The sequence below is a fragment of the Onthophagus taurus genome, chromosome 7 (genome assembly GCF_036711975.1).
Source record: "Onthophagus taurus isolate NC chromosome 7, IU_Otau_3.0, whole genome shotgun sequence".
NCBI lineage: Eukaryota > Metazoa > Arthropoda > Insecta > Coleoptera > Scarabaeidae > Onthophagus > Onthophagus taurus.
The window spans coordinates 26,341,165-26,413,253 of NC_091972.1; the positions used below are offsets into that span (position 1 = coordinate 26,341,165).

At 38.1% G+C, this 72,089-nt stretch overlaps 6 protein-coding genes across 6 annotated transcripts; 3 read left to right on the forward strand and 3 right to left on the reverse strand.

Moving 5' to 3' along the window:
- Positions 1-10,874: 10,874 nt before the first annotated feature.
- LOC139430562 (uncharacterized) lies at positions 10,875-15,398 on the forward strand. The gene is made up of 2 exons (XM_071197714.1): positions 10,875-12,075; positions 12,140-15,398. Exons 1-2 carry the CDS (start codon positions 11,520-11,522, stop codon positions 15,310-15,312), a joined length of 3,729 nt encoding a protein of 1,242 aa, XP_071053815.1. The 5' UTR covers positions 10,875-11,519; the 3' UTR covers positions 15,313-15,398.
- A 3,415-nt stretch (positions 15,399-18,813) lies between these two features.
- On the reverse strand, positions 18,814-20,416 carry LOC139430563 (uncharacterized). Its single transcript, XM_071197715.1, has 3 exons — positions 20,291-20,416; positions 19,156-20,231; positions 18,814-19,101 (listed from the first exon to the last, which is right to left on the reverse strand). The coding sequence occupies exon 2, from the start codon at positions 20,229-20,231 to the stop codon at positions 19,254-19,256; it is 978 nt and encodes a 325-aa protein (XP_071053816.1). The 5' UTR covers positions 20,291-20,416; the 3' UTR covers positions 18,814-19,101; positions 19,156-19,253.
- A 5,890-nt stretch (positions 20,417-26,306) lies between these two features.
- LOC139430582 (uncharacterized) lies at positions 26,307-27,462 on the reverse strand. Its single transcript, XM_071197751.1, has 2 exons — positions 27,358-27,462; positions 26,307-27,292 (listed from the first exon to the last, which is right to left on the reverse strand). Coding segments are annotated over exons 1-2 (900 nt in total). The 5' UTR covers positions 27,359-27,462; the 3' UTR covers positions 26,307-26,393.
- Positions 27,463-28,242: 780 nt separating this feature from the next.
- Positions 28,243-30,720, reverse strand: LOC139430450 (uncharacterized). The gene has a single exon (XM_071197493.1). The coding sequence runs from the start codon at positions 30,718-30,720 to the stop codon at positions 28,243-28,245; it is 2,478 nt and encodes an 825-aa protein (XP_071053594.1).
- Positions 30,721-32,098: 1,378 nt separating this feature from the next.
- On the forward strand, positions 32,099-33,478 carry LOC139430451 (uncharacterized). Its single transcript, XM_071197494.1, has one exon. The coding sequence runs from the start codon at positions 32,099-32,101 to the stop codon at positions 33,476-33,478; it is 1,380 nt and encodes a 459-aa protein (XP_071053595.1).
- A 675-nt stretch (positions 33,479-34,153) lies between these two features.
- LOC139430452 (uncharacterized) lies at positions 34,154-38,800 on the forward strand. Its single transcript, XM_071197495.1, has 3 exons — positions 34,154-35,122; positions 35,198-35,427; positions 36,148-38,800. Exons 1-3 carry the CDS (start codon positions 34,154-34,156, stop codon positions 38,798-38,800), a joined length of 3,852 nt encoding a protein of 1,283 aa, XP_071053596.1.
- The last annotated feature ends 33,289 nt before the right edge of the window (positions 38,801-72,089 follow it).

Sequence of the window (72,089 nt, forward strand, 5' to 3'; positions counted from 1 at the left end):
TCTCCAACATGCTCCAAGATGTCATTTGGCGCCTGAATATCACATATATGGTCAACAGAATTACCGGAACAAAAAGTGATAGAAAGTTCAAACATGGCTCAGAACGGCGTATAACGTCATAATATCACGTTTTGGGCGTATTTTGTTTTTTATCTCCAACATGCTCCAATATGTCATTTGGCGCCTGAATATCACATATATGGTCAATAGAATTACCGGAACCAAAAGTGATAGAAGGTTCAAACATTGCTCAGAATGGCGTATAAAGTCATAATATCACGTTTAGGGCGCATTTTGTTTTTTATCTCCAACATGCTCCAAGATGTCATTTGGCGCCTGAATATCACATATATGGTCAACAGAATTACCGGAACCAAAAGTGATAGAAAGTTCAAACATGGCTCAGAACGGCGTATAACGTCATAATATCACGTTTTGGGCCCATTTTGTTTTTTATCTCCAACATGCTCCAAGATGTCATTTGGCGCCTGAATATCACATATATGGTCAACAGAATTACCGGAACCAAAAGTGATAGAAAGTTCAAACATGGCTCAGAACGGCGTATAACGTCATAATATCACGTTTTGGGCACATTTTGTTTTTTATCTCCAACATGCTCCAATATATCATATAGCGCCTGAATATCACATATATGGTCAACAGAATCATCGGAACCAAAAGTGATAGAAAGTTCAAACATGTCTCAGAACGGCGTATAAGGTCATAATATCACGTTTTGGGCACATTTTGTTTTTTATCTCCAACATGTTCCAATACGACATTAGGCCCCTGAATATCACAAATATGGTCAACAGAATTATCGGAAGCAAAAGTGATAGAAAGTTCAAACATGTCTCAGAACGGCGTATAACGTCATAATATCACGTTTTGGGCACATTTTGTTTTTTATCTCCAACATGCTCCAAGATGTCATTTGGCGCCTGAATATCACATATATGGTCAACAGAATTACCGGAACCAAAAGTGATAGAAAGTTCAAACATGGCTCAGAACGGCGTATAACGTCATAATATCACGTTTTGGGCACATTTTGTTTTTTATCTCCAACATGCTCCAATACGACATTAGGCCCCTCAATATCACAAATATGGTCAACAGAATTATCGGAACCAAATGTGATAGAAAGTTCAAACATGTCTCAGAACGGCGTATAACGTCATAATATCACGTTTTGGGCACATTTTGTTTTTTATCTCCAACATGCTCCAAGATGTCATTTGGCGCCTGAATATCACATATATGGTCAATAGAATTACCGGAACCAAAAGTGATAGAAGGTTCAAACATTGCTCAGAATGGCGTATAAAGTCATAATATCACGTTTAGGGCGCATTTTGTTTTTTATCTCCAACATGCTCCAAGATGTCATTTGGCGCCTGAATATCACATATATGGTCAACAGAATTACCGGAACCAAAAGTGATAGAAAGTTCAAACATGGCTCAGAACGGCGTATAACGTCATAATATCACGTTTTGGGCCCATTTTGTTTTTTATCTCCAACATGCTCCAAGATGTCATTTGGCGCCTGAATATCACATATATGGTCAACAGAATTACCGGAACCAAAAGTGATAGAAAGTTCAAACATGGCTCAGAACGGCGTATAACGTCATAATATCACGTTTTGGGCACATTTTGTTTTTTATCTCCAACATGCTCCAATATATCATATAGCGCCTGAATATCACATATATGGTCAACAGAATCATCGGAACCAAAAGTGATAGAAAGTTCAAACATGTCTCAGAACGGCGTATAAGGTCATAATATCACGTTTTGGGCACATTTTGTTTTTTATCTCCAACATGTTCCAATACGACATTAGGCCCCTGAATATCACAAATATGGTCAACAGAATTATCGGAAGCAAAAGTGATAGAAAGTTCAAACATGTCTCAGAACGGCGTATAACGTCATAATATCACGTTTTGGGCACATTTTGTTTTTTATCTCCAACATGCTCCAAGATGTCATTTGGCGCCTGAATATCACATATATGGTCAACAGAATTACCGGAACCAAAAGTGATAGAAAGTTCAAACATGGCTCAGAACGGCGTATAACGTCATAATATCACGTTTTGGGCACATTTTGTTTTTTATCTCCAACATGCTCCAATACGACATTAGGCCCCTCAATATCACAAATATGGTCAACAGAATTATCGGAACCAAATGTGATAGAAAGTTCAAACATGTCTCAGAACGGCGTATAACGTCATAATATCACGTTTTGGGCACATTTTGTTTTTTATCTCCAACATGCTCCAAGATGTCATTTGGCGCCTGAATATCACATATATGGTCAACAGAATTACCGGAACCAAAAGTGATAGAAAGTTCAAACATGGCTCAGAACGGCGTATAACGTCATAATATCACGTTTTGGGCACATTTTGTTTTTTACCTCCAACATGCTCCAATACGATATTTGGCCCCTGAATATTACAAATATGGTCAACAGAATTATCGGAACCAAAAGTGATAGAAAGTTCAAACATGGCTCAGAACGGCGTATAACGTCATATCACATTATGGGCACATTTTGTTTTTTATCTCCAAAATGCTCCAAGATGTCATTTGGCGCCTGAATATCACATATATGGTCAACAGAATTACCGGAACCAAAAGTGATAGAAAGTTCAAACATGGCTCAGAACGGCGTATAACGTCATAATATCACGTTTTGGGCACATTTTGTTTTTTATCTCCAACATGCTCCAATACGATATTTGGCCCCTGAATATCACAAATATGGTCAACAGAATTATCGGAACCAAAAGTGATAGAAAGTTCAAACATGGCTCAGAACGGCGTATAACGTCATAATATCACGTTTTGGGCACATTTTGTTTTTTATCTCCAACATGCTCCAATACGACATTTGGCCCCTGAATATCACAAATATGGTCAACAGAATTATCGGAACCAAAAGTGATAGAAAGTTCAAACATGGCTCAGAACGGCGTATAACGTCATAATATCACGTTTTGGGCGCATTTTGTTTTTTATCTCTAACATGCTCCAATATGTCATTTGGCGCCTGAATATCACATATATGATCAACAGAATTACCGGAACCAAAAGTGATAGAAAGTTCAAACATGGCTCAGAACGGCGTATAACGTCATAATATCACGTTTTGGGCACATTTTGTTTTTTATCTCCAACATGCTCCAATACGACATTAGGCCCCTGAATATCACAAATATGGTCAACAGAATTACCGGAACCAAAAGTGATAGAAAGTTCAAACATGGCTCAGAACGACGTATAACGTCATAATATCACGTTTTGGGCACATTTTGTTTTTTATCTCCAACATTCTCCAAGATGTCATTTGGCGCCTGAATATCACATATATGGTCAACAGAATTACCGGAACCAAAAGTGATAGAAAGTTCAAACATGGCTCAGAACGGCGTATAACGTCATAATATCACGTTTTGGGCACATTTTGTTTTTTACCTCCAACATGCTCCAATACGATATTTGGCCCCTGAATATTACAAATATGGTCAACAGAATTATCGGAACCAAAAGTGATAGAAAGTTCAAACATGGCTCAGAACGGCGTATAACGTCATATCACATTATGGGCACATTTTGTTTTTTATCTCCAACATGCTCCAAGATGTCATTTGGCGCCTGAATATCACATATATGGTCAACAGAATTACCGGAACCAAAAGTGATAGAAAGTTCAAACATGGCTCAGAACGGCGTATAACGTCATAATATCACGTTTTGGGCACATTTTGTTTTTTATCTCCAACATGCTCCAATACGATATTTGGCCCCTGAATATCACAAATATGGTCAACAGAATTATCGGAACCAAAAGTGATAGAAAGTTCAAACATGGCTCAGAACGGCGTATAACGTCATAATATCACGTTTTGGGCACATTTTGTTTTTTATCTCCAACATGCTCCAATACGACATTTGGCCCCTGAATATCACAAATATGGTCAACAGAATTATCGGAACCAAAAGTGATAGAAAGTTCAAACATGGCTCAGAACGGCGTATAACGTCATAATATCACGTTTTGGGCGCATTTTGTTTTTTATCTCCAACATGCTCCAATATGTCATTTGGCGCCTGAATATCACATATATGATCAACAGAATTACCGGAACCAAAAGTGATAGAAAGTTCAAACATGGCTCAGAACGGCGTATAACGTCATAATATCACGTTTTGGGCACATTTTGTTTTTTATCTCCAACATGCTCCAATACGACATTAGGCCCCTGAATATCACAAATATGGTCAACAGAATTACCGGAACCAAAAGTGATAGAAAGTTCAAACATGGCTCAGAACGACGTATAACGTCATAATATCACGTTTTGGGCGCATTTTGTTTTTTATCTCCAACATGCTCCAAGATGTCATTTGGCGCCTGAATATCACATATATGGTCAACAGAATTACCGGAACCAAAAGTGATAGAAAGTTCAAACATGGCTCAGAACGGCGTATAACGTCATAATATCACGTTTTGGGCACATTTTGTTTTTTATCTCCAACATGCTCCAATACGATATTTAGCCCCTGAATATCACAAATATGGTCAACAGAATTATCGGAACCAAAAGTGATAGAAAGTTCAAACATGGCTCAGAACGGCGTATAACGTCATAATATAACGTTTTGGGCACATTTTGTTTTTTATCTCCAACATGCTCCAAGATGACATTTGGCCCCTGAATATCACATATATGGTCAACAGAATCATCGGAACCAAAAGTGATAGAAAGTTCAAACATGGCTCAGAACGGCGTATAACGTCATAATATCACGTTTTGGGCGCATTTTGTTTTTTATCTCCAACATGCTCCAACATGCTCCAACATGTCATTTGGCGCCTGAATATCACATATATGGTCAACAGAATTACCGGAAACAAAAGTGATAGAAAGTTCAAACATGGCTCAGAACGGCGTATAACGTCATAACATCACGTTTTGGGCACATTTTGGGAAAAATTGAAGAATAGACATGTCGCTTAAAAATCGATGATTTTTTTTTACCGACGTAAAAATGCCTAAAAAACACGTTAAAAATAAAAAGAAAGTGCGGAAAAGTGAAGAACTTACCGAAAAATGAGTTTGAAATTTCGATGTGACGTCACAATTTGTGACGTCACGAACCATGCTTACGACGTATTTTTCACAACACAATGGTTAAAATTGGGCCGATAAATAATTTGTTCCATATCCACGTGCACAACACGAATAATGTAAGTAAAAATAAATCATTTTCTCAAATTTAATGAAAGAATTAACAACTTTTTTGTCTTATAACGCATATTTTCGGGTGAAACATCTTTGGTTCTCGACGCATAACAACTAAAACGTGCTAAAACGTGTTTATTAACCATCTGCCTGCTCGTGTGTTTACCCTGCCCCTACTCCGAACCCGACCCGACATTTCGGGATTTCGCAGTTGTTTAAATGTTAATTAACCTAACTCAAAATCAAATTTCTACACAAAATTCGGAAATAAATCAGTAATTTAGGTAGATCCGAATGTAACGCTTTTTTTTTCAACAAGACCATACCAATATTTGACCCACACCCTTCTCCATATCTAATCCGACATTTGGGAAATTCTCACTAATTTAAACGTAAATTAATCTAATTCAAAATCTAATTTCTACACAAAATTCGGAAATAAATCAGTAATTTAGGTAGATCCGAATGTAACGCTTTTTTTTCAACAAGACCATACCAATATTTGACCCACACCCTTCTCCATACCTAATCCTCACGAGCAGGTATATCACTCGAATATACTATAATACTAACAAGTTGTTAATTCTATCATTAAATTTGAGAAAATGATTTATTTTTACTTACATTATTCGTGTTGTGCACGTGGATATGGAACAAATTATTTATCGGACCAATTTTAACCATTGTGTTGTGAAAAATACGTCGTGAGGAAGGTTCGTGACGTCACAAAACGTGACGTCACATCGAAATTTCAAACTTATTTTTCGGTAGGTTTTTCACTTTTCCGCACTTTTTTTTTATTTTTAACGGCTTATTTGAGCGATTTCGCACCGGTAAAAAAAAAATTGGCGATTTTTAAGCGACATGTCTATTCTTCAATTATACCACATTTTGTTTTTTATCTCCAACATGCTCCAATACGATATTTGGCCCCTGAATATCACAAATATGGTCAACAGAATTATCGGAACCAAAAGTGATAGAAAGTTCAAACATGGCTCAGAACGGCGTATAACGTCATAATATCACGTTTTGGGCACATTTTGTTTTTTATCTCCAACATGCTCCAATATGTCATATGGCGCCTGAATATCACATATATGGTCAACAGAATCATCGGAACCAAAAGTGATAGAAAGTTCAAACATGGCTCAGAACGGCGTATAACGTCATAATATCACGTTTTGGGCACATTTTGTTTTTTATCTCCAACATGCTCCAATACGATATTTGGCCCCTGAATATCACAAATATGGTCAACAGAATTATCGGAACCAAAAGTGATAGAAAGTTCAAACATGGCTCAGAACGGCGTATAACGTCGTAATATCACTTTTTGGGCACATATTGTTTTTATCTCCAACATGCTCCAATACGATATTTGGCCCCTGAATATCACAAATATGGTCAACAGAATTATCGGAACCAAAAGTGATAGAAAGTTCAAACATGGCTCAGAACGGCGTATAACGTCATAATATCACGTTTTGGGCCCATTTTGTTTTTTATCTCGAACATGCTCCAAAATGACATTTGGCGCCTGAATATCACATATATGGTCAACAGAATTACCGGAACCAAAAGTGATAGAAAGTTCAAACATGGTGCGACGACCTATCCTGGTTCGGTCCTAGGAAAAGGTTATGTGTTCGGGATGTTAACGGTCTCGGGCGCCACCTTATGTTTAGAGAGTTAAGGAACTCTTTCGCCTCCAGGTAACTTTTGGGGGTTACAGTCGGAGATCCAGGGATTCGGTATGGGAAAGAAGAAAACAAGAAAAATTCGGAAAACAAATAACTATCAACTTTATTAAAAATAAACAAATAGGAGGGCAGTTTATTGCTTTGTGACCAAGGTCGGAGAATGGGAACGGTGGGAATAAATTGACAAGACTTTGACTTTATAATAATTGAATTTAAATTAAACAAATAAAAAATGAGGCGGAGGTATGGGATACACCTGGAAACCTTCCTAAGGTGCAAAGGAACGGAATACTCGAAGAACCTTCCAAGAATATTAAGGTTGGGACAAAATGTACAACAATCAATGAAAATTAACAGCAAAATAAAATCAAAGTCTATCAAAATAAATTGGACTTACGGTAAACTGAAATACGGATATTTCGGAAATTAACTATTGACGAAGACTGTTGTAGTACTTGTTGAAGACGGTCGTAGTACCGATGAAGAACTGTTGTAGATCTGATGAAGAACTGTTTTAAGTCAGAATTTTGGCCGGCTATTTATACCATTTTGGGGCGGAAACTGGATTTTTCCGCGTGGGGGATCGTATCAGTACAAGTTATCAACGACTAATTTACAATGCGCGGCGCTAATTAACAAAAATAGCAAAATTCTGACGGCGCTATCGGATGCGGGACATAAAATTACATAATTACAGTTTTTGAACGGGTAAAATCGGTTAAAGAACGGCGGAGTAATTAACAATTAATCAACAATAATTAACGGAAAAATTATAACACAAACCAAAAGATACCCTTACTTATACAGAAAATCACAAAAATATTTTTAACAAAATCGGCCACTGTTTACGGCACTTATATTCACAGATGTTTTCCCGACCACGTGTTTCACGTCAACACCAATTAATCGGTATTAATTTACGCGCACCTTAACACAAAACAATTCCAGCAGTTGGGTGATGTTCGGGGCAATCCTACATGGACAATATTTTCAACGGATGACCATCAGGAATGGAGTAATTTAATTAATTATGATGCGGGATGATTTTCGGTGAATTATTGTATTAATAATAAGCGGATCATCTTTAGAATCGTTCAACGGTTATTTCATGATATTTGTAAATGTTTGAAATCGGTTTGGTCGGTCTACGATTTCTAATTCCGCATCATAAAAAATAGTCGCTATACGGTAGCTCGACGGTAGCTCGCTGGCTGCTGAAACTTTCTCGGGACGGTCGGCTGGACTGATAGAAACATGTGGCTTGTCGTATCTTGTTTGGAAATTTGTTAGTTTCGGCATTATTTAATTATTTGATAATAATTTTTCGGAAAGCACATGTTTTCGTGATTCAGCAATTTTATTAATCACTTTCATTTATTGATGATTCGGTCAGGGAACGTTGTTGGAATTTAAGATAACGGTTTCGAAATGGAAAACGGAGAAAATCAAAGTCTAATTAAGAAAATTATCAAAATTAATAAAATGTGAATTGGGTTGCATAAACGGGCGGTGATAAGGAGATAAGATATCTTTTTCGGAATTTCTATAAATCGGGTGGAAACTGTAACGTATCGAGGTAGTGTGGGAAGTATACTCGGATATATTTAATTTTCGGTAATTTTTCGGAATATTCGGTTTTTGAAAAATAAAAATAATGTAACTTCGTTACAATGGCTCAGAACGGCGTATAACGTCATAATATCACGTTTTGGGCACATTTTGTTTTTTATCTCCAACATGCTCCAATACGATATTTGGCCCCTGAATATCACAAATATGGTCAACAGAATTATCGGAACCAAAAGTGATAGAAAGTTCAAACATGGCTCAGAACGGCGTATAACGTCATAATATCACGTTTTGGGCACATTTTGTTTTTTATCTCCAACATTGATTATTTATTTTTATCTGGTGGGCGCTGGTTATCAACAAAATCTTGGTTTTACGCTTCCACAAACTTTATTATTAATTACACTTAAACTATACATATAAATTGCGATTAGTTGTATAGGGAGCCTTGCTCCGCGTGTATTGAAGGGGTACTGTTTCGGTGGGTGTTAAATCGAAGACTGAATAACTGATACGAGTTGAGCTCGCAGGCTCCTTCTTTATTTTAGGTCATAACTAAAAACCCTTACCTAAACACCGAAATATACACCCCAACGCATTCCCACACTTCACTCAACCCAATAAATAATGCGATAAAAAACCCTAATCTTGCGACTCGAGACACTTCAAATCTAGACTAAACAAATGAGGCGATACAAATAAATCTAATATGAACGAACTAATATAATATAAATCTATCAAATCTAATATAAATTAACCAATATAATATAAAATCTAACAAACATGCTCCAAGATGACATTTGGCCCCTGAATATCACATATATGGTCAACAGAATTACCGGAACCAAAAGTGATAGATAGTTCAAACATGGCTCAGAACGGCGTATAACGTCATAATATCACGTTTTGGGCACATTTTGTTTTTTATCTCCAACATTGATTATTTATTTTTATCTGGTGGGCGCTGGTTAACAACAAAATCTTGGTTTTACGTTTCCATTAACTTTATTATTAATTTCACTTAAACTATACATATAAATTGCGATTAATTATATAGGGAGCCTTGCTCCGCGTGTATTGAAGGGGTACTGTTTCGGTGGGTGTTAAATCGAAGACTGAATAACTGATACGAGTTGAGCTCGCAGGCTCCTTCTTTATTCTAGGTCATAACTAAAACCCTTACCCTTACCCCAACGCATTCCCACACTTCACTCAACCCAATAAATAATGCGATAAAAAACCCTAATCTTGCGACTCGAGACACTTCAAATCTAGACTAAACAAATGAGACGATACAAATAAATCTAATATGAACGAACTAATATAATATAAATCTATCAAATCTAATATAAATTAACCAATATAATATAAAATCTAACATGCTCCGCGCCTTGAAAGAACTACCTTTCAACAAATAATAACACAAATTCACAATAAGGACTCAACATCAAAATGTATGAAAAAAAAAAAAAATGGAAAAATTAAATTTACACGACTGATCGTGAGTGATTAATCGCGCACACACAATTCACGCAATCACAAGCAATCACATTAATGAAACACAAGACTGCTATCCCATTGGTAGTGGACACAGTCTGACCGTGGCCCTTTTGACGCTTCCATTTTGTGTGCATAGCGTGGCCACTCGTGCGACTCCATCCTTACCGCAGTGCAATTCTATAATTCGGCCAGTAAGCCACTTTAAGACAGGCAAATTATCTTCCTTTATTAACGCCAATTGGCCCACCTTTAGGTTAGCGTCACCCGTTGACCACTTGTGGCGACTCTGCAGCTCAGACAAATATTCTTTGGACCACCTGGTCCATAAATGTTGTTGAATCTGCTGTACACGTTGGAATTGGGATAAGCGGTTTTCACTGATGTGACTCAAGCTCGGATCTGGTGGCGACGTAAGTTTTCTACCAATTAGAAAATGTGCCGGGGTTGATAGAGTCGTATGGTTGGGATCGGTGGATAATGGGGTTAATAGCCGGGAATTAAGGATGGCCTCAATTTGAACAAGTAATGTATACAAATTTTCGTACGTAAACGAGGCATTGCCGGTAACCTGACGTAAATGAAATTTTACTGACTTAACATCGCCTTCCCATAATCCATCAAAGTGTGGCGAGTTAAGGGGAATAAACGACCAACTAATAGAAGCGTTTTCAAGAACTGACTTAAGTAGTATAGATTCGCCGATTCAAGAACCTCCTCCTCGAACCTGCGTTCTAGGAGGAGGTTCTTGAATCGGCAAATTTTTTGGGGGTCAGCGGAGGTTCGATGAGGAGAGGAGGTTCTTGAATCGGCGATTCTTTTGAGGGTCGGAGGAGATTCGATGAAGAGAGGAGGAGGTCAATTAACTTGAGAAGGTCATGTTATTTTGACGAAATTATTAAAAATTTATCTTTATTAAAAATTTATCTTTATTAAAAATGTATCTTTATTTAGGTTATGTTATTAAAAATTTATCTTTATATGTAACCTGTTTACCTAGATGAAAACAATTACTATGTTTATCCTTCGACGCTTCTCAATGAACTGGTAATGTTTTCGATATATCTCTTAACTTATTGTACACAAAGGTATACGGTTTTGGGACATGTAGGTATACAAATAAGTGAGTCATGATCTACCTGCGGGATATTTTTTAAAATTTATTGTGTAAAGGTATACGGAGCTTTAAAATATGCGAGGAGGTTCTTGAATCGGCAAATTTTTTGGGGGGATACGTTCGAGGAGGAGGTCAATTAACTTAATACTAGTAAGTGAGTCATGATCTACCTGCGAGATATTTTTTTAATTTATTATGCAGAGGTATACGGAGTTATAAATATACATGTATACAAACGCACTCGATGCATCCTCCTCCTCCCCAATAAGTTTCAGGAGCGGTGAGGGTTTATAAACGCCTGCGAAATGTGGTATTGACGTAGTTCTTTCATAACAAGTAGAAGTGTACAACATTAAATTGTAAAATGGTCGTGTGTGAGGATTGTGGAAAAAGTTTTACTCGAGTTGACAATTTAAAAAGACATCAACGATTATCTTGTATTGGCAAGAGAATCAAGCTTGACGCACCGCAAATTCCAAAAGCAGTAAAATGTGAGGCTTGCGATGATTATGTAAATAGACAATGTTACTCTGCACATTTACGAAGCAACGCACACAAGCGTAACGCTTTTGTTATAATCGATGACGGAGTGGAGAGAATAGCTGGAGCATTCGGTGACAAAATTGTCAGTTATCGAATAAGTGAAGAAGGTTTTTTTGTGGATTTGGATGAATTTTCTCATAGAATTCGAGAAAAAATACTAAATCTAATACAAAGCGCAATCGATATTCACCGAAATGTAAAATTAAATATGGAATGTTTTGGTTTGTATTTTTTACAATCAAAGGAAGACTGTGAAATAAAATCATTCAATACGAAAAATAAGGTAGTATCATTAGCGTCGGATCTGTATAAAATATATAAGGAATTTATTGATGAAATTTCATCAAAAATGTCAGAATTCCAGGAACGAGATTCAGGTAAGCGTAATGTGACATAATATACCTATATATTATAAAATAAATGTTTCAATATTTTATTTAGGATGGACTTTAATGCAAATTCTCTATATGGAGTTAAATTTAAACAAATATAATCCTATCAGAGCATCTAATTACATCGATCTACCATCACAAATAAAAGCAAAGCGTGCTGTGATAAATATACAAAACGCGGATGATGCATGTTTTGCATGGGCTGTAACATCCGCACTACATGAACCGAACGGTTTACCACAGAGGACATCTTCGTATCCGAATTACCTAGACTGCGGCTTAGACTATTCAAATATTGTTTTTCCAGTTAAATTACGAGATATACCTGTATTTGAAAAGCAGAACAAACTATCTATTAATGTATATGGAATAAATGAGTATTTTAAAGACGGTGTTATGAATTATGACATAATTACAATGTATATATGTCGACAAAAAGAAGAAAGACATATAAATTTATTATTGGTTACAAATGATTCCGGGAATAGTCACTATTGTTGGATAAAAAATCTGTCTCGATTACTATCATCGCAAGCATCGCAGAATGGTCATGAAAAGTATATTTGCGACGGATGCTTGGTATTCTTTACGTCAGAAAATAAACTTATCCGTCATCAAAGTGACGATTGCAGCAAGGTAAGGGCAATTTTACCAACAACAAATTTGAAAATAAATAAATATGGAAATGAAGAAAAGGAAAATATACTACAGTTCGAAAATTTTGAACGACAATTAAAAATACCGTTCGTGGTGTATGCAGATTTTGAAGCATTACAGAAACCGATCGCCGATGCGGAAGCAACAGAACTTAACGATGATAATTCATACTCCGTCAAATGTTTCAAACACGAACCTTATGCATTTGCATATTATATAAAATGTTCATATGACGAATCATTGTCGAAGTTTGAAATATATCGCGGATGTAATGCTGCTCAAATTTTCATGAGCAAGTTGGAACATGACGTTCTGAATATATACAAAAATTATTTAAGCCAACCAAAAGAAATGCTCCCATTACCACCTATTGATAGATTAATACATGAGATGCAGGATATCTGTCACATTTGTTCGCACAAAATAAAAGAAGGTAATAAAGTGTGCGATCATGATCACCTAACTGGGTTGTATAGAGGACCCGCACATGCTGTATGTAACATCAATTATCAATTACCAAAGTTCATACCGATATTCTTTCACAATCTTTCGAACTACGATTGTCATATGTTTGTGAAAGATATGGCATTAAAAGAGGAAGACGTGGACGTTATAGCACAGAATAAAGAAAAGTATATATCATTTTCGAAAAAAATTATCGTAGGAGAAAACATTGACAGCAAGGGAAAGCTAAGGCGGGTTCATATGAAATTGAGATTTGTGGATTCATTTAGGTTTATGGCTTTATCGCTAGAGAAGTTGGGTTCATTTTTGGAAGACAACCAATGCGTTCAAATCAGAAAATATTTTAGGAACGAAGAACAGTTTCGACTTATACGTCAGAAAGGAGTTTTTCCGTATTCCTTTGTGGATTCATTCGAAAAGCTGAATCTTACCGCTCTGCCAGATCGAAGTAGTTTTTACAATACTTTATGCGACGATAGTATAACCGAAGAAAATTATTGTCGTGCACAAACGGTGTGGAACTTATTTAACTGTCGCACTTTAGGCGAATATAGCGACATTTATTTAACGTCTGACGTTTTACTTTTGGCGGACGTATTTGAGAATTTCCGAACCATCTCGATGAAGTATTACTCTTTAGATCCATGTCATTACTTCACAGCGCCGGGCTTCGGTTGGGATGCATTATTACGAATGACAGGGGTAAAATTAGAATTATTAACGGACATAGACATGTTACACTTCTTTAAAAATGGTATTCGCGGTGGATTAAGTATGTGCACTAAACGCAGTGCGAAGGCTAACAATAAATTAATGATGGAATTTGATGAAACCAAAGACCCATCTTATATTTTGTATCTCGACGCTACGAATTTGTATGGACACGCAATGAGACGAAAATTACCGACGGGGGGATTTCGATGGCTATCAGATGAAGAGATTCAAAAGTTAGATATTTACAATACGGAAGACGATTCCGAAAAGGGTTACGTGTTCGAGGTAGATTTAGAGTATCCGGAAGCAATACATGATGAACACAACGATTTGCCATTTTGTCCAGAACGGATTGTACCCCCAGGTTCAAAAAATGCAAAGTTAATAGCAAATTTGGAAAATAAAACAAAATACATCATTCATTACGTGAATCTAAAGCAGTGTATCAAGTTCGGATTGAAACTAACGAAGATTTACAGAGTATTAGAATTTAAACAATCCAACTGGATGCGGAGCTACATCGATTTCAATTCCGATAAACGTGCGAAAGCTAAGAATGAATTTGAAAAAAATCATTACAAAGCAATGAATAACATCGTATACGGTAAGACAATGGAAAATGTGGAAAAGCGAGTGGATATAAGACTAGTTACCCACTGGGAATGTCGTCATAAGAAACCGGGCGTGGAAGCCCTAATAGCTAAACCAAATTTTAAATCTTCGAAAATATTTTGCGATAATTTGATAGCCGTTCAATTGAACGTCGCGGAAGTTCGTTATTGCAAACCGCTGTATGTGGGTTTCAGTATATTAGAGCTTTCGAAAACCGTAATGTACAGCTTCTTCTATGATTACTTAAAAGTTAAATATGGAAATAACATAACACTTTTATACACCGATACTGATTCCCTAATCCTAGAAATTACTACTCCCAATGTATATGAGGATATAAAAGAAAATATTGAATTTTTTGACACGTCCAATTATCCGTTAGAGAATATACACAATATACCTCGCGGTCGATCTGTGTTGGGAAGAATGAAAGATGAATATCCAAACAGGTGCATAACGTCATTTGTTGGAACAGGAGCTAAGGCGTACTGCATCACCTTGTTGAATGATAATGTAAAGAAGGCTAAAGGAGTAAAGAAATATGTTATAGATAAACATTTAAGCGTGACCGATTATAAACGTGTGGTTGAATGTGGCGGATCGGTTCATAAAAAAATGTACATTTTTAAGTCAGAATTTCATACTATGTATACCGAATTAAAGAATAAAATTGCTCTTTCATCGTGCGATGATAAACGATACATATTACCGAACGGATGTAATACTTTGGCGTGGGGTCATTGGTTGATAAAAAGATTGAATGCGAATAAATGAATTTAATTTAAAAAAAATTGTAAAGAATAATAATAATAATGTATTTGTAATGTTCGATTGTTAATAAAGTCTTGTAAACTTTTAAATAGGTCTTTATACGTTTTAAAGAACGTTAGTTTTTGAGATCCAAGAATTATGAGACGGACCTAATCCTAACCATTTCACAAACACTTGATTTCCTTTTCGCCGTAGCACTTTTTCCACCAAGTAGACGTCAGGATATTTAACTTTTTGTAATTCCTCTCGATAAAAACCACCCATAATTTTTTCATTGGATGCATCTTTGAGCAGATATGTTGTTGGGAAAGTATTACGAACAGAATGTATTGTAAACACTTCGTTAGACCAATTGGGAGTATAGTTTTTGGTGAAGGCGTGTCGATGCTTGCTCACTCTGACGTGATCACCGACATTAAATTTTTTGGTATAAGGATCGACAATTTTTATGTAATTATATACAGTTTTTAACAGTGTCGATGCGTTTCTGTTATTTACCTCGCTAGGTTTCATTCCTATCGTCCTGTGAACTTGGTTGTTATAATCCAGAATTAATTTGGGAAGCAATTCCAACCAACGATAGTTACCTTGCATACTAAATTCTTTCCACATTTTTTCTTTTATTGTTCTATTAAACCGTTCAACAATAGAACTCTTTAAATTGGAAAATGAACTGTAGTGATTGATGTGATATCGTGACATGAGCTTTTTAAAATCCTCATTGTAAAATTCTTTTCCGTTATCCGTTTGCAGATTCTTCGGTATGTTTTTCCGCTTTTCCGATAGAATTGTTTCCATAGCTCGCGTAACTTCTTTGCCAGTTTTGTTTTTTAGTGGTACAGCCCATCCATACTTTGAGAAAGCATTAATAACTGTTAGAATATATTTAAAATTACCATTTGCTTTTGAATAAGGTATCATCTCCACTAAATCAGCTTGAAATAAGTCCGTTAAACCTTTTATAATAACACGTCTGCGTTTATACTTTTTCCTCGCGGACGCGTGCAACTCGTTTACGACGGACCTTTTAATATCGCTCATTTTCTGGATATTTCAATGAGCAGTTCTACCATAAATGGTTTCTTGAGTAAAGTGGTCTTCGTTGTGGGTTTGCAAACTATTTTATCTCCAAAGAAGAGAACATTTAACTTTTTATTTGGATCGAAGATACTCCCGTTAATAATCATTTCAACGTCTCCTTCAAATCGGTATTTCACTATTTCACCAATATATAAAAAGTTTATATATTTACTTACGTAACCTAAATTTTGAATAATGTAATAATTATCCGTTGTATCCGTAGTTCCATCTCCGCTAAACGTAAGTATAGTTGGTTGTTTGAAATATCGTTGTAAGTTTTCACGTTTATTAAAATGAGCAGCAATGTTGTGTCCGTGTACGTGTTTACCAAACTTATCGATCGTCATACTAGACGAATGTTTTCCGAACTTGCTTAAACTCATCTGCTCTAGTTCACAAACGTCGGTGTTTTAAAACAAAAAATGTGAGAGTCGTATATTTATGATAATATTTTAACGTATAATCTCGGCCTCTGTTAGCTCCGATATTATTGATGATATTTCATTGACATGTGCAGAATGACCTGCAGTTTGCGAGGCCATCAACAAACGCAGTCTGTCGACAAGTTCGTTGGGATCGTCCCAATACTCGTATTCGATAAGAGCCCCAGGAACGACTTGTTTTTGTAATGCACCACCGACTTTTTTCTTCGGATTCGGCCAGTATTTAGCCCAATGCACCTTGGGTTTGTTACCTTCAACGATAGGCTTGATAATATTCTGAAATTTCCCACTGTCGTCCTCAGTAGTCATACCTGCCTCTGGAATGTAATTAATGTACGGAGCATTTGAACGTAGTAAGATATCTTTGTAGTTGCGCATGTCCTGAATTGTAAATTTGCCCGGTTCGTTTTTAAATAGTAAATCATATAAACCAACGGTTCCCGTATATTTGAAGTTTCCAACGTGAATATCCTGATCCTCAAAGTGAACAGGACTGACTCCAATGTAGAAACCTTCGGGAGTTTCGCGAACACCGTATAAACGATCATAATCATCTTTTAAATCAGTTGTTAAACCAACAATATACGTTCTGGGCAAAGGATGAAACTGACTCAAAGCGGCTTGTACCTCTGGAGACTCCAATCTTTCTTCTATTTCATCTTTAAGTCGTTCTATTCGATTATGTGCGTCCGAAATAAGAGCTCCGGTATCCTCGCTAGAATCGAGGAGTTCTTCTTCTTCGCCCGGCGGAACTTCATATACTTCTTCTTCTGCATGAGCTAATGGACCAAGAGGAGAAGACGTGGGAGAAGATACCAACCTTTTTTCAGGAGTCGATGTAGCAAATTTTCGTCGTTGTTCTTTTAATGGAACTTTCGGTTTTCGAATAAAATATTCGGTCTCGGTTTTAGCTGGTACGTCAGAAATATCCGGCGAGTAGCGTTGTATCTTAGATATCAATTTTTCTTCTTTTGGAGATAAACTTCGTTTTGGAATGGATAGTAAAGGCGCAGTGTCAAGTTTTGCGACAATATCCTGTAAGGGCCTTGCGATGGGTGCATATGCGGTTTCCGACCGAATCCTTGACTCCTCTAAGTCTTCTTTTAAAGAACGAATTTTGTCTCTCACGACTTCTCGTGCCGCGATAAGTTCTGCAGCTATCGTCTTGTTCATTGTATGATGTATGTGAAGTTACTACGAACTGTACAGCTGAAGTCGTTAGTTTTAAACTTCAATGAATTTATCAAAACCCTTACGGTAACGTCCCTTAGATACACTACAATCTAAATCAATAACTAGGATGCCGTGTCTATTCTCCCAACAAGCATCGCTAATTTCCTTTAGCCGATGAAACTCCATATCGCTCATTATGTGATCTTCAAATACGTGTTTTAAATTTGTTAAGTCTTGTTTAAATAACACCAAAAAGTTACAATTATCGCGAACTAATTGTTTTGGAATTGCACTATAACTTTGACAAATTAGAAAACAATCAATGTTTTTATGTCGACCATACGAAAAAAATTCCTTAATGACATTTTGACCTGTACAGGAAACATCGTCAAATACGACTACCGAATATTCTTTCGCATCTTCCGGTCGAATGAACTCGTCTATATTAGAAAATTCATAGTAACCGCAATCTTTTATAGGTTCAATTAAACGTCTTAAAAAATCGTACTTATTTTGGTATAACGAATTAGAGCATAAGTACAAGTTTAGGAAGCGCAACCCATTACGTGCAACTAAAAGCGATAACATAGCATTTGTTTTTCCGACACCTGAGGGTCCTACAATTAAACCTCGCTTACATTTTCCACCAAATAAATTGCTGTGTCTTGTAAAGTGTTCTTCGACCGAACCATTACTAAAATTTACTATAGGCAGTGTTAGAAGTTGCGGTAAACATTTTAATTTCTCGTCGATCATGATTCTCGTACTAAATGAATTGGATAAGACTGAATGAAAATATAGCAAAAGAAACTATATATACATATATTTAAGAAGAAGAATAATAATAATAATAATAAGTATAATACCTTAACCATTTAACCTAACATAACCTAACCTAACCTAACCTAAGGAAGAGGAGGAAAAATGGTTACCACTCCTCCTCCTCTTCCTGCTCATCCCGCACTTCATACGGGGGCGGAGGCGCTGCAGGTGTCGGTGTCGGAGGTTCTATCCCAGTCGAACAATGGTGTATGTGCATGTTTTGAACATGCACCTGCCCTCTCACCACTGCCGACTCTGAGACAATACTGTTTACCTAAGAAGATTATGAAATTAAAAACGTGCAAAAAAGATTATAGATATAGCCTACCAGCTGAAACAGGGTATCTACTTTGACCTCCAAAGACGCAACTCTTCGCTCCAACGTGACCACCCTCCCGAAGTTGTTGCTACCGGACATCTTTTTAGCTAGGAAGGGAAGTTATTAGTATGTAAAGAAGACAAAATGAATTCTGCTTTTTTCATTTCAACGGTTAATGTTGCAACGGTGATGTCGAGTGAAGTTGTTAAAGAGTGGTTAGAACTCGACGCCAGCCCTTCCCTAAACTGTGCAAGTTCTCTCAAAGAGGTCTGCAATTGAAGTACCTTTGCATGAAGGTCTTTATAAAAATTTTGATACAAAATATTAATTTCGGTCAAAATCTCCTCTTTGGTTGTTTCTACTGCTGCACACATTGCATTTGAAAAAAGGCTGGCAGGTACATCGGAAATGACTGAAGTAGCGGGAATTGTGTCCACCCTTAAGATTTGTACTTTCGGGCTTAATGAGGGAACTTCTATGGTAGGAATGTTTATGTTAGTAGGGGGAGTGGGAATCGACGAAGCTTTAGAAGAAGAAGCCTTAGAAACAAAAGCTGCATTAATAGCTTTAAGGTATGTCCGGTTTTCGGTGCAGTGTTGGGATACCGCCATTAAAGAAAGAGAGTCGTTGGACTCATCGCCGCTAGCCATTTCCGAGTGTGTCACTTCAACCTTTGACAGAGTCGCAGGTTCAACTGACACACGCTTGTGTTTGGTACTTCGCGAACGAGCACGGGTCTCCCGTCGAAGCTCTCTATACTTATCTGGCGGTAACCACACACCTGCACCCTTCTTCCGGTGTTCACGGTTCCCCGACTTTCGACGAAGTGAAAGTGAAAGGTGTTTCACATTCTTATCGTCGACTTTCGAGGAACCTGCGATGTTTGGAAGCGCCGTAGTTTGCTGCACATTAGATTCAACGTTTGGATCCATCGGCTGCTCATTAGGCTGCACGTTTGGATCCAGAGCCTTCTCAACAGTCGACATGTTCAACAGGTTTATGTCAAAACTGTTTAACAGAAAGGATTCCTGGCTGGCGAAACCCGGAGCAGTTAAATCAATTTGACTAAAACCGTCTTGAGACATCTTGATAAGAAAAGAAAATTAATTAATTTTATTTTAATAAAAAAAACATGTATACTTACATCGCTTGATGAAAAATACAGTTGCACGTTAAAATCTAACTGCAGAGGGTGCTTGTCAACAAAGTGCTGAATGATAGGATATGAATGATAAAACGTTCGAAAAAATAAAGTTATGCTTACCAATAAAAGTTAACTTGAAAAAATAGAAGGAGCTATAGGAATGAAAAACACAAGATTAAAAACAATATATGTCAAGAAAGGAGACTATACTTACCAGAAAAAAGTTGCTGAAATTGCGATGTTAAAAACTGATCGGTCTAATCGAACTGATCAGCAGTAAGCTCCTGTAGGAATTGGGAAAAAAAATATCAATTTAACATAACAAACAAATAAACAAGTTGTACTCACAAAAACAAAGTAGAACGAGCTGTCATGATGAAATAAAGCAAGAATATATTATATAAACATGAAAGTAGAAAAGGTTACTTACCAAATAAAACACAGCAAAAAAAGAGAAAGCTGAATGAGCAAGGATGTCTAGGAGTGGAAAAAACAATTTTAAATATTATATAAACATGCAAAACAAATATAGTTTTACTCACCAAAAAAGAGAAAGTTGTAGAAAGAGCTGTAGTGATGGAGAGAAAATGAACGTTATATAAACATGATAATAAAGAAGGTTGTACTTACCAAAAAACTGAAGAACACAAACACTTAAGTGACTTTCAAAGGCTGGGAGGTGCCTTCTTATACTAGAGCAATGAAGGGGGGCGTGGGGTGGGGCGTGACAAGGGGGAGGAGTGGGGAATGGGCGGAGTTAGAGTGGGGGTACTTTTTTTCTGGCTCTACTTTCCTGGCAACCGGGGGGGGGGGGGAATTTTAGATTTCCCCCACTCCCATCCCCACTCTTCCATCTCCACTTTGGGAGGAGCCTGAGGAGGAGCATGGGAGGAGCATAGGAGGAGCTTCAATAAACAATCCTTTTCCCTTTTTCTTTTCTTTTTTTTTTTTTTTCCTTCCTTTTTTCTTCCTTTTTTTCCCCTTTCTTTCTTCCTTTTTTTCTTCCAATTTAATACTTTTTCAATGTACAACCCAAGTCATACCAACCCAACCCAATGTATACATACCATGTATTCATTTAGATTAACTATTTTTTCTTTTAAATTAAAACAACTTTTTACACTTTTTACAATCTTTTATTATTATTAATTTACAATCTATAACTGACAATGTTTATATACTAAACCATACATAAAGAACAATCCTTTCTTGCCGATGGTGGACCATCAATATGCGTTTCCCAATGAGGCAAATTATAATGTTCAAAACAGGGCAGCTTGCTTTGTAATCGCTCATCGTTTCTATACTTCAACGGTAATTTAAACCAAACCGCCGCCAAATCTAATGGCTTTACTTTATTGATATAATAATCGATTGGTAAATAACATAATTCGTAGTTTTTAATATTCGCAAAAGATAAATCAGATTCGTATCTTTCCATAATATCCCACACTTTATTAATTATAAAAGTTGAAAGTCCCAATCTGGTAACTAACCGCCAAAGACGTTCCATCTTGAACTGCTCTACCGCTACTACCCGTCTGCCTTTCTCAATTCGTTTACATATAGTTATAGATGTCTGAATACGTATGAAAATAAATAAAAAACATTCGATAAGGAGCACATACTTGGTCTCTTTTTATGATAGGGACACATCGGCGCACCAACCTCCAATTTGCATTCATTTTCCGGCAATTCTTTTACCGGTATTGTTAAAATTCTTCTTAAAAATGTAGCTTTCTCACGTCCTTTTACGTACGCTACTTTTGTCGAACGACACAAATAATAAACGATCTCATCGAAACGAGACGCAGGAACAAACCCGTCGTTCCAATCAATACAATGATGATGACTCATTAACCAATTCGCCGTATTGCGAAATTTGGTAGATAGTGAAGAAAAGCTTCGACTAGGTTGAAACACGTAATGACTTATACAATGATTACTGTCGTAAGAAGCCAGTTCCTTTGGGATAAATTCTTCATCGTTTATCGTGAAACCTTGAATGTCCAAAATAATAAAATCCCTTTGAAAAATCATAATATCCATAATATACCACTATATGCAAACGTTTCCTTCGATGTTTAGAGATACACTAAATGACGTTGCTTCAACAGTACCACTATATTAATTGCTTAACCATTTTCGTAAGAGGCGAATACACAAATGCTCTGTCATGCAGAATTAATGCGTAAGCTGTCGTACCTTCCGGAATTGGATTTTTCGTTGAATACTCGATTTTTATTTCTACTCCGCTTTTATGTATTGCTTCCTGTTGATACGTGCAATCGATTCCAATTAACGGCGCGTAAGTTTTAAATTCTTCCGGTGAAAACAAAGGTTCGCTTTCTTGATAGTAGTATGCTTGCTGAAATCTTGAATACATATCATACAAAATCGCATAGTGATTGTTATCAAAATCCACATTCAAATTATCGTACGGAAAACGTTCTCCATTCAAGAAAACGGTTACGTTCGTTAAGTTTATATTATCAAATAATGCCATGTTTCCTTTAAATATACCCTTTCGATTTGTTTGAAATCCGATGATTATAAATCTAGGCGTTTCCAATTGTGGAGCAGTTTTGACGGCCCAAGATTGCTTCGTAGTTTGAGGTAATTGAGGGTACTCGTGTATTTCCCACGATCGAAAAGGAACGTGAATGTCTACGTTTCTTTCTGATAGTTTTGTTAATGCCAACTGTTCGCGTAATCCCACCGCCACGTGAGGAACTCTCCATATAATTTTATTAATGATCAATTTCAATTTTTCGTCGTTCGGAGCGGCTGCTGGTTGAAAGATGACGTCCGTATCATCGTGTCCGCGAATTAGCACAAGTTCCTGTCGAACGTTCATCATGATCTTTCTGAAATCTTCTGCGAATCCTAGCAACGTTTTTAGCGGAACGCTAAGACCGAAATTTCCATTTTTATCTAAAGCCTTTGAAACACCCGCTATATCATCTTTCCAAGGTTTTATGTGCCAACCGGCGTTCTCTAATTTCACCACCTCGTTCTGCGTAGATGAGAAATAACCCTTCATGCATGAGCTTATACCGACGTTCCGCACACCATCAACATGTACTCCGTTAATAAGATATCGAATATCGCTAAACATAAATGCAACGGGATTGTTAACCAATTGCCCCGTTGCGCTGGCATCTTTTGTTATACTTCCGTCCGCGGCTAACTTACGAACGCTCCCCTCGACGTATAGATAACTCTCGCTCGGTAAAGTATAATTATCTATTTCCGGAATTGAAATTCTAATTTCGTCATTGTTATCGAACGTGGTCGATCCAAACGGTTGATGCGAATGGAATTCATAACTTACGATAGAGTGATCTGTTTTTATCTTATCCGTTACTTTTAAAATGTCCATTACTTTAACACTTCGTATCCTAACTGAACTAAATACCTTCGATTGACTGGTGATAATCGATGAATGGATCGTCTTCTACTGCCGCTACGTTGACTGATGACGCGCGCTTTATAGTTTTCTCCATTAAACAATTTTCTCGCTCTGTCTCTTCTTGACCACCGCATTCTTTTGTTTTGATATAACACTGTCATAACGTTAGTCAAATTTAAATAATTCAATTTATCGATCTCAGGTGAACTCTCACTGTTATTTCTTCTTCTCTGAAGTCTACCAAGTTTCCGTCCTGATCAAGTATACGTACTGTTAAGCTACTAATCACGTTCGTTAAAACCGGTAAATAAATAGGTAGTTGTGGTGATTCGATTATTTTAAAACCTGCCGGAACGTTTGGGAAAAAATGATATAAAACGTGCACGGGAACTCCGTTATTATACGATCCCGTCACTAAATTACAATAAATTTGTAAGGCGTTCGTTTTATTTATGTTTACTACGAAATCGGATTCCACTTCCGTATCTCTAGGTAATATTTGAGGCTTGAAGCCAAGTAACGGCCCTATAGAATTATCGCATGCAAAATTAATTCGACGGGTACTTTTTATTAAAGAATGTTGTGTGTTATTATTCCCCTTAATCCTTATTACGACACTTTTAGCGTGTCTTTTGTCTAGCTGTTCATTCACGAACTCGGTAATATCATCAATATCGTACGTTCCAACAGGTACTATTATATTGTTTTTAAAATGTCCTGTCTTATCTTCGTATTGGATTACGTTGTTGTTTTTATTAACGTTTGCTAAACTATTAAACGTTTCGAAATTCAAAAGAGCCAACTCGTAACTACCAAATTCGTTCAAATAGATCGGAGGATTAAAATTACAAGTCAATTCAGATGACTTTCCAGTCAACGTAAATGTATATGTCGTGTGTATTGCTTCTTTCTCCATTACTTCTGAACGTCTAAACGTCTCTAGACTCTAATAGGTTCTTTTATTACTTAGAAACTTCAGACACAACTGTCCGCAATTTTGATCTATTTCTCTTTGATATCGACAGTAATTATACTTTACTTGACCACCCCTACCGTCTGACAGCAAATATTGTTCAATTTCTAATGGCGGTCTTAAATCACCGTAACTGTCGAAATAGTATATGTCCTTGTCGTCTTTCTTATAGGCGACCCAATGAGTCCCTCGTCCTTTCAAGTTATCCAAGTTAACAATACCTCTTTCCTTCTTTTTAATCTTACTCGGGAGATTGTCTCTCATAAATATACCCCGAAAATGTGGAATTTTTAGTACTTTCGCAAACTTTTCCAACTCGACGTTAGTTAACGCACGACGAGGTATTCGAACTAGTTTTTTGAACTAGTGGTTATACCGCAACCTTTCTTATAGGGCTTATTGAAGTAACCTGTGCCGCCAACATTATTCCCCTTTCCTTCAATAAACAAACCGCAACCTTTCTTATATGGTTTTATATAAAATCCGCTACCTACGGCCTTTGCTTCCATAGCCTTGTTATGTCTTCGTTCTTCATCTAATTGCTCTCTAGCTGTTTTCGCGTTGTTTATAGTTCTTGCAATAGCGGCAGCACCACCGCCGATACTACCTAGGGCACCTAAAGCTGCGAACAGGGGAATTAAAGGTAAAAATCCTCCCGTTTACGGAATTCGAATAACTCGACCTCTAGGTTCGGAAATTCTTTTTCTTATCTTTTTCAAAGCTCCGTACGCCGCTTTAACGTTTGTCAACAAATTCTTAGCACCTGATCTCGATATTGCGTTGCGAGCGAATCGAAGTGCATCTACAAAAGATATAGCTCCACCACGCTTTACACGCGTTCGGACTTTTTTTAAAGGTCGTCGACCCGTACGATTTCTTTTTCTACCTACGCCCATACCGACCGCTACTTTTGCTTTCATTAAGGCGGCAACTGCGGACGATGCCACTTTTTCTCCAAGAGTAGACTCTTTATTTCGTATTCGTTCTTTCGCTGCTTTATATAATGCTCTGTCTGCGTCGTGTCTAAATTTTAAATTTGAACTGACCGTATATGCTATATCGTGTTTCTTACACGCTTCGTCTAATGGATTCACGCCTCGATCTCCTCTCGATAATCTCTTTTCCAACTTGGTACCCGGTCCACAAAAATTATATCCTGGCAAATGAAGTTCTATCGGAAGTTTATCTATCAACTTGTTAAAAAATCCTCGACCAATTCGTTTGCCTGTCAAACGATAACTGTTACGATTAGGTTCTAACAAATTCATTTTATAATTTCACTCCTTCTTCCTTTTCTTCACAGTTAAAAACTAGAAATGAAGTTCTGCTGTTGTGCTTTAAGCTTTTATTCCTTTTAAATATTTTACAAAAACAGTTTTGCTCTTAATTTATACTTAAATCTATTAATATTATTATTATTCAGCTACACTTAAATCTACTAATATCCTAAAAATTAATTGTTACTCAGTTAAAAACAGTTCGATTACTCTACAATGCTAAAACGTTCTTGATATATATTTAATCTATAATCTACATCTAAATATTTTTCTAATAACTTATTTACGTTTCTTATCCTAGTCTTAAATCTAATTCCGTCCAACATCTTTTCTTCCCAGTCACTTATCCTTGATTGTCTGTAAGCAAACGTCCAAGTGTGCATTCGGTACACTCTATTTTTCGATTCGCAAAACGTCACTTTTTTTTCCATTTTATTCACTTCACATCTTCATTAATGCGTGCAAATCTAAATCCAGTAATACCTTATCCATACCGTATACGAGCAGTTCTTTAGTTACGCACAAATGTTCACTTGGTGCACCGTTTGAAGCAACCAATATATTCGATTTTATATCACCTTGCATTGTTGATACCACATCGATCACGCTATCGTAATAATTTTTATATTCCATACACTTTAATACTTCTACCCTACTCGAAACTAAATCGCTAAGTTTCCACAATTCGTGTAACGAGTCGTAAGCCAGGTAAAATATTTCTGACCCCCTTTCCATTTTCAACACTTTTCGTACATTTTCTATCCATTGGCTGCTGCAGGTCACGCCGCTTACAACGAAATGTGGTGGTGCCGATAAATCACCAACAAAACTATTCATAATCAATTGTCTGCTATTAATCACATTTTTCCATTCGTCTTCGGTAAAAGTTATGCATTGTCCTTTTCCCATTAATCTTATAACCGGATCAAAATGTAGATTGGCAGACATGCCAACCGATATCCATTTCGTTCGACTTTTATTTAAATAATATGTACTCTCGGAGAATAATGGCGCTTGATTACCTTTTTGGAGATTATTTTTCACTGCCTCATTTAATACTACGTTACTTGTGAAAGGTAACTTTCCACAATTTTCTACATAATGTTGTTGATTGCTAGGAAATACGTACTCCGCTAAGTCGGAAGCCAACAAATTAATTCCATCGAATACCACATCCTTTTTTCTTTGATTATCACTTCCTACCGACACATTTGTTGCAGTTGTCTCATTACAATTACCCTCCATTTTGATGTTTCGGGCAGGTTTTTTATTTTCACCCTTTTCAAATGAATTTACAGCAGCTCTCTTAGTTGGACATTTGGGGTTCGGTCTGGTTGCCACTAAACATCAATATTATTGTTTACATTAGTACATTATCTACTTGTATTACATTTGAATTACTTACTCGTTACGTTAAAAATCCTCTGTACTAAATGCACCAAAAATCTACACGATATTTTTAATATGTACTAAATACACAAAAACCTTACTCTGAAGCACAACACTCTGCGGTACAACTTCGACCAACGTTTGTATTTATAGCAATACATAAGGTTGCTGGTGGGGGGAGTAATATTTCACATCATTACCGAATATATCTATTATACATGTTCTAACACGTCATTATATCGTGAGACGTCAGACAAAACGCATGACAAATTTATTAAGAAGCTCTTAAAAAATATCTCGCAGGTGGATCATGACTCATCTACTAACAAGTTAGTTGACCTCCTCCTCAAACCTGTCCTCCCAAAAAATTTGCCGATTCAAGAACCTCCTCGCATATTCTTAAATACCCGTACACCTTTACATAATAAAATAAAAAATATCTCGCAGGTAAGTTATGACTCACTTATTTGTATACCTACATATCTCAAAACCGTATACCTTTGTGTATAATAATAAATTAAGAGATATATCGAAAACATTAACAGTTCATTGAGAAGCGTCGAAGGATAAACATAGTAATTGTTTTCATCTAGGTAAACAGGTTACATATAAAGATAAATTTTTAATAACATAACCTAAATAAAGATACATTTTTAATAAAGATAAATTTTTAATAAAGATAAATTTTTAATAATTTCGTCAAAATAACATGACCTTCTCAAGTTAATTGACCTCCTCCTCTCTTCATCGAATCTCCTCCGACCCTCAAAAGAATCGCCGATTCAAGAACCTCCTCTCCTCATCGAACCTCCGCTGACCCCCAAAAAATTTGCCGATTCAAGAACCTCCTCCTAGAACGCAGGTTCGAGGAGGAGGTTCTTGAATCGGCGAATCTATACTACTACTGACTTAGCTTCTGTAATTCGCGATTGCCACCCACGAACTTAGTTCCGTTATCGGAGAACATTCGATTCGGTTTCCCGCGCCTAGCTGAAAACCGCCGAAGAGCAGCAATAAAACACTCTTTACTAACCTCGGTTGGATTGATTAAACAGGCACGGTACATTTTTTGTATATCCGCGGTAGCTACGTGCGCGTATTTCCTAAACCGTTTCAAGGCACTGAACAAGTCAGGCTGTAATATAGGTCCCACTATCTGACAATTATTAAGCGAATATCCCATCGACGTGGGACATGATGCATCGAAAACGACCCTTATGATGGCACTATTTTCATTTAACACCCCGTGTGATATGTAATAACCCTCGCGTGTATCAACAATCTTTCTTAATTGACCCAACTCCAAATACTCTCGCATAAATGTATGATATTGCTCACCGAATTCACGATTTCGTTTGCATTTCCGCTCGATACCCATCAAACTATTTTCCGCGGTTTTATGCGATTCGCCCAACCAATCTAAACCTTTCTTTAGCGGTGTCGAAACAATGAATCGTCCGTCTTCTGCACGTTTAGTGGTTTTATAAAAATGATTTTCGCAAAATGTTTCATTTTTCGATGAGTGAACTAACCCTTCAAACTCCTCGACTTCCCGAAACCGCGCCAACTGCTTATTTATTACGGAATTGTCATCCTTATAAATTAAATTGCACCGCACCGAATGTGCCGCGCTCGCTTGTATCGGCCCCGAAACGATCCACCCCAAACGGGTGTTTTGCATGATAGGCCCTTTTGCAAGTTTGATTTGCCCAACGCATAACAAATTCCAAAAATAATCAGCCCCGACCAGCATATCTATCTTATCGGGTTTATTGAACAATGGATCCGCCAAGCGAATGTGTGTAGGTATTTTTAAAGTGTTTGCGTTTATTTTAAAATTGGGTAAATCATTCGCGATTGTTGTTATAACCAAACAATTAACCTTAAGTGAAAAATCCGTGCAGTGTGAATGTATTCGCAATGAACAAGAACTCGTTATTGTTGACTGTGTTTGATTTATTGTTGCTACATTAACGTTTGTTGCTGTTCTAGACAATCTTAACCGCTTGCAAGCTTCTACCGAAAGAAAACTATTTTGACTGCCCGGATCCAAGAGTGCGCGTAATGAATGTTTTTTGTTATGTCTGTCGAATGCGTGAACAGTTACGGTGGAGAGTAAGATGTTTGAATGATTTGCATGCTGTGCGAAATTTAGACTGTGTGCTTGGGTGGATGTCGTTGGTTGTGGTGGTGAATCTGAGCGATCGTGCGTCAAATGAAGTAAGGTATGATGACGAGAATTACACCGTTTACAAGAGCTCGAACGGCATTGTTTAACAAAATGTCCCGACCGAAGACAATTCATACACACCTTTAATTGTTTGACCCGGTCTATACGGCCCTGAACCGTAAGTTTAGTGAAATTTGAACATTCCTGTATGTAATGTTCCCCATTGCAGTTTACACAACGCTTAACACCCGAATTAGCAACCAAAAACGTTTTTGATTTCGGTTTTGATTTATCGATTATCCGCTTACCCGAACCGTTTTCCAAAGTTTCCAATAAATCAGCGCGTTCTTTCAAAAACCCTAACAAATTTTCTAAATTCGCTTTCTTTAAACCGGACTTTTTCCTTTCCCACTCCCGATTGGAATCAGCGTCCAATTTCGACACGGCTAAATAAATAAGTAGCGTGTCCCAATTATCCGTAGGTTCATTTAATGCAGCTAACGCGCGCAGATGTTTACGAAAGTCGTCAATAAAACTTCGAATCGGCTGTGGATTATCACCCGAAACCCCTTCAATTTCGAACAATGCCTTAACGTGATTATGAATTAATATCCGCGGGTTATCATAACGCTCGCGAATCAACCCCCAAGCGACTTCATAGTTAGAATTTGTCAATTCTAAGCTTTCGATAAACTGACGAGCATTACCGGTCAGTGCCGACAGTAAGTAATGAAATTTTTGAATGTCGTTGATCATTGGGTTGTTATGAATTAATGATTCGAAAATGTCTCTAAACCCTAGCCATGCGTCGTAACCACCGTCAAACTTTGGTAAATCTATAACCGGTAGCTTTACATGTTGATCCGGGGAAGGTCCTACAATGAACGACGCATCGGCGCATATATTTCTATTTGTCAAAATTCGCTTAGCTTTAGCCGTATTTGCGTAAAAACTCTCCTCGAATGTCTCCCTCTCCGCGTTTTGTGACTCGCCATCAACGCTTAACAAATCTATTTCACCCTGAATTTCCTCGAACTCATCGATAAGATTAATTGCCCGATTGTATCTTTGTTCTAACTCTAACGAAAGTTCCTGATTAATACCGCTTTCTCTGATACTTGATTCAAATTTTATTACAAATTTCGCAAAATTCGTTAGTTTGCCCTTGACAATACCTCGTTTTTTAGTTAAATTTTCTGACTGACTCATGATCGCGATTGACAAGTTTCAGATTGAGAACGATAAAGGAGAAAGCAAAGGGACTTACGGTACTTGTTTCAATGGCGTTGGTCGCTTCCAGTACGTGATGGACGAATTTCTTCTATCTCGAATTTGTTGAGAGTTGCATGAAGTAGAAATTCGGTCTTCGAACACTCCTGGCGAATGTTCTCCAAAAAGCTGCGTAACTGGCGGGCCAACGTTGTCGAATTTAATTTAATTTTACACGCCGCATCAAGGAACCGAAGACACTTAAATCTTCTTATATTTTCAGGCGATAAATGACATCTTGGAGCATGTTGGAGACAGAAAACAAAATGTGCCCAAAACGTGATATTATGACGTTATACGCCGTTCTGAGCCATGTTTGAACTTTCTATCACTTTTGGTTCCGATAATTCTGTTGACCATATTTGTGATATTCAGGGGCCAAATATCGTATTGGAGCATGTAGGAGATAAAAAACAAAATGTGCCCAAAACGTGATATTATGACGTTATACGCCGTTCTGAGCCATGTTTGAACTTTCTATCACTTTTGGTTCCGGTAATTCTGTTGACCATATATGTGATATTCAGGGGCCAAATGTCATCTTGGAGCATGTTTGTTAGATTTTATATTATATTGGTTAATTTATATTAGATTTGATAGATTTATATTATATTAGTACGTTCATGTTAGATTTATTTGTATCGCCTCATTTGTTTAGTCTAGATTTGAAGTGTCTCGAGTCGCAAGATTAGGGTTTTTTATCGCATTATTTATTGGGTTGAGTGAAGTGTGGGAATGCGTTGGGGTGTATATTTCGGTGTTTAGGTAAGGGTTTTTAGTTATGACCTAAAATAAAGAAGGAGCCTGCGAGCTCAACTCGTATCAGTTATTCAGTCTTCGATTTAACACCCACCGAAACAGTACCCCTTCAATACACGCGGAGCAAGGCTCCCTATACAACTAATCGCAATTTATATGTATAGTTTAAGTGTAATTAATAATAAAGTTTGTGGAAGCGTAAAACCAAGATTTTGTTGATAACCAGCGCCCACCAGATAAAAATAAATAATCATAAATGGTCCTTCGAGCCGGATAGGGAAAATATAAGAAGATTTAAGTGTCTTCGGTTCCTTGATGCGACGTGTAAAATTAAATTAAATTCGACAACGTTGGCCCGCCAGTTACGCAGCTTTTTGGAGAACATTCGCCAGGAGTGTTCGAAGACCGAATTTCTACTTCATGCAACTCTCAACAAATTCGAGATAGAAGAAATTCGTCCATCACGTACTGGAAGCGACCAACGCCATTGAAACAAGTACCGTAAGTCCCTTTGCTTTCTCCTTTATCGTTCTCAATCTGAAACTTGTCAATCGCGATCATGAGTCAGTCAGAAAATTTAACTAAAAAACGAGGTATTGTCAAGGGCAAACTAACGAATTTTGCGAAATTTGTAATAAAATTTGAATCAAGTATCAGAGAAAGCGGTATTAATCAGGAACTTTCGTTGGAGTTAGAACAAAGATACAATCGGGCAATTAATCTTATCGATGAGTTCGAGGAAATTCAGGGTGAAATAGATTTGTTAAGCGTTGATGGCGAGTCACAAAACGCGGAGAGGGAGACATTCGAGGAGAGTTTTTACGCAAATACGGCTAAAGCTAAGCGAATTTTGACAAATAGAAATATATGCGCCGATGCGTCGTTCATTGTAGGACCTTCCCCGGATCAACATGTAAAGCTACCGGTTATAGATTTACCAAAGTTTGACGGTGGTTACGACGCATGGCTAGGGTTTAGAGACATTTTCGAATCATTAATTCATAACAACCCAATGATCAACGACATTCAAAAATTTCATTACTTACTGTCGGCACTGACCGGTAATGCTCGTCAGGTTATCGAAAGCTTAGAATTGACAAATTCTAACTATGAAGTCGCTTGGGGGTTGATTCGCGAGCGTTATGATAACCCGCGGATATTAATTCATAATCACGTTAAGGCATTGTTCGAAATTGAAGGGGTTTCGGGTGATAATCCACAGCCGATTCGAAGTTTTATTGACGACTTTCGTAAACATCTGCGCGCGTTAGCTGCATTAAATGAACCTACGGATAATTGGGACACGCTACTTATTTATTTAGCCGTGTCGAAATTGGACGCTGATTCCAATCGGGAGTGGGAAAGGAAAAAGTCCGGTTTAAAGAAAGCGAATTTAGAAAATTTGTTAGGGTTTTTGAAAGAACGCGCTGATTTATTGGAAACTTTGGAAAACGGTTCGGGTAAGCGGATAATCGATAAATCAAAACCGAAATCAAAAACGTTTTTGGTTGCTAATTCGGGTGTTAAGCGTTGTGTAAACTGCAATGGGGAACATTACATACAGGAATGTTCAAATTTCACTAAACTTACGGTTCAGGGCCGTATAGACCGGGTCAAACAATTAAAGGTGTGTATGAATTGTCTTCGGTCGGGACATTTTGTTAAACAATGCCGTTCGAGCTCTTGTAAACGGTGTAATTCTCGTCATCATACCTTACTTCATTTGACGCACGATCGCTCAGATTCACCACCACAACCAACGACATCCACCCAAGCACACAGTCTAAATTTCGCACAGCATGCAAATCATTCAAACATCTTACTCTCCACCGTAACTGTTCACGCATTCGACAGACATAACAAAAAACATTCATTACGCGCACTCTCGGATCCGGGCAGTCAAAGTAGTTTTCTTTCGGTAGAAGCACAGTATATATAACAGACAGTACTCTCACTCAGTGGCGGCACGTTTGATGTGGCGAATTGATTTTCAATGACCTCGAAGCCATTATTCTGGCATAAAACACAACAGGTCCGCATTAAAAATATTTAAAACGTCGAAAATATTAAATTAAAAAAGTTATTCGCAATTAAATTTCTGAACTGATAAAAACATTAGTTATTGAGTTATATATTATATAAGTAATAACGTCATTATTTATAATATTTGATATTTTATTTTAATCTTTACACTTGTCGTTACGGCTCTGCACAAAAACAAACCTCACAGACACACTGGCGATTAGCAAGATTTAAACCAGCGTAATGGCCGCTCGCCTGCGTAATGAGGGCTGCGCATATCTTCCCGCCAAACCGAGTGAGAGTACTGTCTGTTATATATACTGTGGTAGAAGCTTGCAAGCGGTTAAGATTGTCTAGAACAGCAACAAACGTTAATGTAGCAACAATAAATCAAACACAGTCAACAATAACGAGTTCTTGTTCATTGCGAATACATTCACACTGCACGGATTTTTCACTGAAGGTTAATTGTTTGGTTATAACAACAATCGCGAATGATTTACCCAATTTTAAAATAAACGCAAACACTTTAAAAATACCTACACACATTCGCTTGGCGGATCCATTGTTCAATAAACCCGATAAGATAGATATGCTGGTCGGGGCTGATTATTTTTGGAATTTGTTATGCGTTGGGCAAATCAAACTTGCAAAAGGGCCTATCATGCAAAACACCCGTTTGGGGTGGATCGTTTCGGGGCCGATACAAGCGAGCGCGGCACATTCGGTGCGGTGCAATTTAATTTATAAGGATGACAATTCCGTAATAAATAAGCAATTGGCGCGGTTTCGGGAAGTCGAGGAGTTTGAAGGGTTAGTTCACTCATCGAAAAATGAAACATTTTGCGAAAATCATTTTTATAAAACCACTAAACGTGCAGAAGACGGACGATTCATTGTTTCGACACCGCTAAAGAAAGGTTTAGATTGGTTGGGCGAATCGCATAAAACCGCGGAAAATAGTTTGATGGGTATCGAGCGGAAATGCAAACGAAATCGTGAATTCGGTGAGCAATATCATACATTTATGCGAGAGTATTTGGAGTTGGGTCAATTAAGAAAGATTGTTGATACACGCGAGGGTTATTACATATCACACGGGGTGTTAAATGAAAATAGTGCCATCATAAGGGTCGTTTTCGATGCATCATGTCCCACGTCGATGGGATATTCGCTTAATAATTGTCAGATAGTGGGACCTATATTACAGCCTGACTTGTTCAGTGCCTTGAAACGGTTTAGGAAATACGCGCACGTAGCTACCGCGGATATACAAAAAATGTACCGTGCCTGTTTAATCAATCCAACCGAGGTTAGTAAAGAGTGTTTTATTGCTGCTCTTCGGCGGTTTTCAGCTAGGCGCGGGAAACCGAATCGAATGTTCTCCGATAACGGAACTAAGTTCGTGGGTGGCAATCGCGAATTACAGAAGCTAAGTCAGTTCTTGATTGATAACTCTAGCGAACTCAAAACACTGATTGAAAACGCTTCTATTAGTTGGTCGTTTATTCCCCTTAACTCGCCACACTTTGATGGATTATGGGAAGGCGGTGTTAAGTCAGTAAAATTTCATTTACGTCAGGTTACCGGCAATGCCTCGTTTACGTACGAAAATTTGTATACATTACTTGTTCAGATTGAGGCCATCCTTAATTCCCGGCTATTAACCCCATTATCCACCGATCCCAACCATACGACTCTATCAACCCCGGCACATTTTCTAATTGGTGGGAAACTTACTTTCCCACCAGATCCAGGTTTGAGTCGCAACAATGAAGACCGCTTATCGCAGTTCCATCGCGTCCAGCAGATTCAACAACATTTTTGGACCAGGTGGTCCAAAGCATATTTGTCTGAGCTGCAGAGGTACTACGACTGGTCTACGGGTTACGCTAACTTAAGGTTGGGCCGATTGGTGTCAATGAAGAAAGATAATTTGCCTGCCTTAAAGTGGCTTAAAGGCCGAATTATACAATTGCACGCTACGCACACCAAATAGGATCATCAAAAGGGCCTGATGTGTCCACTACCAATGGAATAGCAGTCTTGGGTTTCATTGATGTGATTGCGTGAATTGTGTGTGCGCGATTAATCACTCAGTCGTGTAAATTTAATTTTTCGATTTTTTTTCATACATTTTGATGTTGAGTCATTATTGTTAATTTGTGTTTTTATTTGTTGAAAGGTAGTTCTTTCAAGGCGGGGAGCATGTTAGATTTTATATTATATTGGTTAATTTATATTAGATTTGATAGGTTTATATTATATTAGTTCAGTTATATTGGATTTATTTGTATCGCCTCATTTGTTTAGTCTAGATTTGAAGTGTCTCGAGTCGCAAGATTAGGGTTTTTTATCGCATTATTTATTGGGTTGAGTGAAGTGTGGGAATGCGTTGGGGTAAGGGTAAGGGTTTTAGTTATGACCTAGAATAAAGAAGGAGCCTGCGAGCTCAACTCGTATCAGTTATTCAGTCTTCGATTTAACACCCACCGAAACAGTACCCCTTCAATACACGCGGAGCAAGGCTCCCTATATAATTAATCGCAATTTATATGTATAGTTTAAGTGAAATTAATAATAAAGTTTATGGAAACGTAAAACCAAGATTTTGTTGTTAACCAGCGCCCACCAGATAAAAATAAATAATCATAAATGGTCCTTCGAGCCGGATGTTATTAATTCACATTTTTACGTAGATGATTTGTTGACGGGAGCAAATTCGTTGACTGAAGTTACTCGTTTGGCGAAAAATGTAAAAATTGTGTTGAACGGCGGAGGATTTAACTTACACAAGTGGATTTCGAACGATCCAGAGATATTACGCGATGTTCAGGGTACTCAGTCTACAGAGCTTTCAGAAGTGCTTGATTTGGGAAAAAATGAAAACACTCGGACGTTAGGTTTATTATGGGACCCCACTAAAGATTGTTTTCGTTATAAAATGAAGGAAAATTCAACCAGTCATATTACTAAGCGCACGGTTCTTTCGAAAATAGCCCAAATATTCGATCCGCTCGGTTTATTAAGCCCTGTGATTATTACGGCGAAAATAATCTTACAGGAAATTTGGGAGTCCGGGTTGGGGTGGGACGAAGCACTTCCCAATCACATTTACACAAGTTGGCTTCGGTTTAGCAACAGTTTGAAGGATTTACATTTAATCAATTGTCCGCGCCATATATCGCTGAAAAATTCCTCCACATTCGAAATGCACGGTTTCTCAGATTCGTCAACAAAGGCTTATGGAGCGTGCGTGTACCTTCGGACTATCGGAAACGACGGAGAGGTTTTGATAAGATTGACTTGTGCCAAATCCAGAGTGGCGCCGCTAAAACGGGTTACGGTTCCGCGTTTGGAATTAATGGGTGCATTGCTACTTACCGAATTGGTAGCTAAGGTAAAGACGGCATTGGGTATTGATATTACGCGAACAGTTTATTGGACCGACTCCAGTGTGGTCCTGGGGTGGTTGTCGACCGATTTAACCAAATTACAAATGTTCGTGGGTAACCGAATTTCGCGAATATTGGAGAAATCGCGAATTGGTGATTGGAGGTATGTACCCACGCGTGATAATCCCGCTGATCCGGTCTCGAGAGGGGTGAACGTCTCGGAATTGTCCGGTTTAGAATTGTATTGGACTGGGCCCCAATGGCTAAGAGAAACAGACAACGCGTGGCCTGTTAGAAATTTTCGTAACGAGTCGCTACCAGAAATGAGAAAACTGTTCTTAGCGGTTACGACGACGGATGATCATCTTTTATCCTTTTCTCGATTTTCATCGTTAATCCGTTTGCAGCGTGTGATCGCGTATGTATTTCGATTTGGTCATAATTGTTATAGGAAAGCAATACGTAACAAGGGACCGCTAGATAAAACCGAATTGGAACAATCGCTTAAATTTATTGTTAAGATCAGTCAAAGAGACTCCTTCGCTGAGGAGATAAGGGCGTTAAAGAGTAATAAAGATATTCAAAAAAATAGTAAACTAGCGAAATTAAACGTATTTCTAGATAAAAATGAGATTATGCGTGTTGGCGGTAGATTGGGAAATTCGGTTTACGAATTCGATAAGAAATTTCCCATGGTGATTTCTTGTAAACATGCGTTCGCAAGATTGCTATTTGAGATGGAACATAGACAGCTATTACATGTTGGTCCGCAGCATTTGTTGGCTTGCATTCGCGATCGGTTTTGGCCAATTGGGGGGTGTAATTTAGCCAAGTCGATAGTCCATAACTGTATACGTTGCTACAGGGCAAATCCGCGCGCCAAGCAACCGGTAATGGGGAACTTGCCACGTGAGCGAGTAACACCGGCGCCGCCCTTTTATACTACAGGCGTAGATTACGCGGGACCGTTCCTGCTAAAGGACAAAAAAAAGCGAGGAGCAAAATTATGCAAGGCGTATGTTTGTCTATTTGTTTGCTTTACCACGCGCGCTATACACCTAGAATTGGTAACCGACCTTACTACAGAGTGTTTTATTGCCGCTCTTCGGCGGTTTTCAGCTAGGCGCGGGAAACCGAATCGAATGTTCTCCGATAACGGAACTAATTTCGTTGGTGGTAACCGCGAATTACAGGAGCTAAGTCAGTTTTTGATTGATAACTGTAGCGAACTCAAAACTCTGATTGAAAACGCTTCGATTGGTTGGTCGTTTATTCCACCTAACTCGCCACACTTTGGCGGATTATGGGAAGCCGGTGTTAAGTCGGTCAAATTTCATTTGCGGCGAGTTGCCGGCAATGCCTCGTTTACGTACGAAAATTTTTATACCTTGCTTGTTCAGATTGAGGCCATCCTAAATTCCCGGCCATTAACCCAATTATCCACCGATCCCAACGATACGACTCCTTTAACCCCGGCACACTTCCTAATTGGTAGAAAACTTACGTCGCCACCAGATCCGAGCTTGAGTCACATCAGTGAAAACCGCTTATCCCAATTCCAACGTGTACAGCAGATTCAACAACATTTTTGGACCAGGTGGTCCAAAGAATATTTGTCTGAGCTACAGAGTCGCCACAAGTGGTCATCGGGTGACGCTAACCTAAAGGTGGGCCAATTGGCGTTAATAAAGGAAGATAATTTGCCTGTCTTAAAGTGGCTCACTGGCCGAATTATAGAATTGCACTGCGGTAAGGATGGAGTCGCACGAGTGGCCACGCTACGCACACAAAATGGGAGCGTCAAAAGGGCCACGGTCAGACTGTGTCCACTACCAATGGGATAGCAGTATTGTGTTTCATTAATGTGATTGCTTGTGATTGCGTGAATTGTGTGTGCGCGATTAATCACTCACGATCAGTCGTGTAAATTTAATTTTTCCATTTTTTTTTTTTTTTTTTTCATACATTTTGATGTTGAGTCCTTATTGTGAATTTGTGTTATTATTTGTTGAAAGGTAGTTCTTTCAAGGCGCGGAGCATGTTAGATTTTATATTATATTGGTTAATTTATATTAGATTTGATAGATTTATATTATATTAGTTCGTTCATATTAGATTTATTTGTATCGTCTCATTTGTTTAGTCTAGATTTGAAGTGTCTCGAGTCGCAAGATTAGGGTTTTTTATCGCATTATTTATTGGGTTGAGTGAAGTGTGGGAATGCGTTGGGGTGTATATTTCGGTGTTTAGGTAAGGGTTTTTAGTTATGACCTAAAATAAAGAAGGAGCCTGCGAGCTCAACTCGTATCAGTTATTCAGTCTTCGATTTAACACCCACCGAAACAGTACCCCTTCAATACACGCGGAGCAAGGCTCCCTATACAACTAATCGCAATTTATATGTATAGTTTAAGTGTAATTAATAATAAAGTTTGTGGAAGCGTAAAACCAAGATTTTGTTGATAACCAGCGCCCACCAGATAAAAATAAATAATCAATGTTGGAGATAAAAAACAAAATGTGCCCAAAACGTGATATTATGACGTTATACGCCGTTCTGAGCCATGTTTGAACTTTCTATCACTTTTGGTTCCGATGATTCTGTTGACCATATATGTGATATTCAAGGGCCAAATGTCATCTTGGAGCATGTTGGAGATAAAAAACAAAATGTGCCCAAAACGTGATATTATGACGTTATACGCCGTTCTGAGCCATGTTTGAACTTTGTATCACTTTTGGTTCCGATAATTCTGTTGACCATATTTGTGATATTCAGGGACCTAATGTCGTATTGGAGCATGTTGGAGATAAAAAACAAAATGTGCCCAAAACGTGATATTATGATGTTATACGCCGTTCTGAGCCATGTTTGAACTTTCTATCACTTTTGGTTCCTGTAATTCTGTTGACCATATATGTGATATTCAGGGGCCAAATGTCATCTTGGAGCATGTTGGAGATAAAAAACAAAATGTGCCCAAAACGTGATATTATGACGTTATACGCCGTTCTGAGCCATGTTTGAACTTTCTATCACTTTTGGTTCCGATGATTCTGTTGACCATATATGTGATATTCAGGGGCCAAATGTCATCTTGGAGCATGTTGGAGATAAAAAACAAAATGTGCCCAAAACGTGATATTATGACGTTATACGCCGTTCTGAGCCATGTTTGAACTTTGTATCACTTTTGGTTCCGATAATTCTGTTGACCATATTTGTGATATTCAGGGGCCTAATGTTGTATTGGAGCATGTTGGAGATAAAAAACAAAATGTGCCCAAAACGTGATATTATGACGTTATACGCCGTTCTGAGCCATGTTTGAACTTTCTATCACTTTTGGTTCCGGTAATTCTGTTGACCATATATGTGATATTCAGGGGCCAAATGTCATCTTGGAGCATGTTGGAGATAAAAAACAAAATGGGCCCAAAACGTGATATTATGACGTTATACGCCGTTCTGAGCCATGTTTGAACTTTCTATCACTTTTGGTTCCGATAATTCTGTTGACCATATTTGTGATATTCAGGGGCCAAATATCGTATTGGAGCATGTTGGAGATAAAAAACAAAATGTGCCCAAAACGTGATATTATGACGTTATACGCCGTTCTGAGCCATGTTTAAACTTTCTATCACTTTTGGTTAGGATGATTCTGTTGACCATATATGTGATATTCAGGCGCCAAATGACATATTGGAGCATGTTGGAGATAAAAAACAAAATGTGCCCAAAACGTGATATTACGACGTTATACGCCGTTCTGAGCCATGTTTGAACTTTCTATCACTTTTGGTTACCATATTTGTGATATTCAGGCGCCAAATGACATGTTGGAGCATGTTGGAGATAAAAAACAATATGTGCCCAAAACGTGAGATTATGACGTTATACGCCGTTCTGAGCCATGTTTGAACTTTGTATCAGTTTTGGTTCCGGTAATTCTGTTGACCATATATGTGATATTCAGGCGCCAAATGACATAATGGAGCATGTTGGAGATAAAAAACAAAATTTGCCCAAAACGTGATATTATGACGTTATACGCCGTTCTGAACCATGTTTGAACTTTCTATCACTTTTGGTTCCGGTAATTCTGTTGACCATATATGTGATATTCAGGCGCCAAATGACATATTGGAGCATGTTGGAGATAAAAAACAAAATGTGCCCAAAACGTGATATTACGACGTTATACGCCGTTCTGAGCCATGTTTGAACTTTCTATCACTTTTGGTTCCGATAATTCTGTTGACCATATTTGTGATATTCAGGGGCCAAATGTCGTATTGGAGCATGTTGGAGATAAAAAACAAAATGCGCCCAAAACGTGATATTATGACGTTATACGCCGTTCTGAGCCATGTTTGAACTTTCTATCACTTTTGGTTCCGGTAATTCTGTTGACCATATATGTGATATTCAGGGGCCAAATGTCATCTTGGAGCATGTTGGAGATAAAAAACAAAATGTGCCCAAAACGTGATATTATGACGTTATACGGCGTTCTGAGCCATGTCTGAACTTTCTATCACTTTTGGTTCCGATGATTCTGTTGACCATATATGTGATATTCAGGCGCCATATGACATATTGGAGCATGTTGGAGATAAAAAACAAAATGTGCCCAAAACGTGATATTATCACGTTATACGCCGTTCTGAGCCATGTTTGAACTTTCTATCACTTTTGGTTCCGGTAATTCTGTTGACCATATTTGTGATATTCAGGGGCCAAATATCGTATTGGAGCATGTTGGAGATAAAAAACAAAATGTGCCCAAAACGTGATATTATGACGTTATACGCCGTTCTGAGCCATGTTTGAACTTTCTATCACTTTTGGTTCCGGTAATTCTGTTGACCATATATGTGATATTCAGGCGCCAAATGACATCTTGGAGCATGTTGGAGATAAAAAACAAAATGCGCCCAAAACGTGATATTATGACGTTATACGCCGTTCTGAGCCATGTTTGAACTTTCTATCACTTTTGGTTCCGGTAAATCTGTTGACCATATTTGTGATATTCTGGGGCCAAATATCGTATTGGAGCATGTTGGAGATAAAAAACAAAATGTGCCCAAAACGTGATATTATGACGTTATACGCCGTTCTGAGCCATGTTTGAACTTTCTATCACTTTTGGTTCCGGTAATTCTGTTGACCATATATGTGATATTCAGGCGCCAAATGACATCTTGGAGCATGTTGGAGATAAAAAACAAAATGCGCCCAAAACGTGATATTATGACGTTATACGCCGTTCTGAGCCATGTTTGAACTTTCTATCACTTTTGGTTCCGGTAAATCTGTTGACCATATTTGTGATATTCAGGGGCCAAATATCGCATTGGAGCATGTTGGAGATAAAAAACAAAATGTGCCCAAAACGTGATATTATGACGTTATACGCCGTTCTGAGCCATGTTTGAACTTTGTATCACTTTTGGTTCCGGTAATTCTGTTGACCACATATGTGATATTCAGGCGCCAAATGACATCTTGGAGCATGTTGGAGATAAAAAACAAAATGTGCCCAAAACGTGATATTACGACGTTATACGCCGTTCTGAGCCATGTTTGAACTTTCTATCACTTTTGGTTCCGATAATTCTGTTGACCATATTTGTGATATTCAGGTGCCAAATGACATGTTGGAGCATGTTGGAGATAAAAAACAAAATGTGCCCAAAACGTGATATTACTACGTTATACGCCGTTCTGAGCCATGTCTGAACTTTCTATCACTTTTGGTTCCGATAATTCTGTCCACCATACTTGTGATATTCAGGCGCCAAATGACATCTTGGAGCATGTTGGAGATAAAAAACAAAATGCGCCCAAAACGTGATATTATGACGTTATACGCCGTTCTGAGCCATGTTTGAACTTTCTATCACTTTTGGTTCCGGTAATTCTGTTGACCATATATGTGATATTCAGGCGCCAAATGACATATTGGAGCATGTTGGAGATAAAAAACAAAATACGCCCAAAACGTGATATTATGACGTTATATGCCGTTCTGAGCCATGTTTGAACTTTCTATCACTTTTGGTTCCGGTAATTCTGTTGACCATATATGTGATATTCAGGGGCCAAATGTCATCTTGGAGCATGTTGGAGATAAAAAACAAAATGTGCCCAAAACGTGATATTATGACGTTATACGCCGTTCTGAGCCATGTTTGAACTTTCTATCACTTTTGGTTCCCATGATTCTGTTGACCATATATGTGATATTCAGGCGCCAAATGACATATTGGAGCATGTTGGAGATAAAAAACAAAATGTCCCCAAAACGTGATATTATGACGTTATACGCCGTTCTGAGCTATGTCTGAACTTTCTATCGCTTTTGGTTCCGATAATTCTGTTGACCATATTTGTGATATTCAGGGGCCAAATGTCGTATTGGAGCATGTTGGAGATAAAAAACAAAATGTGCCCAAAACGTGATATTATGACGTTATACGCCGTTCTGAGCCATGTTTGAACTTTGTATCACTTTTGGTTCCGATAATTCTGTTGACCATATTTGTGATATTCAGGGACCTAATGTCGTATTGGAGCATGTTGGAGATAAAAAACAAAATGTGCCCAAAACGTGATATTATGATGTTATACGCCGTTCTGAGCCATGTTTGAACTTTCTATCACTTTTGGTTCCTGTAATTCTGTTGACCATATATGTGATATTCAGGGGCCAAATGTCATCTTGGAGCATGTTGGAGATAAAAAACAAAATGTGCCCAAAACGTGATATTATGACGTTATACGCCGTTCTGAGCCATGTTTGAACTTTCTATCACTTTTGGTTCCGATGATTCTGTTGACCATATATGTGATATTCAGGGGCCAAATGTCATCTTGGAGCATGTTGGAGATAAAAAACAAAATGTGCCCAAAACGTGATATTATGACGTTATACGCCGTTCTGAGCCATGTTTGAACTTTGTATCACTTTTGGTTCCGATAATTCTGTTGACCATATTTGTGATATTCAGGGGCCTAATGTTGTATTGGAGCATGTTGGAGATAAAAAACAAAATGTGCCCAAAACGTGATATTATGACGTTATACGCCGTTCTGAGCCATGTTTGAACTTTCTATCACTTTTGGTTCCGGTAATTCTGTTGACCATATATGTGATATTCAGGGGCCAAATGTCATCTTGGAGCATGTTGGAGATAAAAAACAAAATGGGCCCAAAACGTGATATTATGACGTTATACGCCGTTCTGAGCCATGTTTGAACTTTCTATCACTTTTGGTTCCGATAATTCTGTTGACCATATTTGTGATATTCAGGGGCCAAATATCGTATTGGAGCATGTTGGAGATAAAAAACAAAATGTGCCCAAAACGTGATATTATGACGTTATACGCCGTTCTGAGCCATGTTTAAACTTTCTATCACTTTTGGTTAGGATGATTCTGTTGACCATATATGTGATATTCAGGCGCCAAATGACATATTGGAGCATGTTGGAGATAAAAAACAAAATGTGCCCAAAACGTGATATTACGACGTTATACGCCGTTCTGAGCCATGTTTGAACTTTCTATCACTTTTGGTTACCATATTTGTGATATTCAGGCGCCAAATGACATGTTGGAGCATGTTGGAGATAAAAAACAATATGTGCCCAAAACGTGAGATTATGACGTTATACGCCGTTCTGAGCCATGTTTGAACTTTGTATCAGTTTTGGTTCCGGTAATTCTGTTGACCATATATGTGATATTCAGGCGCCAAATGACATAATGGAGCATGTTGGAGATAAAAAACAAAATGTGCCCAAAACGTGATATTATGACGTTATACGCCGTTCTGAACCATGTTTGAACTTTCTATCACTTTTGGTTCCGGTAATTCTGTTGACCATATATGTGATATTCAGGCGCCAAATGACATATTGGAGCATGTTGGAGATAAAAAACAAAATGTGCCCAAAACGTGATATTATGACGTTATACGCCGTTCTGAGCCATGTTTGAACTTTCTATCACTTTTGGTTCCGATAATTCTGTTGACCATATTTGTGATATTCAGGGGCCAAATGTCGTATTGGAGCATGTTGGAGATAAAAAACAAAATGCGCCCAAAACGTGATATTATGACGTTATACGCCGTTCTGAGCCATGTTTGAACTTTCTATCACTTTTGGTTCCGGTAATTCTGTTGACCATATATGTGATATTCAGGGGCCAAATGTCATCTTGGAGCATGTTGGAGATAAAAAACAAAATGTGCCCAAAACGTGATATTATGACGTTATACGGCGTTCTGAGCCATGTCTGAACTTTCTATCACTTTTGGTTCCGATGATTCTGTTGACCATATATGTGATATTCAGGCGCCATATGACATATTGGAGCATGTTGGAGATAAAAAACAAAATGTGCCCAAAACGTGATATTATCACGTTATACGCCGTTCTGAGCCATGTTTGAACTTTCTATCACTTTTGGTTCCGATGATTCTGTTGACCATATATGTGATATTCAGGGGCCAAATGTCATCTTGGAGCATGTTGGAGATAAAAAACAAAATGTGCCCAAAACGTGATATTATGACGTTATACGCCGTTCTGAGCCATGTTTGAACTTTGTATCACTTTTGGTTCCGATAATTCTGTTGACCATATTTGTGATATTCAGGGGCCTAATGTTGTATTGGAGCATGTTGGAGATAAAAAACAAAATGGGCCCAAAACGTGATATTATGACGTTATACGCCGTTCTGAGCCATGTTTGAACTTTCTATCACTTTTGGTTCCGATAATTCTGTTGACCATATTTGTGATATTCAGGGGCCAAATATCGTATTGGAGCATGTTGGAGATAAAAAACAAAATGTGCCCAAAACGTGATATTATGACGTTATACGCCGTTCTGAGCCATGTTTAAACTTTCTATCACTTTTGGTTAGGATGATTCTGTTGACCATATATGTGATATTCAGGCGCCAAATGACATATTGGAGCATGTTGGAGATAAAAAACAAAATGTGCCCAAAACGTGATATTACGACGTTATACGCCGTTCTGAGCCATGTTTGAACTTTCTATCACTTTTGGTTACCATATTTGTGATATTCAGGCGCCAAATGACATGTTGGAGCATGTTGGAGATAAAAAACAATATGTGCCCAAAACGTGAGATTATGACGTTATACGCCGTTCTGAGCCATGTTTGAACTTTGTATCAGTTTTGGTTCCGGTAATTCTGTTGACCATATATGTGATATTCAGGCGCCAAATGACATAATGGAGCATGTTGGAGATAAAAAACAAAATGTGCCCAAAACGTGATATTATGACGTTATACGCCGTTCTGAACCATGTTTGAACTTTCTATCACTTTTGGTTCCGGTAATTCTGTTGACCATATATGTGATATTCAGGCGCCAAATGACATATTGGAGCATGTTGGAGATAAAAAACAAAATGTGCCCAAAACGTGATACTATGACGTTATACGCCGTTCTGAGCCATGTTTGAACTTTCTATCACTTTTGGTTCCGATAATTCTGTTGACTATATTTGTGATATTCAGGGGCCAAATGTCGTATTGGAGCATGTTGGAGATAAAAAACAAAATGCGCCCAAAACGTGATATTATGACGTTATACGCCGTTCTGAGCCATGTTTGAACTTTCTATCACTTTTGGTTCCGGTAATTCTGTTGACCATATATGTGATATTCAGGCGCCAAATGACATCTTGGAGCATGTTGGAGATAAAAAACAAAATGCGCCCAAAACGTGATATTATGACGTTATACGCCGTTCTGAGCCATGTTTGAACTTTCTATCACTTTTGGTTCCGGTAAATCTGTTGACCATATTTGTGATATTCTGGGGCCAAATATCGTATTGGAGCATGTTGGAGATAAAAAACAAAATGTGCCCAAAACGTGATATTATGACGTTATACGCCGTTCTGAGCCATGTTTGAACTTTCTATCACTTTTGGTTCCGGTAATTCTGTTGACCATATATGTGATATTCAGGCGCCAAATGTCATCTTGGAGCATGTTGGAGATAAAAAACAAAATGTGCCCAAAACGTGATATTATGACGTTATACGCCGTTCTGAGCCATGTTTGAACTTTGTATCACTTTTGGTTCCGATAATTCTGTTGACCATATTTGTGATATTCAGGGGCCTAATGTTGTATTGGAGCATGTTGGAGATAAAAAACAAAATGTGCCCAAAACGTGATATTATGACGTTATACGCCGTTCTGAGCCATGTTTGAACTTTCTATCACTTTTGGTTCCGGTAATTCTGTTGACCATATATGTGATATTCAGGGGCCAAATGTCATCTTGGAGCATGTTGGAGATAAAAAACAAAATGGGCCCAAAACGTGATATTATGACGTTATACGCCGTTCTGAGCCATGTTTGAACTTTCTATCACTTTTGGTTCCGATAATTCTGTTGACCATATTTGTGATATTCAGGGGCCAAATATCGTATTGGAGCATGTTGGAGATAAAAAACAAAATGTGCCCAAAACGTGATATTATGACGTTATACGCCGTTCTGAGCCATGTTTAAACTTTCTATCACTTTTGGTTAGGATGATTCTGTTGACCATATATGTGATATTCAGGCGCCAAATGACATATTGGAGCATGTTGGAGATAAAAAACAAAATGTGCCCAAAACGTGATATTACGACGTTATACGCCGTTCTGAGCCATGTTTGAACTTTCTATCACTTTTGGTTACCATATTTGTGATATTCAGGCGCCAAATGACATGTTGGAGCATGTTGGAGATAAAAAACAATATGTGCCCAAAACGTGAGATTATGACGTTATACGCCGTTCTGAGCCATGTTTGAACTTTGTATCAGTTTTGGTTCCGGTAATTCTGTTGACCATATATGTGATATTCAGGCGCCAAATGACATAATGGAGCATGTTGGAGATAAAAAACAAAATGTGCCCAAAACGTGATATTATGACGTTATACGCCGTTCTGAACCATGTTTGAACTTTCTATCACTTTTGGTTCCGGTAATTCTGTTGACCATATATGTGATATTCAGGCGCCAAATGACATATTGGAGCATGTTGGAGATAAAAAACAAAATGTGCCCAAAACGTGATATTATGACGTTATACGCCGTTCTGAGCCATGTTTGAACTTTCTATCACTTTTGGTTCCGATAATTCTGTTGACCATATTTGTGATATTCAGGGGCCAAATGTCGTATTGGAGCATGTTGGAGATAAAAAACAAAATGCGCCCAAAACGTGATATTATGACGTTATACGCCGTTCTGAGCCATGTTTGAACTTTCTATCACTTTTGGTTCCGGTAATTCTGTTGACCATATATGTGATATTCAGGCGCCAAATGACATCTTGGAGCATGTTGGAGATAAAAAACAAAATGCGCCCAAAACGTGATATTATGACGTTATACGCCGTTCTGAGCCATGTTTGAACTTTCTATCACTTTTGGTTCCGGTAAATCTGTTGACCATATTTGTGATATTCTGGGGCCAAATATCGTATTGGAGCATGTTGGAGATAAAAAACAAAATGTGCCCAAAACGTGATATTATGACGTTATACGCCGTTCTGAGCCATGTTTGAACTTTCTATCACTTTTGGTTCCGGTAATTCTGTTGACCATATATGTGATATTCAGGCGCCAAATGACATCTTGGAGCATGTTGGAGATAAAAAACAAAATGCGCCCAAAACGTGATATTATGACGTTATACGCCGTTCTGAGCCATGTTTGAACTTTCTATCACTTTTGGTTCCGGTAAATCTGTTGACCATATTTGTGATATTCAGGGGCCAAATATCGCATTGGAGCATGTTGGAGATAAAAAACAAAATGTGCCCAAAACGTGATATTATGACGTTATACGCCGTTCTGAGCCATGTTTGAACTTTGTATCACTTTTGGTTCCGGTAATTCTGTTGACCACATATGTGATATTCAGGCGCCAAATGACATCTTGGAGCATGTTGGAGATAAAAAACAAAATGTGCCCAAAACGTGATATTACGACGTTATACGCCGTTCTGAGCCATGTTTGAACTTTCTATCACTTTTGGTTCCGATAATTCTGTTGACCATATTTGTGATATTCAGGTGCCAAATGACATGTTGGAGCATGTTGGAGATAAAAAACAAAATGTGCCCAAAACGTGATATTACTACGTTATACGCCGTTCTGAGCCATGTCTGAACTTTCTATCACTTTTGGTTCCGATAATTCTGTCCACCATACTTGTGATATTCAGGCGCCAAATGACATCTTGGAGCATGTTGGAGATAAAAAACAAAATGCGCCCAAAACGTGATATTATGACGTTATACGCCGTTCTGAGCCATGTTTGAACTTTCTATCACTTTTGGTTCCGGTAATTCTGTTGACCATATATGTGATATTCAGGCGCCAAATGACATATTGGAGCATGTTGGAGATAAAAAACAAAATACGCCCAAAACGTGATATTATGACGTTATATGCCGTTCTGAGCCATGTTTGAACTTTCTATCACTTTTGGTTCCGGTAATTCTGTTGACCATATATGTGATATTCAGGGGCCAAATGTCATCTTGGAGCATGTTGGAGATAAAAAACAAAATGTGCCCAAAACGTGATATTATGACGTTATACGCCGTTCTGAGCCATGTTTGAACTTTCTATCACTTTTGGTTCCCATGATTCTGTTGACCATATATGTGATATTCAGGCGCCAAATGACATATTGGAGCATGTTGGAGATAAAAAACAAAATGTCCCCAAAACGTGATATTATGACGTTATACGCCGTTCTGAGCTATGTCTGAACTTTCTATCGCTTTTGGTTCCGATAATTCTGTTGACCATATTTGTGATATTCAGGGGCCAAATGTCGTATTGGAGCATGTTGGAGATAAAAAACAAAATGCGCCCAAAACGTGATATTATGACGTTATACGCCGTTCTGAGCCATGTTTGAACTTTCTACCACTTTTGGTTCCGGTAATTCTGTTGACCATATATCTGATATTCAGGGGCCAAATGTCATCTTGGAGCATGTTGGAGATAAAAAACAAAATGTGCCCAAAACGTGATATTATGACGTTATACGCCGTTCTGAGCCATGTTTGAACTTTCTATCACTTTTGGTTCCGGTAATTCTGTTGACCACATATGTGATATTCAGGCGCCAAATGACATCTTGGAGCATGTTGGAGATAAAAAACAAAATGTGCCCAAAACGTGATATTACGACGTTATACGCCGTTCTGAGCCATGTTTGAACTTTCTATCACTTTTGGTTCCGATAATTCTGTTGACCATATTTGTGATATTCAGGTGCCAAATGACATGTTGGAGCATGTTGGAGATAAAAAACAAAATGTGCCCAAAACGTGATATTACTACGTTATACGCCGTTCTGAGCCATGTCTGAACTTTCTATCACTTTTGGTTCCGATAATTCTGTCCACCATACTTGTGATATTCAGGCGCCAAATGACATCTTGGAGCATGTTGGAGATAAAAAACAAACTGCGCCCAAAACGTGATATTATGACGTTATACGCCGTTCTGAGCCATGTTTGAACTTTCTATCACTTTTGGTTCCGGTAATTCTGTTGACCATATATGTGATATTCAGGCGCCAAATGACATATTGGAGCATGTTGGAGATAAAAAACAAAATACGCCCAAAACGTGATATTATGACGTTATACGCCGTTCTGAGCCATGTTTGAACTTTCTATCACTTTTGGTTCCGGTAATTCTGTTGACCATATATGTGATATTCAGGGGCCAAATGTCATCTTGGAGCATGTTGGAGATAAAAAACAAAATGTGCCCAAAACGTGATATTATGACGTTATACGCCGTTCTGAGCCATGTTTGAACTTTCTATCACTTTTGGTTCCCATGATTCTGTTGACCATATATGTGATATTCAGGCGCCAAATGACATATTGGAGAATGTTGGAGATAAAAACAAAATGTCCCCAAAACGTGATATTATGACGTTATACGCCGTTCTGAGCTATGTCTGAACTTTCTATCGCTTTTGGTTCCGATAATTCTGTTGACCATATTTGTGATATTCAGGGGCCAAATGTCGTATTGGAGCATGTTGGAGATAAAAAACAAAATGCGCCCAAAACGTGATATTATGACGTTATACGCCGTTCTGAGCCATGTTTGAACTTTCTACCACTTTTGGTTCCGGTAATTCTGTTGACCATATATCTGATATTCAGGGGCCAAATGTCATCTTGGAGCATGTTGGAGATAAAAAACAAAATGTGCCCAAAACGTGATATTATGACGTTATACGCCGTTCTGAGCCATGTTTGAACTTTCTATCACTTTTGGTTCCGGTAATTCTGTTGACCATATATGTGATATTCAGGGGCCAAATGTCATCTTGGAGCATGTTGGAGATAAAAAACAAAATGTGCCCAAAACGTGATATTATGACGTTCTACGCCGTTCTGAGCCATGTTTGAACTTTCTATCACTTTTGGTTCCCATGATTCTGTTGACCATATATGTGATATTCAGGCGCCAAATGACATATTGGAGAATGTTGGAGATAAAAACAAAATGTCCCCAAAACGTGATATTATGACGTTATACGCCGTTCTGAGCTATGTCTGAACTTTCTATCGCTTTTGGTTCCGATAATTCTGTTGACCATATTTGTGATATTCAGGGGCCAAATGTCGTATTGGAGCATGTTGGAGATAAAAAACAAAATGCGCCCAAAACGTGATATTATGACGTTATACGCCGTTCTGAGCCATGTTTGAACTTTCTACCACTTTTGGTTCCGGTAATTCTGTTGACCATATATCTGATATTCAGGGGCCAAATGTCATCTTGGAGCATGTTGGAGATAAAAAACAAAATGTGCCCAAAACGTGATATTATGACGTTATACGCCGTTCTGAGCCATGTTTGAACTTTCTATCACTTTTGGTTCCGGTAATTCTGTTGACCATATATGTGATATTCAGGCGCCAAATGACATCTTGGAGCATGTTGGAGATAAAAAACAAAATGCGCCCAAATCGTGATATTATGACGTTATACGCCGCTCTGAGCCATGTTTGAACTTTCTATCACTTTTGGTTCCGGTAATTCTGTTGACCATATATGTGATATTCAGGCGCCAAATGTCATCTTGGAGCATGTTGGAGATAAAAAACAAAATGTGCCCAAAACGTGATATTATGACGTTATACGCCGTTCTGAGACATGTTTGAACTTTCTATCACTTTTGGTTCCGATGATTCTGTTGACCATATATGTGATATTCAGGCGCCAAATGACATATTGGAGCATGTTGGAGATAAAAAACAAAATGTGCCCAAAACGTGATATTATGACGTTATACGCCGTTCTGAGCCATGTTTGAACTTTCTATCACATTTGGTTCCGATAATTCTGTTGACCATATTTGTGATATTCAGGCGCCAAATGACATGTTGGAGATAAAAAACAATATGTGCCCAAAACGTGATATTGTGACGTTATACGCCGTTCTGAGCCATGTTTGAACTTTCTATCACTTTTGGTTCCGGTAATTCTGTTGACCATATATGTGATATTCAGGGGCCAAATGTCGTATTGGAGCATGTTGGAGATAAAAAACAAAATGCGCCCAAAACGTGATATTATGACACTATACGCCGTTCTGAGCCATGTTTGAACTTTCTGTCACTTTTGGTTCCGATAATTCTGTTGACCATATTTGTGATATTCAGGCGCCAAATGACATGTTGGAGATAAAAAACAATATGTGCCCAAAACGTGATATTGTGACGTTATACGCCGTTCTGAGCCATGTTTGAACTTTCTATCACTTTTGGTTCTGGTAATTCTGTTGACCATATATGTGATATTCAGGGGCCAAATGTCGTATTGGAGCATGTTGGAGATAATAAACAAAATGCGCCCAAAACGTGATATTATGACATTATACGCCGTTCTGAGCCATGTTTGAACTTTCTATCACTTTTGGTTCCGATAATTCTGTCCACCATACTTGTGATATTCAGGCGCCAAATGACATCTTGGAGCATGTTGGAGATAAAAAACAAAATGCGCCCAAAACGTGATATTATGACGTTATACGCCGTTCTGAGCCATGTTTGAACTTTCTATCACTTTTGGTTCCGGTAATTCTGTTGACCATATATGTGATATTCAGGCGCCAAATGACATATTGGAGCATGTTGGAGATAAAAAACAAAATACGCCCAAAACGTGATATTATGACGTTATACGCCGTTCTGAGCCATGTTTGAACTTTCTATCACTTTTGGTTCCGGTAATTCTGTTGACCATATATGTGATATTCAGGGGCCAAATGTCATCTTGGAGCATGTTGGAGATAAAAAACAAAATGTGCCCAAAACGTGATATTATGACGTTATACGCCGTTCTGAGCCATGTTTGAACTTTCTATCACTTTTGGTTCCCATGATTCTGTTGACCATATATGTGATATTCAGGCGCCAAATGACATATTGGAGAATGTTGGAGATAAAAACAAAATGTCCCCAAAACGTGATATTATGACGTTATACGCCATTCTGAGCTATGTCTGAACTTTCTATCGCTTTTGGTTCCGATAATTCTGTTGACCATATTTGTGATATTCAGGGGCCAAATGTCGTATTGGAGCATGTTGGAGATAAAAAACAAAATGCGCCCAAAACGTGATATTATGACGTTATACGCCGTTCTGAGCCATGTTTGAACTTTCTATCACTTTTGGTTCCGGTAATTCTGTTGACCATATATGTGATATTCAGGGGCCAAATGTCATCTTGGAGCATGTTGGAGATAAAAAACAAAATGTGCCCAAAACGTGATATTATGACGTTATACGCCGTTCTGAGCCATGTTTGAACTTTCTATCACTTTTGGTTCCCATGATTCTGTTGACCATATATGTGATATTCAGGCGCCAAATGACATATTGGAGAATGTTGGAGATAAAAACAAAATGTCCCCAAAACGTGATATTATGACGTTATACGCCGTTCTGAGCTATGTCTGAACTTTCTATCGCTTTTGGTTCCGATAATTCTGTTGACCATATTTGTGATATTCAGGGGCCAAATGTCGTATTGGAGCATGTTGGAGATAAAAAACAAAATGCGCCCAAAACGTGATATTATGACGTTATACGCCGTTCTGAGCCATGTTTGAACTTTCTACCACTTTTGGTTCCGGTAATTCTGTTGACCATATATCTGATATTCAGGGGCCAAATGTCATCTTGGAGCATGTTGGAGATAAAAAACAAAATGTGCCCAAAACGTGATATTATGACGTTATACGCCGTTCTGAGCCATGTTTGAACTTTCTATCACTTTTGGTTCCGGTAATTCTGTTGACCATATATGTGATATTCAGGCGCCAAATGACATCTTGGAGCATGTTGGAGATAAAAAACAAAATGCGCCCAAATCGTGATATTATGACGTTATACGCCGCTCTGAGCCATGTTTGAACTTTCTATCACTTTTGGTTCCGGTAATTCTGTTGACCATATATGTGATATTCAGGCGCCAAATGTCATCTTGGAGCATGTTGGAGATAAAAAACAAAATGTGCCCAAAACGTGATATTATGACGTTATACGCCGTTCTGAGACATGTTTGAACTTTCTATCACTTTTGGTTCCGATGATTCTGTTGACCATATATGTGATATTCAGGCGCCAAATGACATATTGGAGCATGTTGGAGATAAAAAACAAAATGTGCCCAAAACGTGATATTATGACGTTATACGCCGTTCTGAGCCATGTTTGAACTTTCTATCACATTTGGTTCCGATAATTCTGTTGACCATATTTGTGATATTCAGGCGCCAAATGACATGTTGGAGATAAAAAACAATATGTGCCCAAAACGTGATATTGTGACGTTATACGCCGTTCTGAGCCATGTTTGAACTTTCTATCACTTTTGGTTCCGGTAATTCTGTTGACCATATATGTGATATTCAGGGGCCAAATGTCGTATTGGAGCATGTTGGAGATAAAAAACAAAATGCGCCCAAAACGTGATATTATGACACTATACGCCGTTCTGAGCCATGTTTGAACTTTCTGTCACTTTTGGTTCCGATAATTCTGTTGACCATATTTGTGATATTCAGGCGCCAAATGACATGTTGGAGATAAAAAACAATATGTGCCCAAAACGTGATATTGTGACGTTATACGCCGTTCTGAGCCATGTTTGAACTTTCTATCACTTTTGGTTCTGGTAATTCTGTTGACCATATATGTGATATTCAGGGGCCAAATGTCGTATTGGAGCATGTTGGAGATAATAAACAAAATGCGCCCAAAACGTGATATTATGACATTATACGCCGTTCTGAGCCATGTTTGAACTTTCTATCACTTTTGGTTCCGGTAATTCTGTTGACCATATATGTGATATTCAGGGGCCAAATGTCGTATTGGAGCATGTTGGAGATAAAAAACAAAATGCGCCCAAAACGTGATATTATGACATTATACGCCGTTCTGAGCCATGTTTGAACTTTCTATCACTTTTGGTTCCGATAATTCTGTTGACCATATTTGTGATATTCAGGGGCCAAATATTGTATTGGAGCATGTTGGAGATAAAAAACAAAATGTGCCCAAAACGTGATAAGACGTTATACGCCGTTCTGAGCCATGTTTGAACATTCTATCACTTTTGGTTCCGATGATTCTGTTGACCATATATGTGATATTCAGGCGCCAAATGACATATTGGAGCATGTTGGAGATAAAAAACAAAATGTGCCCAAAACGTGATATTATGACGTTATACGCCGTTCTGAGCCATGTCTGAACTTTCTATCACTTTTCTTTCCGATAATTCTGTCCACCATATTTGTGATATTCAGGCGCCAAATGACATCTTGGAGCATGTTGGAGATAAAAAACAAAATGCGCCAAAAACGTGATATTATGACGTTATACGCCGTTCTGAGCCATGTTTGAACTTTCTATCACTTTTGGTTCCGGTAATTCTGTTGACCATATATCTGATATTCAGGGGCCAAATGTCATCTTGGAGCATGTTAGAGATAAAAAACAAAATGTGCCCAAAACGTGATATTATGATGTTATACGCCGTTCTGAGCCATGTTTGAAATTTCTATAACTTTTGGTTCCGATAATTCTGTTGACCATATTTGTGATATTCAGGGGCCAAATGTCGTATTGGAGCATGTTGGAGATAAAAAACAAAATGTGCCCAAAACGTGATATTATGATGTTATACGCCGTTCTGAGCCATGTTTGAACTTTCTATCACTTTTGGTTCCGATAATTCTGTTGACCATATTTGTGATATTCAGGCGCCAAATGACATGTTGGAGCATGTTGGAGATAAAAAACAATATGTGCCCAAAACGTGATATTGTGAAGTTATAGGCCGTTCTGAGCCATGTTTGAACTTTCTATCACTTTTGGTTCGGTAATTCTGTTGACCATATATGTGATATTCAGGGGCCAAATGTCGTATTGGAGCATGTTGGAGATAAAAAACAAAATGCGCCCAAAACGTGATATTATGACATTATACGCCGTTCTGAGCCATGTTTGAACTTTCTATCACTTTTGGTTCCGATAATTCTGTTGACCATATTTGTGATATTCAGGCGCCAAATGACATGTTGGAGATAAAAAACAATATGTACCCAAAACGTGATATTGTGACGTTATACGCCGTTCTGAGCCATGTTTGAACTTTCTATCACTTTTGGTTCCGGTAATTCTGTTGACCATATATGTGATATTCAGGGGCCAAATGTCGTATTGGAGCATGTTGGAGATAAAAAACAAAATGCGCCCAAAACGTGATATTATGACATTATACGCCGTTCTGAGCCATGTTTGAACTTTCTATCACTTTTGGTTCCGATAATTCTGATGACCATATTTGTGATATTCAGGCGCCAAATGACATGTTGGAGATAAAAAACAATATGTGCCCAAAACGTGATATTGTGACGTTATACGCCGTTCTGAGCCATGTTTGAACTTTCTATCACTTTTGGTTCCGGTAATTCTGTTGACCATATATGTGATATTCAGGGGCCAAATGTCGTATTGGTGCATGTTGGAGATAAAAAACAAAATGCGCCCAAAACGTGATATTATGACATTATACGCCGTTCTGAGCCATGTTTGAACTTTCTATCACTTTTGGTTCCGGTAATTCTGTTGACCATATATGTGATATTCAGGGGCCAAATGTCGTATTGGAGCATGTTGGAGATAAAAAACAAAATGCGCCCAAAACGTGATATTATGACATTATACGCCGTTCTGAGCCATGTTTGAACTTTCTATCACTTTTGGTTCCGATAATTCTGTTGACCATATTTGTGATATTCAGGGGCCAAATATTGTATTGGAGCATGTTGGAGATAAAAAACAAAATGTGCCCAAAACGTGATATGACGTTATACGCCGTTCTGAGCCATGTTTGAACATTCTATCACTTTTGGTTCCGATGATTCTGTTGACCATATATGTGATATTCAGGCGCCAAATGACATATTGGAGCATGTTGGAGATAAAAAACAAAATGTGCCCAAAACGTGATATTATGACGTTATACGCCGTTCTGAGCCATGTCTGAACTTTCTATCACTTTTGGTTCCGATAATTCTGTCCACCATATTTGTGATATTCAGGCGCCAAATGACATCTTGGAGCATGTTGGAGATAAAAAACAAAATGCGCCCAAAACGTGATATTATGACGTTATACGCCGTTCTGAGCCATGTTTGAAATTTCTATAACTTTTGGTTCCGATAATTCTGTTGACCATATTTGTGATATTCAGGGGCCAAATGTCGTATTGGAGCATGTTGGAGATAAAAAACAGAATGTGCCCAAAACGTGATATTATGACGTTATACGCCGTTTTGAGCCATGTTTGAACTTTCTATCACTTTTGGTTCCGATAATTCTGTTGACCATATTTGTGATATTCAGGCGCCAAATGACATGTTGGAGCATGTGGGAGATAAAAAACAATATGTGCCCAAAACGTGATATTGTGACGTTATACGCCGTTCTGAGCCATGTTTGAACTTTCTATCACTTTTGGTTCCGGTAATGCTGTTGACCATATATGTGATATTCAGGCGCCAAATGACATCTTGGAGCATGTTGGAGATAAAAAACAAAATGTGCCCAAAACGTGATATTATGACGTTATACGCCGTTCTGAGCCATGTCTGAACTTTCTATCACTTTTGGTTCCGATGATTCTGTTGACCATATATGTGATATTCAGGCGCCAAATGACATCTTGGAGCATGTTGGAGATAAAAAACAAAATGTGCCCAAAACGTGATATTATGACGTTATACGCCGTTCTGAGCCATGTTTGAACTTTCTATCACTTTTGGTTCCGATAATTCTGTTGACCATATTTGTGATATTCAGGGGCCAAATGTCGTATTGGAGCATGTTGGAGATAAAAAACAAAATGTGCCCAAAACGTGATATTATGACGTTATACGCCGTTCTGAGCCATGTTTGAACTTTCTATCACTTTTGGTTCCGGTAATTCTGTTGACCATATATGTGATATTCAGGCGCCAAATGACATCTTGGAGCATGTTGGAGATAAAAAACAAAATGCGCCCAAAACGTGATATTATGACGTTATACGCCGTTCTGAGCCATGTTTGAACTTTCTATCACTTTTGGTTCCGGTAATTCTGTTGACCATATATGTGATATTCAGGCGCCAAATGACATCTTGGAGCATGTTGGAGATAAAAAACAAAATGCGCCCAAAACGTGATATTATGACGTTACACGCCGTTCTGAGCCATGTTTGAACATTCTATTACTTTTGGTTCCGATAATTCTGTTGACCATATTTGTGATATTCAGGGGCCAAATGTCGTATTGGAGCATGTTGGAGATAAAAAACAAAATGTGCCCAAAACGTGATATTATGACGTTATACGCCGTTCTGAGCCATGTTTGAACTTTCTATCACTTTTGGTTCCGATAATTCTGTTGACCATATTTGTGATATTCAGGCGCCAAATGACATGTTGGAGCATGTTGGAGATAAAAAACAATATGTGCCCAAAACGTGATATTGTGACGTTATACGCCGTTCTGAGCCATGTTTGAACTTTCTATCACTTTTGGTTCCGGTAATTCTGTTGACCATATATGTGATATTCAGGCGCCAAATGATATCTTGGAGCATGTTGGAGATAAAAAACAAAATGTGCCCAAAACGTGATATTATGACGTTATACGCCGTTCTGAGCCATGTTTGAACTTTCTATCACTTTTGGTTCCGATAATTCTGTTGACCATATTTGTGATATTCAGGGGCCAAATGTCGTATTGGAGCATGTTGGAGATAAAAAACAAAATGTGCCCAAAACGTGATATTATGACGTTATACGCCGTTCTGAGACATGTTTGAACTTTCTATCACTTTTGGTTCCGATGATTCTGTTGACCATCTATGTGATAGTCAGGTGCCAAATGACATATTGGAGCATGTTGGAGATAAAAAACAAAATGTGCCCAAAACGTGATATTATGACATTATACGCCGTTCTGAGCCATGTTTGAACTTTCTATCACTTCTGGTTCTGATAATTCTGTTGACCATATTTGTGATATTCAGGGGCCAAATGTCGTATTGGAGCATGTTGGAGATAAAAAACAAAATGTGCCCAAAACGTGATATTATGACGTTATACGCCGTTCTGAGCCATGTTTGAACTTTCTATCACTTTTGGTTCCGGTAATTCTGTTGACCATATATGTGATATTCAGGCGCCAAATGACATCTTGGAGCATGTTGGAGATAAAAAACAAAACGCGCCCAAAACGTGATATTATGACGTTATACGCCGTTCTGAGCCATGTTTGAACTTTCTATCACTTTTGGTTCCGGTAATACTGTTGACCATATATCTGATATTCAGGCGCCAAATGACATCTTGGAGCATGTTGGAGATAAAAACAAAATGTGCCCAAAACGTGATATTATGACGTTATACGCCGTTCTGAGCCATGTCTGGACTTCCTATCACCATTGGTTCCGATGATTCTGTTGACCATATTTGTGATATTCAGGGGCCAAATGACATATTGGAGCATGTTGGAGATAAAAAACAAAATGCGCCCAAAACGTGATATTATGACGTTATACGCCGTTCTGAGCCATGTTTGAACTTTCTATCACTTTTGGTTCCGGTAATTCTGTTGACCATATATGTGATATTCAGGGGCCAAATGTCATCTTGGAGCGTGTTGGAGATAAAAAACAAAATGTGCCCAAAACGTGATATTATGACGTTATACGCCATTCTGAGCCATGTTTGAACTTTCTATCACTTTTGGTTCCGGTAATTCTGTTGACCATATATGTGATATTCAGGGGCCAAATGTCATCTTGGAGCATGTTGGAGATAAAAAACAAAATGTGCCCAAAACGTGATATTATGACGTTATACGCCGTTCTGAGCCATGTTTGAACTTTCTATCACTTTTGGTTCCGGTAATTCTGTTGACCATATATGTGATATTCAGGCGCCAAATGACATCTTGGAGCATGTTGGAGATAAAAAACAAAATGTGCCCAAAACGTGATATTATGACGTTATACGCCGTTCTGAGACATGTTTGAAATTTCTATCACTTTTGGTTCCGATGATTCTGTTGACCATATATGTGATATTCAGGCGCCATATGTCATATTGGAGCATGTTGGAGATAAAAAACAAAATGTGCCCAAAACGTGATATTATGACGTTATACGCCGTTCTGAGCCATGTTTGAACTTTCTATCACTTTTGGTTCCGGTAATTCTGTTGACCATATATGTGATATTCAGGGTCCAAATGTCATCTTGGAGCATGTTGGAGATAAAAAACAAAATGTGCCCAAAACGTAATATTATGACGTTATACGCCGTTCTGAGCCATGTCTGAACTTTCTATCACTTTTGGTTCCGATAATTCTGTCCACCATATTTGTGATATTCAGGCGCCAAATGACATATTGGAGCATGTTGGAGATAAAAAACAAAATGTGCCCAAAACGTGATATTATGACGTTATACGCCGTTCTGAGCCATGTTTGAACTTTCTATCACTTTTGGTTCCGGTAATTCTGTTGACCATATATGTGATATTCAGGGTCCAAATGTCATCTTGGAGCATGTTGGAGATAAAAAACAAAATGTGCCCAAAACGTAATATTATGACGTTATACGCCGTTCTGAGCCATGTCTGAACTTTCTATCACTTTTGGTTCCGATAATTCTGTCCACCATATTTGTGATATTCAGGCGCCAAATGACATCTTGGAGCATGTTGGAGATAAAAAACAAAATGCGCCCAAAACGTGATATTATGACGTTATGCGCCGTTCCGAGCCATGTTTGAACTTTCTATCACTTTTGGTTCCGGTAATTCTGTTGACCATATATGTGATATTCAGGGGCCAAATGTCATCTTGGAGCATGTTGGAGATAAAAAACAAAATGTGCCCAAAACGTGATATTATGACGTTATACGCCGTTCTGAGCCATGTTTGAACTTTCTATCACTTTTGGTTCCGGTAATTATATATATGTGATATTCAGGCGCCAAATGACATCTTGGAGCATGTTGGAGATAAAAAACAAAATGCGCCCAAAACGTGATATTATGACGTTATACGCCGTTCTGAGCCATGTCTGGACTTCCTATCACCATTGGTTCCGATGATTCTGTTGACCATATTTGTGATATTCAGGGGCCAAATGACATATTGGAGCATGTTGGAGATAAAAAACAAAATGCGCCCAAAACGTGATATTATGACGTTATACGCCGTTCTGAGCCATGTTTGAACTTTCTATCACTTTTGGTTCCGGTAATTCGGTTGACCATATATGTGATATTCAGGGGCCAAATGTCATCTTGGAGCATGTTGGAGATAAAAAACAAAATGTGCCCAAAACGTGATATTATGACGTTATACGCCATTCTGAGCCATGTTTGAACTTTCTATCACTTTTGGTTCCGGTAATTCTGTTGACCATATATGTGATATTCAGGGGCCAAATGTCATCTTGGAGCATGTTGGAAATAAAAAACAAAATGTGCCCAAAACGTGATATTATGACGTTATACGCCGTTCTGAGCCATGTTTGAACTTTCTATCACTTTTGGTTCCGGTAATTCTGTTGACCATATATGTGATATTCAGGCGCCAAATGACATCTTGGAGCATGTTGGAGATAAAAAACAAAATGTGCCCAAAACGTGATATTATGACGTTATACGCCGTTCTGAGACATGTTTGAAATTTCTATCACTTTTGGTTCCGATGATTCTGTTGACCATATATGTGATATTCAGGCGCCATATGTCATATTGGAGCATGTTGGAGATAAAAAACAAAATGTGCCCAAAACGTGATATTATGACGTTATACGCCGTTCTGAGCCATGTTTGAACTTTCTATCACTTTTGGTTCCGGTAATTCTGTTGACCATATATGTGATATTCAGGGTCCAAATGTCATCTTGGAGCATGTTGGAGATAAAAAACAAAATGTGCCCAAAACGTAATATTATGACGTTATACGCCGTTCTGAGCCATGTCTGAACTTTCTATCACTTTTGGTTCCGATAATTCTGTCCACCATATTTGTGATATTCAGGCGCCAAATGACATCTTGGAGCATGTTGGAGATAAAAAACAAAATGCGCCCAAAACGTGATATTATGACGTTATACACCGTTCGAGGCATGTTTGAACTTTCTATCACTTTTGGTTCCTGTAGTTCTGTTGACCATATATGTGATATTCAGGCGCCAAATGACATCTTGGAGCATGTTGGAGATAAAAAACTAAATGCGCCCAAAACGTGATATTATGACGTTATACGCCGTTCTGAGCCATGTTTGAACTTTCTATCACTTTTGGTTCCGGTAATTCTGTTGACCATATATGTGATATTCAGGGGCCAAATGTAATCTTGGAGCATGTTGGAGATAAAAAACAAAATGTGCCCAAAACGTGATATTATGACGTTATACGCCGTTCTGAGATATGTTTGAACTTTCTATCACTTTTGGTTCCGATGATTCTGTTGACCATATATGTGATATTCAGGCGCCAAATGACATATTGGAGCATGTTGGAGATAAAAAACAAAATGTGCCCAAAACGTGATATTATGACGTTATACGCCGTTCTAAGCCATGTTTGAACTTTCTATCACTTTTGGTTCCGATGATTCTGTTGACCATATACGTGATATTCAGGCGCCAAATGACATATTGGAGCATGTTGGAGATAAAAAACAAAATGTGCCCAAAACGTGATATTATGACGTTATACGCCGTTCTGAGCCATGTCTGAACTTTCTATCACTTTTGGTTCCGATAATTCTGTCCACCATATTTGTGATATTCAGGCGCCAAATGACATCTTGGAGCATGTTGGAGATAAAAAACTAAATGCGCCCAAAACGTGATATTATGACGTTATACGCCGTTCTGAGCCATGTTTGAACTTTCTATCACTTTTGGTTCCGGTAATTCTGTTGACCATATATGTGATATTCAGGCGCCAAATGACATCTTGGAGCATGTTGGAGATAAAAAACTAAATGCGCCCAAAACGTGATATTATGACGTTATACGCCGTTCTGAGCCATGTTTGAACTTTCTATCACTTTTGGTTCCGGTAGTTCTGTTCACCATATATGTGATATTCAGGCGCCAAATGACATCTTGGAGCATGTTGGAGATAAAAAACTAAATGCGCCCAAAACGTGATATTACGACGTTATACGCCGTTCTGAGCCATGTTTGAACTTTCTATCACTTTTGGTTCCGATAATTCTGTTGACCATATTTGTGATATTCAGGGGCCAAATATCGTATTGGAGCACGTTGGAGATAAAAAACTAAATGCGCCCAAAACGTGATATTATGACGTTATACGCCGTTCTGAGCCATGTTTGAACTTTCTATCACTTTTGGTTCCGGTAATTCTGTTGACCATATATGTGATATTCAGGCGCCAAATGACATCTTGGAGCATGTTGGAGATAAAAAACTAAATGCGCCCAAAACGTGATATTATGACGTTATACGCCGTTCTGAGCCATGTTTGAACTTTCTATCACTTTTGGTTCCGGTAATTCTGTTGACCATATATGTGATATTCAGGGGCCAAATGTCATCTTGGAGCATGTTGGAGATAAAAAACAAAATGTGCCCAAAACGTGATATTATGAAGTTATACGCCGTTCTGAGCCATGTTTGAACTTTCTATCACCATTGGTTCCGATGATTCTGTTGACCATATTTGTGATATTCAGGGGCCAAATGACATATTGGAGCATGTTGGAGATAAAAAACAAAATGCGCACAAAACGTGATATTATGACGTTATACGCCGTTCTGAGCCATGTTTGAACATTCTGTCGCTTTTGGTTCCGGTAATTCTGTTGACCATATATGTGACATTCAGGGGCCAAATGTCATCTTGGAGCATGTTGGAGATAAAAAACAAAATGTGCCCAAAACGTGATATTATGACGTTATACGCCGTTCTGAGCCATGTTTGAACTTTCTATCACTTTTGGTTCCGGTAATTCTGTTGACCATATATGTGATATTCAGGGGCCAAATGTCATCTTGGAGCATGTTGGAGATAAAAACAAAATGTGCCCAAAACGTGATATTATGACGTTATACGCCGTTCTGAGCCATGTCTGAACTTCCTATCACCATTGGTTCCGATGATTCTGTTGACCATATTTGTGATATTCAGGGGCCAAATGACATATTGGAGCATGTTGGAGATAAAAAACAAAATGCGCCCAAAACGTGATATTATGACGTTATACGCCGTTCTGAGCCATGTTTGAACATTCTATCGCTTTTGGTTCCGGTAATTCTGTTGACCATATATGTGACATTCAGGGGCCAAATGTCATCTTGGAGCATGTTGGAGATAAAAAACAAAATGTACCCAAAACGTGATATTATGACGTTATACGCCGTTCTGAGCCATGTTTGAACTTTCTATCACTTTTGGTTCCGGTAATTCTGTTGACCATATATGTGATATTCAGGGGCCAAATGTCATCTTGGAGCATGTTGGAGATAAAAACAAAATGTGCCCAAAACGTGATATTATGACGTTATACGCCGTTCGAAGCCATGTCTGAACTTCCTATCACCATTGGTTCCGATGATTCTGTTGACCATATTTGTGATATTCAGGGGCCAAATGACATATTGGAGCATGTTGCAGATAAAAAACAAAATGTGCCCAAAACGTCATATTATGACGTTATACCCCGTTCTGAGCCATGTTTGAACTTTCTATCACTTTTGGTTCCGGTAATTCTGTTGACCATATATGTGATATTCAGGCGCCAAATGACATCTTGGAGCTTGTTGGAGATAAAAAAAAAATGTGCCCAAAACGTGATATTATGACGTTATACGCCGTTCTGAGACATGTTTGAACTTTCTATCACTTTTGGTTCCGATAATTCTGTTGACCATATTTGTGATATTCAGGCGCCAAATGACATGTTGGAGCATGTTGCAGATAAAAAACAATATGTGCCCAAAAAGTGATATTATGACGTTATACGCCGTTCTGAGCCATGTTTGAACTTTCTATCACATTTGGTTCCGATAATTCTGTTGACCATATTTGTGATATTCATGGGCCAAATATCGTATTGGAGCATGTTGGAGATAAAAAACAAAATGTGCCCAAAAGGTGATATTATGACGTTATACGCCGTTCTGAGCCATGTTTGAACTTTCTATCACTTTTGGTTCCGGTAATTCTGTTGACCATATATGTGATATTCAGGCGCCAAATGACATCTTGGAGCATGTTGGAGATAAAAAACAAAATGTGCCCAAAACGTAATATTATGACGTTATACCCCGTTCTGAGCTATGTCTGAACTTTCTATCACTTTTGGTTCCGATAATTCTGTCCACCATATTTGTGATATTCAGGCGCCAAATGACATCTTGGAGCATGTTGGAGATAAAAAACAAAATGCGCCCAAAACGTGATATTATGACGTTATACGCCGTTCTGAGCCACGTTTGAACTTTCTATCACTTTTGGTTCCGGTAATTCTGTTGACCATATATGTGATATTCAGGGGCCAAATGTCATCTTGGAGCATGTTGGAGATAAAAAACAAAATGTGCCCAAAACGTGATATTATGACGTTATACGCCGTTCTGAGCCATGTTTGAACTTTCTATCACTTTTGGTTCCGGTAATTCTGTTGACCATATATGTGATATTCAGGCGCCAAATGACATCTTGGAGCATGTTGGAGATAAAAACAAAATGTGCCCAAAACGTGATATTATGACGTTATACGCCGTTCGGAGCCATGTCTGAACTTCCTATCACCATTGGTTCCGATGATTCTGTTGACCATATTTGTGATATTCAGGGGCCAAATGACATATTGGAGCATGTTGCAGATAAAAAACAAAATGTGCCCAAAACGTCATATTATGACGTTATACCCCGTTCTGAGCCATGTTTGAACTTTCTATCACTTTTGGTTCCGGTAATTCTGTTGACCATATATGTGATATTCAGGCGCCAAATGACATCTTGGAGCATGTTGGAGATAAAAAAAAAATGTGCCCAAAACGTGATATTATGACGTTATACGCCGTTCTGAGACATGTTTGAACTTTCTATCACTTTTGGTTCCGATAATTCTGTTGACCATATTTGTGATATTCAGGCGCCAAATGACATGTTGGAGCATGTTGAAGATAAAAAACAATATGTGCCCAAAAAGCGATATTATGACGTTATACGCCGTTCTGAGCCATGTTTGAACTTTCTATCACTTTTGGTTCCGATAATTCTGTTGACCATATTTGTGATATTCAGGGGCCAAATATCGTATTGGAGCATGTTGGAGATAAAAAACAAAATGTGCCCAAAACGTGATATTATGACGTTATACGCCGTTCTGAGCCATGTTTGAACTTTCTATCACTTTTGGTTTCGGTAATTCTGTTGACCATATATGTGATATTCAGGCGCCAAATGACATCTTGGAGCATGTTGGAGATAAAAAACAAAATGTGCCCAAAACGTAATATTATGACGTTATACCCCGTTCTGAGCTATGTCTGAACTTTCTATCACTTTTGGTTCCGATAATTCTGTCCACCATATTTGTGATATTCAGGCGCCAAATGACATCTTGGAGCATGTTGGAGATAAAAAACAATATGCGCCCAAAACGTGATATTATGACGTTATACGTCGTTCTGAGCCATGTTTGAACTTTCTATCACTTTTGGTTCCGGTAATTCTGTTGACCATATATGTGATATTCAGGGACCAAATGTCATCTTGGAGCATGTTGGAGATAAAAAACAAAATGTGCCCAAAACGTGATATTATGACGTTATACGCTGTTCTGAGATATGTTTGAACTTTCTATCACTTTTGGTTCCGATGATTCTGTTGACCATATATGTGATATTCAGGCGCCAAATGACATATTGGAGCATGTTGGAGATAAAAAACAAAATGTGCCCAAAACGTGATATTATGACGTTATACGCCGTTCTGAGCCATGTTTGAACTTTCTATCACTTTTGGTTCCGATGATTCTGTTGACCATATACGTGATATTCAGGCGCCAAATGACATATTGGAGCATGTTGGAGATAAAAAACAAAATATGCCCAAAACGTGATATTATGATGTTATACGCCGTTCTGAGCCATGTCTGAACTTTCTATCACTTTTGGTTCCGATAATTCTGTCCACCATATTTGTGATATTCAGGCACCAAATGACATCTTGGAGCATGTTGGAGATAAAAAACAAAATGCGCCCAAAACGTGATATTATGACGTTATACGCCGTTGTGAGCCATGTTTGAACTTTCTATCACTTTTGGTTCCGGTAATTCTGTTGACCATATATGTGATATTCAGGCGCCAAATGACATCTTGGAGCATGTTGGAGATAAAAAACTAAATGCGCCTAAAACGTGATATTATGACGTTATACGCCGTTCTGAGCCATGTTTGAACTTTCTATCACTTTTGGTTCCGATAATTCTGTTGACCATATTTGTGATATTCAGGGGCCAAATATCGTATTGGAGCACGTTGGAGATAAAAAACAAAATGTGCCCAAAACGTGATATTATGACGTTATACGCCGTTCTGAGCCATGTTTGAACTTTCTATCACTTTTGGTTCCGATGATTCTGTTGACCATATACGTGATATTCAGGCGCCAAATGACATATTGGAGCATGTTGGAGATAAAAAACAAAATGCTCCCAAAACGTGATATTATGACGTTATACGCCGTTGTGAGCCATGTTTGAACTTTCTATCACTTTTGGTTCCGGTAATTCTGTTGACCATATATGTGATATTCAGGCGCCAAATGACATCTTGGAGCATGTTGGAGATAAAAAACAAAATGCGCCCAAAACGTGATATTATGACGTCATACGCCGTTCTGAGCCATGTTTGAACTTTCTATCACTTTTGGTTCCGATAATTCTGTTGACCATATTTGTGATATTCAGGCGCCAAATGACATGTTGGAGCATGTTGGAGATAAAAAACAAAATGTGCCCAAAACGTGATATTATAACGTAATACGCCGTTCGAGCCATATTTGAACTTTCTATCACTTTTGGTTCCGGTAATTCTGTTGACCATATATGTGATATTCAGGCGCCAAATGACATCTTGGAGCATGTTGGAGATAAAAAACAAAATGCGCCCAAAACGTGATATTATGACGTCATACGCCGTTCTGAGCCATGTTTGAACTTTCTATCACTTTTGGTTCCGATAATTCTGTTAACCATATTTGTGATATTCAGGCGCCAAATGACATGTTGGAGCATGTTGGAGATAAAAAACAAAATGTGCCCAAAACGTGATATTATGACGTAATACGCCGTTCGAGCCATATTTGAACTTTCTATCACTTTTGGTTCCGGTAATTCTGTTGACCATATATGTGATATTCAGGCGCCAAATGACATCTTGGAGCATGTTGGAGATAAAAAACTAAATGCGCCCAAAACGTGATATTATGACGTAATACGCCGTTCGAGCCATATTTGAACTTTCTATCACTTTTGGTTCCGGTAATTCTGTTGACCATATATGTGATATTCAGGCGCCAAATGACATCTTGGAGCATGTTGGAGATAAAAAACTAAATGCGCCCAAAACGTGATATTATGACGTTATACGCCGTTCTGAGGCATGTTTGAACTTTCTATCACTTTTGGTTCCGGTAATTCTGTTGACCATATATGTGATATTCAGGGGCCAAATGTCATCTTGGAGCATGTTGGAGATAAAAAACAAAATGTGCCCAAAACGTGATATTATGACGTTATACGCTGTTCTGAGATATGTTTGAACTTTCTATCACTTTTGGTTCCGATGATTCTGTTGACCATATATGTGATATTCAGGCGCCAAATGACATATTGGAGCATGTTGGAGATAAAAAACAAAATGTGCCCAAAACGTGATATTATGACGTTATACGCCGTTCTGAGCCATGTTTGAACTTTCTATCACTTTTGGTTCCGATGATTCTGTTGACCATATACGTGATATTCAGGCGCCAAATGACATATTGGAGCATGTTGGAGATAAAAAACAAAATATGCCCAAAACGTGATATTATGACGTTATACGCCGTTCTGAGCCATGTCTGAACTTTCTATCACTTTTGGTTCCGATAATTCTGTCCACCATATTTGTGATATTCAGGCGCCAAATGACATCTTGGAGCATGTTGGAGATAAAAAACAAAATGCGCCCAAAACGTGATATTATGACGTTATACGCCGTTGTGAGCCATGTTTGAACTTTCTATCACTTTTGGTTCCGGTAATTCTGTTGACCATATATGTGATATTCAGGCGCCAAATGACATCTTGGAGCATGTTGGAGATAAAAAACTAAATGCGCCCAAAACGTGATATTATGACGTTATACGCCGTTCTGAGCCATGTTTGAACTTTCTATCACTTTTGGTTCCGATAATTCTGTTGACCATATTTGTGATATTCAGGGGCCAAATATCGTATTGGAGCACGTTGGAGATAAAAAACAAAATGTGCCCAAAACGTGAAATTATGACGTTATACGCCGTTCTGAGCCATGTTTGAACTTTCTATCACTTTTGGTTCCGATGATTCTGTTGACCATATACGTGATATTCAGGCGCCAAATGACATATTGGAGCATGTTGGAGATAAAAAACAAAATGCGCCCAAAACGTGATATTATGACGTTATACGCCGTTCTGAGCCATGTTTGAACTTTCTATCACTTTTGGTTCCGGTAATTCTGTTGACCATATATGTGATATTCAGGCGCCAAATGACATCTTGGAGCATGTTGGAGATAAAAAACAAAATGCGCCCAAAACGTGATATTATGACGTCATACGCCGTTCTGAGCCATGTTTGAACTTTCTATCACTTTTGGTTCCGATAATTCTGTTGACCATATTTGTGATATTCAGGCGCCAAATGACATGTTGGAGCATGTTGGAGATAAAAAACAAAATGTGCCCAAAACGTGATATTATAACGTAATACGCCGTTCGAGCCATATTTGAACTTTCTATCACTTTTGGTTCCGGTAATTCTGTTGACCATATATGTGATATTCAGGCGCCAAATGACATCTTGGAGCATGTTGGAGATAAAAAACTAAATGCGCCCAAAACGTGATATTATGACGTTATACGCCGTTCTGAGGCATGTTTGAACTTTCTATCACTTTTGGTTCCGGTAATTCTGTTGACCATACATGTGATATTCAGGGGCCAAATGTCATCTTGGAGCATGTTGGAGATAAAAAACAAAATGTGCCCAAAACGTGATATTATGACGTTATACGCCGTTCTGAGATATGTTTGAACTTTCTATCACTTTTGGTTCCGATGATTCTGTTGACCATATATGTGATATTCAGGCGCCAAATGACATATTGGAGCATGTTGGAGATAAAAAACAAAATGTGCCCAAAACGTGATATTATGACGTTATACGCCGTTCTGAGCCATGTTTGAACTTTCTATCACTTTTGGTTCCTTTAATTCTGTTGACCATATATGTGATATTCAGGGGCCAAATGTCATCTTGGAGCATGTTGGAGATAAAAAACAAAATGTGCCCAAAACGTGATATTATGACGTTATACGCCGTTCTGAGACATGTTTGAACTTTCTATCACTTTTGGTTCCGATGATTCTGTTGACCATATATGTGATATTCAGGCGCCAAATGACATCTTGGAGCATGTTGGAGATAAAAAACAAAATGCGCCCAAAACGTGATATTATGACGTTATACGCCGTTCTGAGCCATGTTTGAACTTTCTATCACTTTTGGTTCCGGTAATTCTGTTGACCATATATGTGATATTCAGGCGCCAAATGACATCTTGGAGCATGTTGGAGATAAAAAACAAAATGCGCCCAAAACGTGATATTATGACGTTATACGCCGTTCTGAGCCATGTTTGAACTTTCTATCACTTTTGGTTCCGGTAATTCTGTTGACCATATATGTGATATTCAGGCGCCAAATGACATCTTGGAGCATGTTGGAGATAAAAAACAAAATGCGCCCAAAACGTGATATTATGACGTTATACGCCGTTCTGAGCCATGTTTGAACTTTCTATCACTTTTGGTTCCGATAATTCTGTTGACCATATTTGTGATATTCAGGTGCCAAATGACATGTTGGAGCATGTTGGAGATAAAAAACAATATGTGCCCAAAACGTGATATTATGACGTTATACGCCGTTCTGAGCCATGTTTGAACTTTCTATCACTTTTGGTTCCGGTAATTCTGTTGACCATATATGTGATATTCAGGCGCCAAATGACATCTTGGAGCATGTTGGAGATAAAAAACAAAATGCGCCCAAAACGTGATATTATGACGTTATACGCCGTTCTGAGCCATGTTTGAACTTTCTATCACTTTTGGTTCCGGTAATTC

Excerpts from the sequence above, each read along its gene's own strand:
- LOC139430562 (XM_071197714.1), top strand. The coding sequence starts at position 11,520 with ATGGTCGTGTGTGAGGATTGTGGAAAAAGTTTTACTCGAGTTGACAAT. Across the intron at positions 12,076-12,139 it reads ATTCCAGGAACGAGATTCAG|GATGGACTTTAATGCAAATT; the intron begins GTAAGCGTAATG and ends TATTTTATTTAG.
- LOC139430563 (XM_071197715.1), bottom strand. The coding sequence starts at position 20,231 with ATGTCTCAAGACGGTTTTAGTCAAATTGATTTAACTGCTCCGGGTTTC.
- LOC139430450 (XM_071197493.1), bottom strand. The coding sequence starts at position 30,720 with ATGAGTCAGTCAGAAAATTTAACTAAAAAACGAGGTATTGTCAAGGGC.
- LOC139430451 (XM_071197494.1), top strand. The coding sequence starts at position 32,099 with ATGAGTCAGTCAGAAAATTTAACTAAAAAACGAGGTATTGTCAAGGGC.
- LOC139430452 (XM_071197495.1), top strand. The coding sequence starts at position 34,154 with ATGCTGGTCGGGGCTGATTATTTTTGGAATTTGTTATGCGTTGGGCAA. Across the intron at positions 35,123-35,197 it reads GGGAAGGCGGTGTTAAGTCA|ATTGAGGCCATCCTTAATTC; the intron begins GTAAAATTTCAT and ends TTACTTGTTCAG. Across the intron at positions 35,428-36,147 it reads TATTTGTCTGAGCTGCAGAG|TTTATGGAAACGTAAAACCA; the intron begins GTACTACGACTG and ends TTAATAATAAAG.